Here is a 72,089-nt window from a genome sequence, read left to right as displayed (position 1 = left end):
TAAATGTACAATTAGCACTTATCTATTTATTTCCCGGTCAATATTTATTTACACTAAATGTTATTTTTTATTTATTGCTAATATACGTTTTTCACTTGCAATGGTATGTTGAAATCAACACTAGCTCATTATAATCTGTTTACTTAGGTTAGGCTTAAGTGAATTTCGTTTAGTAATGTTATGAAACCGACATAAAATTCCTGCATTCACAATTTTTTAAATTACTTTTTTACCCCCTTTTTTCTTTCCCTTCTTTCTTCTCGTCACATAATTTCAACACCACTACTATCACCTCCTACTGCCATGGCTACCGCTGCCAGCTAGCCACCACTTCTGACCACTCTATATCCTAACACTAAATCCTAAATTCTATACTCTAAAGTGGTTTTACGTTGTTTGATTTTCAAATAATTTTTTACTTTTGAATGTTTTAATTGTTTTAATTATTTTTTATTATTTTGGAGGGTTCTTTTTAATGTTCAATTTTAAGTGGTGAATGTTAAGTGTTAACTACAACGTTGGTCGAAGATGTTGGCTCTTCATACTTCCTCTCTAAGAAATTCATGCGGGTCTGATTCCTCTCCATCCCATTTCCAGGTATATATGTAATCTTTGCTTCCATTTTCCAGCTCAATCTCAAGTCCCATGCGTTCTTCATGGTAACATAAATAAAATTCCAAATATCCAGAATTCGCTTGTTTCCAAAACGGTCATGTTAACTACGGTTTCGCCATTATAGGTCTTATATAGATTGCTGAGGATTAGTATAGTACACCATTCCCGGCGGCTGTAGTGGCCGGAAACTAGGAGGCGCAGGGGCTCGCTGTGGTACAGGTATTGATTGTTGTTGCATGATTGGCAGCGTCTGATGTGGTAAAGGCATCATCGCCGCTACATGAGCTGGGGGTGGTGGCTGCGGCAGCGGCACTGGCACTGGCGAGATGCTGACATAATATGGAGAGTGGGCAGCTCCCGTTGACTGCACATATTGCTGCGTAGACGGATTACAAAGCATGGGATACTGACCTTGGGATGCAGAGGCTACATCCTGCAGGATTGGTTGGGTTACCAAAACTGATGGGTATGAATGGTTTTGTGCAGCAATCAACTGTTGTGTGGTTGACTCGGACGAAGTCGGGCCAGCACTTTTCGCCTCTTCGGCGGCAAATGTTGAGAGAACAGAAGTCATGATCAACTGAGATGATGATGATGCTGTGAGCTTATCTGCAACCTCGGCAGCGATTGCTGCTGCTGACTTTTTTGTTGCTGCTTCTGAATTTCCATTTGCAACAGCAAGTGAGGTTGTTGCAGTGGTCGCTTTTTGCGAAGAATCTTCATTATCAAGTCGTGCCCGCATGATGCTAGCCTCTTCTACTTTTGCTTGTGCAACCTAAATATAATTAGTCAAAAAGCAAGAATTGTAAGCATTATCATTTACCAAAACTTTATCCAAGTTCAGGTAATGCGAAGCAAAAATGCTATATGCACATAATATGCGTTATTTATCTATAAACACATGTTTTATCTAACTCATTTTCAATGTGCATTTTGTATTTCAACATGTATTTATATGGGTGGCTAATTTTTTGTGTACACCTAGCATGGTTGAATTCGAAGCAAGCTCAAAATGCCATATAGAAATAACTTATAATGCCATATAGACTTGTGTAATGATCCTTCTGTCAAGTAATTCTCCATCCAAAAATGTTATTTTCTTTCTAAATAGAGTTTATTGCACTGAACTCCTTTATGGTTTGTGAACTTTCAGCAAAAATCATCTCCAGTATCAGCAATTATTGTGACCCATCCTATATAATTTGCCATGAAGGAAACAAAAAAAAAATCCGGTACCCATTGAGGAGAAAAGAAACATGAACAGTATATACCAGCATCTGAGTGCGAATATTCTCCAGGTCCGCTTCCTGGTACAAGTATCCACAAGCAACAGCAACAAGATGCAATTAGGAACAAAACTGCATGAATCATAAACAAAACTATCAAGTACATTGAACAGCATCAAAATTTACCTGCTCATGCAAAGCTTCTTTTAAATGAGAGACAAGTACAACTCTATTTGCTTCAACTAATTTAAGCTTCTCTATGCACTGTTTCAAGGTATTCTCTTCCTTTTCTAACTCCTTTGACAAAGTTTTTCGCTTAGGATCCATTGCTGAAACAATTTATAAAAATCAATAATAAAATCCCAACTTGCATGCTACAGGTGCTACTCTGTTCTGCTGTATGCTTACCAATAGAGCACGCAATGTCAACATCGTTTTCCATCTTTTTCATGTGTTGAATAGCAGACTTGGATTTACTCATCTCTGCATCTTCAATGGATTGTTCAGTGAGCACCGAATGAAATGCAGATACTATTTTTTCTGCTGGACCTCCTATGGACAATTTCTGGCTTCAATACAATATCACGACGATGAGATATTTTAGGAATATTGCAACCCAGTTTGAGGGACGTATCACCAATGGAATGATTTAAATTTAAAATTGGAAGAGGCAGGAGTGGAGCTTAGTCTTACCAATTTGATGGAGCGAGAATCCCTTTTAACAATTTTTAAAGAACCAGAGCGTGATCTCTTTTTGCTGAATTGCAATGGTGTAGGTGCTTCTTCTGCAAGCATTAGATCTTTAAGGTTCTTTGCCCGAGATCCAAACACTCTCCTTTGCTCCCATATATCAACCTAAAGTTAGATTAGAACCAAGTTAATACGTCAAAATGCGTAAAGTGAAATCAATAGCCTGATGGTATTGGTATGTAAACATAAAATCAGAAGTATATACCGTATAATAAGTATGCGTAACAGAATTGCATATTCTAATCTTCCTAACCTATCATTTTCCTCATTTACAGATTGGCATGGTTGAATTCACTCGAAATACTTGGATCAAACACTGTCAAAAGGAGCTTACCAGTCTAGATGCCACTTTCTTTTCATGATCATCACCCTTCTCATCAACATATTTAAGGGCAGAGGGGAGAACCTTCCAAAACTCGGTCACGAATTCATTTCCTTTCCGCTTGCTATTCTGCAAGATGTCATTTGCAAGGTATAGAAGGGGAACTTTTTGAACCATCTCAGATTTGTCAAATTGTTTCTTCCATGTTTCAACAACCACTTCTGCTTTGCTCCGGTGAAATATACACCAATGTGATAAAGCTATATAAAAGGTTAATGAAAACAAACTACGCTGAATTAACAAGTAAGCATGCTCAATAAAATCAACTGAAGCTAATTATGCAGTAAAACAAACTATTTTGGAGAGTAAAATCCAAATTCATATAGAAAAGATAATTAATTAAAGTCACACTCCAGTTACATTCACGAAGCACAAAAAATTAGCCTCCGAAAAAGAAAATGAAACATAAATGACAGATTTACTGAAATCGAATATGCCAGTGCAACAATAATTGGTCCGATATTTTATGACAAAGAAAGTGTTTTTCTATCTCTAATTGCTCATATCCTAATAGAATAGTAACAAGTCAACCAGAAATGTGCTCAAATATTCAGCTAAACCCTACAGTAAATCACTATTTATGCAGAAACTGAGCAAACATTACTGGGTGAAGTAAAGTAAAGTGAAGTGAAGTAAAAGCAACAAAAATTTAGAAAATAATAATAATATTAAAAAGAAAAAAAGGATACTTTCGATGCACTGCTGGGTGCTGTTAAGCTTGGAGAGCTTGTCGGCAAGTATCTGGTCGCTGAAAACGCTATTCATTCTCTCCGATTGTTTCCCCTCACCACCAATGCCACAATATTTTAATTAATTAACGAAATTATATCGTATAAGTAAAAACGAGTTGAATTTGGGTGGGCAACACTAGAGCCCTAACAGAATTGGGACCAAACGAGCTCCATTATCAATACTACTGCTGCTGCTGCTACTACTACTACTACCAATTCTTCATACATATATATTAAGAGAGAAAGACAAATTGAAAGCAAGCGGCATATGAAAATAATAAAAACAAAAAAGAAAGTTCAACTGAAAATCAATCAAATAGAAGAAGAAGAAGAAAGATGCGTTGCTTTGGAGCTTTTAAGTTTTAACTCGCCAGGTGTTTCATGGGTCAGGCCACCTGGCAGCCACAAACAGTTGGTGAAAAACCAAAAAACACAAAAGATGTTGTAAAATAAATAAAAGATATATAAAATAAAGATGTATAAATAGAAGATTCTATTATTAATATAATTAGCTCAATAATATTTATATATATATAATAATATTATATGTTGTATTGTGTATATATATACAAAGATAAGAAAAAGTATTAAAAATAAAGAGAGAGATATTTGCATTTGATATTATCTCAATATAATAAAGATGGTTAATATTGCTATTAATATTATATGTAAAGAGTAATAGAAAATAGAATTTAAAATACTTATAAAATAAAAGAAGAGAACAAATTGTAGTAGAAATATAAGGAGAAGAGTGTTTGATTGTAACATAAAGAGAGAATAGATTTCTTATTACTTGCTTTTCACCGTAAAGAAAAAGAGAGAGAAATAGAAACAGACTTTATAATAATATATGAAAGAAGAGAAAAGTAGGAATATTTGTTATTGCTGTGTGTGTAAAAGCATACGAGGATGCTTGCTATTTATACATGAAGAATGATACCACTTTCAACTTTCATTTATATCCATTTGTCTTGTAAATGGATTCATTTAGTCTTGAGAATGAAATCCACCTAAGCCTTGCGTGGTTATCCATGGTCATCCACTTTTATCACAACACTCCCCCTTGGATGACCATTTAGGATTATTGCCTCGTTAAAACCTTACTAAAGAAAAACCCAGTGGGAAAAAAAACTTTAGTGAAGGAAAAAGAGTACAATATCCTTTAGTGATAGGGACTGCCTCATTAAAAACCTTGTCAAGAAAAACCCAATGGGAAAAAAACCTGACCAAGGAAAAAAGAGTACAGTCTCCCCCTCTTGTCGACATCATTTAATGTCTTGAAATCGACGCATCCCAATCTCATGTACCAATCTTTCAAAGGAGGATTTTGGGAGTGACTTTGTAAATAAATCTGCCAGATTTTCATTTGAGCGGATCTGTTGGACATCAATTATCCCTTGATTTTGAAGATCATGAGTGAAGAAGAATTTAGGAGAAATATGCTTTGTTCTATCACCTTTGATGTATCCACCCTTAAGTTGAGCAATGCATGCTGTATTATCTTCAAACAGGACGGTTGGAGCTATCTTATGATCAATCAGTCCACATGATGATAGAATATATTGAATCAGACTCCTCAGCCAAAAACACTCGCGACTAGCTTCATGAATCGCCAGTATTTCAGCATGATTAGAGGATGTTGCAGCAATCGTCTGTTTCGTGGACCTCCAAGATATAGCTGTACCGCCATATGTGAACAGGTATCCTGTTTGAGATCTCCCTTTATGTGGATCAGACAAGTATCCAGCATCTGCATAGCCAACTAGTTGTGACTTGGATCCATAGGGATAAAGCAATCCCATATCAACCGTTCCATGAAGATATCGAAAAATTTGTTTGATTCCACTCCAATGTCTTCTGGTTGGAGAGGAACTATATCTTGCTAGTAAATTCACAGCAAATGATATGTCAGGTCGTGTATTATTAGCAAGATACATTAGTGCTCCAATGGCACTAAGATATGGTACTTCAGGACCAAGGATATCTTCATTCTCTTCTTTAGGACGGAATTGATCCTTTTTCACATCTAAAGATCTTACGATCATTGGTGTACTTAATGGATGTGACTTATCCATATAAAATCTTTTCAAGATCTTTTCTGTGTATGTTGTTTGATGAATAAAGATCCCACCTTTTATATGCTCGATCTGCAGGCCGAGACAAAATTTAGTTCTTCCAAGATCTTTCATCTCAAACTCTTCTTTTAGAGTTTTTATAATTGTTGGAATCTCTTCAGGAGTCCCAATGATATTTAAATCATCAACGTACACAGCAATTATAATGAATCCAGAAGCAGTTTTCTTTATGAAAACACACGGGCATATATCATCATTCCTGAAACCATTTTTGGCCAGATACTCAGTAAGACGATTATACCACATTCGTCCAGATTGCTTTAGACCATATAAAGATCTTTGCAATTTGACTGAGTATAACCCTTGCGAATATTCATTGGATGGTTTAGATATCTTTAGTCCTTCAGGGACTTTCATATAGATATCCCGATCTAATGAGCCGTATAAGTAGGCTGTTACCACATCCATTAAATGCATATGCAGTTTATGATATGCAGATAAACTGACCAAATAACGCAATGTTATCGCATCCACTACAGGGGAATACGTTTCTTCATAATCTATACCGAGCCTTTGTGAAAAACCTTGTGCCACAAGTCGGGCTTTATAGCGCACAACTTCATTTTTCTCATTTCGTTTTCTCACAAATACCCATTTGTATCCAACAGGTTTTACATCTGCAGGTGTACGGACTACAGGTCCAAAGACTTCACGTTTTGCAAGTGAGTCTAATTCAGCCTTCATGGCTGCTTCCCATTTTGGCCAATCATTTCTTTGTCGACATTCTTCTACTGATCTTGGCTCAAGATCCTTACTTTCATGCATGATATCTAATGCCACATTATATGCAAATATTTCATTGACAATTGTCTTATTTCGGTCCCATTTCTCTCCTGTAAAGACATAATTTATCGAGATCTCGTCATTTTCACAATTTTCAGGTACCTGAACGTCTTCTGGCGTTATATCAGAATTTTGGACAACTGCAGGTGTCTCTACTATGTCTTTTTCAACAGGAACATTATTTACCTCTTTTCTCTTTCGAGGATTTTTGTCTTTGGAACCGACAGGCCTGCCACGCTTCTGGCGTGTATTTGCTTCCGTGGCTATTTGTCCTACTGGGACATCAATTCGAATTGGGGCATTTTCCGCTGGTATATAAGATTTGGTTATCCTCTTTGTATCGGAAAATGCATCAGGCAATTCATTTGCTATTCTTTGCAAATGTATAATCTTTTGAACTTCTAGTTCACATTGCCCTGATCGAGGATCTAAATGCATCAACGATGATGCATTCCAATTAAGTTCCTTTTCAGGAAGCTTATTCTCTCCCCCTAATGCTGGAAATTTTGATTCATCAAAATGACAATCCGCAAACCGGGCTTTAAACACATCACCAGTTTGTATCTCAAGATACCTCACTATAGAGGGAGAATCATATCCAACATATATTCCCAATTTTCTTTGGGGTCCCATTTTGGTGCGATTAGGTGGTGCAATGGGAACATATATTGCACACCCAAATATTCTTAAATGGGAAACATTTGGCTGCTGGCCAAAAGCTAATTGCATAGGAGAGAATTGATGATAACTCGTTGGCCTCAAACGAATAAGTGCTGCGGCATGTAAAATAGCATGCCCCCAAACCGAGGTTGGGAGATTTGTTCTCATAAGTAAGGGTCTAGCAATTAATTGGAGGCGCTTAATAAGTGATTCTGCTAACCCATTTTGTGTGTGAACATAAGCTACTGGATGTTCAACACTTATTCCATTAGCCATACAATAAGCATCAAAAGCTTGGGAAGTAAATTCACCAACATTATCAAGACGAATTGCTTTAATTGGATTTTCTGGAAATTGTGCTTTTAATCGAATAATTTGAGCCAGTAATCTCGCAAAAGCCAGGTTGCGAGAAGATAATAAGCACACATGTGACCATCTCGAAGATGCGTCTATCAGGACCATAAAATATCGAAAAGATCCACATGGTGGATGAATAGGTCCACATATATCACCTTGAATCCTTTCTAGGAATTCAGGGGACTCAAATCCAATCTTTACTGGTGATGGCCTTAAAATTAACTTTTCCTGAGAACATGCAGCACAACAAAATTCACTAGTTTTAAGAATCTTCTGGTCCTTTAGTGAATGTCCATGAGAGTTTTCAATAATCCTTCTCATCATGGTTGTTCCCGGATGACCCAATCGGTCGTGCCAAGTTATGAACTCATTTGAGTTAGTAAACTTCTGGTTTACAATGGCATGTGATTCAATTGCACTAATCTTGGTATAATACAACCCAGATGAAAGTGAGGGTAATTTTTCTAATATAACTTTCTTATTTGAATCATGAGTTGTGATACATAAATACTCATGATTTCCCTCATTCATCGTCTCAACATGATATCCATTTCGGCGAATATCTTTGAAACTCAACAAGTTCCTCAGAGACTTGGTAGATAATAGTGCATTATTTATTATAAATTTTGTTCCTCCAGGAAACAAAATTACAGCTCTTCCGGAGCCTTCTATCACATTGCCTGAGCCAATAATAGTATTAACATATTCCTCTTTTGGCACAAGATGGGTAAAATATATATCACTTTTGAGAATAGTGTGCGAACTTGCACTATCCGCAAGGCATACATCTTCATTACATATCCTTGCCATCAAAAACAAATAATAATAAAATGAGTAGTATGCACAGTTAAATTGAATGCTTGATCAGAATTATTTTTCTAAGAAACATTGTACATAAAATAATGTCATATACTAAAATTTTATTTTAAAATTTGACACATTTAATAATTTCAAAATTCATAAACATTAATATTTCATTATTTATGTACATCACATTTGAAACTTAAATATATAGAAAATAAAACTTAACAATAAGTTCTTTACATTATTTATTTACATAAATACTTCACAATCTCACATATTAAACTATTCCATCATTGATCAAATGACCAATATTTCCTTCAGGATCTTCAAAGAAATCAGATACATCATAATGAGTGGTGGAGTTCTCAGCATCATTTGAAACAAAATTTGTTTCCTTTCCTTTGTCGTTCTTTTTCAAAGATGCCTGGTAAAGATCGACTAGGTGCCTTGGGGTACGACAGGTACGAGACCAATGGCCCTTTCCACCACAACGGAAACACTTCTCCTCTGTTGATTTATTCTGCCCGATATTCCTTTCTTTATCCCACTTCTGGTGAGATCCTCTCTTTTGAACATAATTCTTTTTCCTTCCATAATTTTTCTTGTTATTAAAAGCTTGCCATTTACCTCTTTTGGGGTAATGATTTGCCGCATTTACTTCAGGAAATGGGGCGGCGCCAGCTGGGCGCGCTTCATGATTTTTCAATAACAACTCATTGTTGCGTTCGGCAACAAGAAGGCAAGAAATTAACTCAGAATATTTTTTAAACCCTTTTTCTCGATACTGCTGCTGCAGGAGCACATTCGAGGCATGGAAGGTTGAGAAAGTTTTCTCCAACATATCATAATCAGATATTTTTTCCCCACACAATTTCATTCGTGAGGTGATTCGAAACATTGCAGAATTATATTCATTTATAGATTTAAAATCTTGTAAACGCAAATGCGTCCATTCATATCGGGCCTGAGGAAGTATTACCGTTTTCTGATGATTATACCTTTCTTCAAGGTCTTTCCAAAGATCTGCAAAATCTTTTAATGTGAGATATTCATTTTTCAATCCTTCGTCAAGATGACGACGGAGAAAAATCATGGCTTTAGCTTTATCCTTCTGAGATGCATTATTTTCAGCCTTAATGGTATCTCCAAGATCCATTGAATCAAGATGGATTTCAGCATCTAATATCCATGATAAATAATTGTTTCCAGATATATCAAGAGCATTGAATTCGAGATGAGAGAGCTTCGACATAATGAAAATATTACCTGAGTCTTCCTAAAGATTTGATCAGAGTCTCGTGCTGATAACGTGTTGTAAAATAAATAAAAGATATATAAAATAAAGATGTATAAATAGAAGATTCTATTATTAATATAATTAGCTCAATAATATTTATATATATATAATAATATTATATGTTGTATTGTGTATATATATACAAAGATAAGAAAAAGTATTAAAAATAAAGAGAGAGATATTTGCATTTGATATTATCTCAATATAATAAAGATGGTTAATATTGCTATTAATATTATATGTAAAGAGTAATAGAAAATAGAATTTAAAATACTTATAAAATAAAAGAAGAGAACAAATTGTAGTAGAAATATAAGGAGAAGAGTGTTTGATTGTAACATAAAGAGAGAATAGATTTCTTATTACTTGCTTTTCACCGTAAAGAAAAAGAGAGAGAAATAGAAACAGACTTTATAATAATATATGAAAGAAGAGAAAAGTAGGAATATTTGTTATTGCTGTGTGTGTAAAAGCATACGAGGATGCTTGCTATTTATACATGAAGAATGATACCACTTTCAACTTTCATTTATATCCATTTGTCTTGTAAATGGATTCATTTAGTCTTGAGAATGAAATCCACCTGAGCCTTGCGTGGTATCCATGGTCATCCACTTTTATCACAACAAAAGAAAAATAATAGTGTAAACAATTTGATTTATAAATATCATGAATTTATTTTTAAAATAAATTACTATTTTTATTCGCACGAAAATTTAAAATACTGACAAATTTATTTATAAAAAGATAAAATTAATTTTATATCCATCAAATTTTAAAAAATTATGTAAATCATAGGATCCAAGCAGGTTGGTCAAAATGGCAGAATGCATTTGATTTTATATGCGACAAAAAAGTGCTTTTAAATTTTAAAGGTAAATTCTATCGCACCGCTATAAGACTGGCTATACTGTATGGTACGGAGTGTTGGACGGCTAAAGGGGAGCACGAACATAAGCTGAGTGTGACAGAGATGAAGATGTTGAGATGGATGAGTGGTCATATGCGATTGGATAAAATAAGGAATAAAGATATAAGGGAGAGAGTTGGAGTAGCACCCATTGTAGAAAAGATGATTGAATTGCGTCTCAGGTGATTTGGACATGTGAGAAGAAGACCGATAGAACATCCAGTCAGAGGGTGGATGAGATGAAAGATGGACAAAGGGCGAAAGGCAAGACCTAAGAAGACTATCTATAAAGTAGTCAAACATGATCTACATGTAAACAGTCTCTCTGTAGACATGATACATGACAGAACACAATAGCATCATTTGATTCATGTAGCTGATCCTACTTAGTAAGACAAGACTTTGTTGTTGTTGTATTTAAAATTATCAAATTATCTTTTAACTTAACCTAAATCTGAATTCTAATTTTAATCTATACTACTATTATTTCAATTCCTAATTCCACCACTCCCAAATCTTTCATCATGTTCATTTTTTTTCCCAACTACTAATCCCTAACCTTATTACCTCCCAAATCTTTCATCACCTTTAAATCGACCACCACTATTGCCGGAAATATAACTCATCAAAATCCTTTATAGTTGTTGAAAGGTTCTTTTTCTCCCAATCAGAGCCAAATTTTTCATAGACAATGGGAACTATGGCCCCTAAATATTTTATATATAAATGAATAATGCTTCTTCAAATATAATATTTAGTTAATTTGATTGTCTATCTTTTTAGTAAAGTAATTTATATGTGTTCCAAACTTATATAATTCATTCTTTTTTTTTGGTCAGGATATAATTTATTCACTTAGTAACATTTTATGCCAAACTTAGTATAATGGGCTTTCGGCTTTGATTTTTTTTATTTAATTAAAGTCTTATAAGTTGAAGAAAAAAACTAATATATTAGATTATAATAAGCTAACCAATTTGAGTTGGTCGAGTGATTAGCTCACTTGTCTGTTTAAGCAAGTGTTGGGGGTTCAAATCCCGTCTTGTGCATGCAGTAACCCGTTGGTCAGCGCCAGATTCTTAAATGAAATTCAGATCTGCGGCGGATTAGTCCTTAACTTATCGGGTTGGGAAATATTGTTTGAAAAACCAAAAAAAAATTATAATAAGCTCTGATAATTAGCTTTTGGCAACAATTTAATTTAATATTATTTTAAATTTTATTCATTTTTAAATTAACTATTTTAGATACAAAATTAATATATTCAATAAATATTGGTATTATAATATTTAGAATTTTAATTTTTTAAGTTCTAAGTTAAATTTCAAATAATTATAATTTTATGTATTATCTTTGAAAAATTAGATATTTTTTATTAATTTATTTTAATATTATTTTTTATTTTTTATTTTTTTAATTAATTTTTTTATCAGTAAAAAATTCAAATTATCAATTAGCGTATATTAATTTTTAATATTTATCATTGTGATGACAATTTTTTTATATATTTAATATTTTATATATTCTAATTTTTTTACAAATATAATAATAAAAATTAAAGAATTATATCTTTTTTAAGAAGAAGGCTAATGTCATATATATATATATATAGTCTACAATATCAACATTTATTGATAATTTCACTATTTCAATAAATTATAAAAAAATTGATTCAATGCAAATATATATCCTTTAAAAGTTCAAATAATCATAACTAATTAATAAGTTTGATATTATTTGTTTGATTTTATTTCTTTAAAATGAAATCCTAAAAATAGTTAAATTTTTTTTTTTTGGAAGTAAAAAGAACTCAACACAACAAGGTGGAGTAATTGAAAATGAAAATAGCAGACAACAGCGGACAAAAACAAAGTACAACACAACCCATAGTCATTTTTGGTACTGCCATCAACAACCAAAAGGTTCACCACCAATCTACTCATCGAAGATCGTGAAGGACCTGATCATAATTTTTACCACGCTTGAGCCTTGATTTTTGAAAATTTTATCATTCCTTTGTAACCAAATTGTCCAGATAACACCAAAAAGCGCCAATTAACCACCTCTTCCTCTCATCCTTTTCTAGCTGAAATATTCGTCCAACTTTCAAATTGTTACTTGAGTGTACCTGGCATTGTCCATATCCTACCAAGAGCGACCAGTCAAGCACACCACACTTGTCAAGTAATCTCACATCCAATAAATAAGTGAAAAGCAGTTTTCACAAACTTATAACATAAGACACACATGTTATCATTCTGATCAATTACATCTAATCAAGCCAACAATTCAATCCTTGGTGGGACGAAACTTCTCCAAATAGCATTAGTGAAACTATAGCTTGTTATTTCCTCTGGAAGTACTTCTGCCTATAAGACCTGCACAAATGAGTTAGTTGAATAAATACTTGTTTTATCAAATTTTCTGACCACTCTATCCTCTCTTTCAGATGTTAGCTTAACAGATTGTAATATCTCATGAAGTTAGTTTACACGTTTCAACTCCCATTGGAATAATTCTCTCCTCCATTGAAAACTCCATATCCACTCTAATCCATCCCAAAATCTACAATCCTATATAACAGGTCTTTTAAGGTTTGAGACTGAGAAAAGTCTTAAAAATACATCTTTCAAAATATCACTAGGTATCGAGCTATCAAACTGGATTGTTCTTCCATTTTCTAATTCCATAGACAAGCCTTTGATCATCTTTTCTCTCACTTGTGGCTTCTAATTTATAGGTGATAAATATTCTTTCAAAGATTCCCTTTTGTAGGTATAAGCTGACCAAAAAATATCTCAGATGGACTCATGTTATTATAGAAGCATACCACTTTTTTTCCATAAAAGACAATTCTCTTTCGAAAACCTCCACCACCACTTAAACAGTAGAGTTGTATTTCGAATCATTGCATCACCAACTTTCAATCCACCTGTCTTGTTTGGAGCTATCCCTACCTCCCATTTCACTAACGACAAAAAAGTAGTTAGTTTTAATTTTGACAATATCACCTAAATAAAAAAGATAAAATTAAAAGATATTATGATAAAAATATTTAAATAATTATTCTTTATCTCGTACAAATTATTCAAAACGATTTCAATATGTTTAGTTTAATATTTTTTCTTTGTAACTAAAATAAAAATATAATATATATTTTTTATTTTTCAAATTGCATATTAATCCTTTCAAAATTTTACTTCAAGTTCCGTCGCTGCTTTCAATCCTTTAAATTTTTTTTTATCTAATTTATCTTTTTCTTTGTTCCTTTTTTCCTTGCCCCTTTTTTAATTTTTTGAAATATGTATTCTTATTTTTGTTGTTATTGTTGGTATTATTGATTGATTGATTAATTATTTAAAATAAAGATAAAAATTGTGAGTGTTCTCTTTTTCTGTGTTTGACTTCAACTTTTTTGTATTTATATTTGTTTGATTAAGCAATAAAATTGTAAAAGTTCAATTATGTTTAGTTAAATTATAGCAGTGATGGGTTTAAAAAGAGAAAAAGAAAGGTTGGTGGTAATGGTAGGCAACAATGATAGTTGGAGACAAAAGCGATAGTAAAGAAAAATTTGGGTGATAGTGATTTAAAGAATAGAAAAGTAGTAATTTGGAGAAGAATTAAAATTTAAAGCTAAGTTAAATTAGGGGATAATTTAATAATTTTTTAAAATTTAAATAGTTTTGTCAGCTAAATTCACTTTTATGGATATAAACTATAAAATTAATTTTTTTATGAATATATTTGTGAGCATTTTTAAATTTTGTTGATAAAAATGATAATTTGTTTTATTTTTGTTTTTAATTATTACTTTAAATTCTCTCAACATTTTATAAATAGAAAAATATTAATTTACTCTTTCAATATTAGAGAACCAAGAGAACAGGAAATATAATTGGAAAATAAATTATTGAAATATAAAATCTTAAACTTAAATCGATTTAATTCTCTCTAATTTATCATTCAAATATAAAAATTAGTTTCTAAATCTATCTAATTCTTAGTGTATATTATTTATTCATCTTGTGCTTTCAAATGAGAACACTAGTAACTAAAAATTAATCTTGATAAATCAGCAATATTTCTTAATCACAATATTCCTCTTCGTTTGCATGTTCAATTAGTAAAAAAAAATTAAAGAATTTTTTAAATAAATAAAAAATAATATTTTTAAAATAATTAAAACAAAATTAAATAACAAAAATTCTTTTTTGGAGGAATTGGAAAAATTGGATAAATTTTTTTATTATGTTTTTTTTTTCTTACATTTGTGACATTAGTTTTTGTTATGTACTTATACTAGTTTTTAGCGGCAAAAATCTGTGTGGTTGGCAAACAATATTTAACAAAATTAGTTTAGTCTGATTTGATTAATTTAAAAATTTGTAAATTGTATTAATAATTAATTATTTAATATTATTTAAAATGTAAAATTTAAAAATTATAATTTAAAATCAAACACGATTTAATTTATATGAGATAACATATCTATTAAAATTTAAAATGTTATGAATTGAATTTATTAATTTAATCCAATATTGTGGGAGAAGTAGCTAACTAATGTTTATTTCGTGGGTAATTTGACTAATTAGTGCAACTAGGTATCTTTTAAATATTGCTCTTTATTCAATTTTTATAGGAGAGATAAAATAAAAAATAAATAATTTCTCTAATGTTTTTGAACAACTAATACGTAAAAATAGATACTTAAACTAATTAAATAATAATAAATTTTTTAAAAAACTGAATAAAGACTAAAAGTTAAAGGATAACTAGTATTTTTTATTGTAGTTCTAGTTGTAAAGAAGGATTTGGTTGTTTTGGTCTGTATACGAAGGGTTGAAATGACATCAATTGTGACTTGCTCTGTTAGTAGTAAATTTTCATAGAAATAACTATTGTATTTTCTCCAAATGTTCTAAAATATTTCGAAGAGAATGTTTATCCAACTTTCTGGCATTTGAGTTCTAAAGTTAAAAGTGAGAGTAGAATTACACCGAAATTCAAAAGGCCATCAAAGAAATAAGCTTTTCAATGAAATAAAATAAAAAATTCTATCATTTATTCAAATTCTATTTTTCAACTTTAATTTCCTAAATGCGATTTTTTTTTTTTGGATTTAGGGAGAGTTCGCCCACTACTAGAAAACTAGCTATTACAGACGGATATTTCCGACGGATTTTATCCCACAAAAATGCAGACAGAATTTTAGAGGAAATTTTTGTCAGAAAACAAAATAAATGAATTAGCATAAATTACAGACGGAAAAGAGAATCCGTCAATAATTCTGTCGGAAAAAATTATTTTTTTGTGAAAAATGGTTACAGACGAAAAATCCGTTTGTAATTAAATGGAAAAAACGCTGCGTTTTATTAAATTATTACAGACGAAAAATTCGTCTGTAATTTAAAATTTTCCGTCAGAAATATTGAGTTAAACCTAGCATTTGCCGAACTCCATTCACAACACACAAATCAAAGAAACCTAGCTAAACCTAGCGGTTTAACTTCAAATCAAAGAACTCCCTTAGCTAAACCTAACATTTCCCTCTCCGTCAACGGGTTCCTTCTTCTCTTCGTCGCACGAGCTCCTTCTTCTGCTTTCCTCACCTACATCCCCACTGCCAGCCACCCTAACCGCCGTAGCTACCTTCTCCTTCTTCTCCTCATTTTTAAACACTGAACCAGTAGAACACAGCCCCTGTCTCTTTCATTCTTTCTCGTTCGCAGAACAAAGCAAGCTCAAGCTCCACCACCGCCGCGCATCTCTCTCTTCTTTTATCCCCCTCAGTTCTGACTCGCATACCTTTGCACAAGCCCTAACTCCGTGGCAACCAAAATCGGTTCCACCATCCACCTCTCTCCTTTTCCTGTTCGAACCGATAAGGTGCGTGAATTAGGGTTTTGGTTTTATGGCAGTGGTTGTTCATCTGAGAGCCACTGGCGATATATCATGATCATACTAGAAGACGAGCGCTATTAACTTGCCTTTCTACTTTATAACTAATAATATATTATATAAATCTGTTACCTTGTTATTTTTTTTACGGGTAAATTGTTTTTAAAAATATTTGCAGAGCATATAACAACCATTCGTAACAAGCATTAACAGAAATATAAACATAAGTAGAACAGCAGATAATCAAACTCATAATATACATCATATACAATGTTGTATAAGAATCCAGTTAGTACGCACCCTGTCATAACCCTACTAGTAAATATGTACATACATAGACATACGACACCCTAGGACCTAACCCATAGAAAAAACCTCTAAACTGACGTTTAGGCTAGCCTAGCAACTCTAGACACATTTAATCTCTCGGTTGTATTAACAAAAGTGAGAGACTACTCGAAGCTGATGTTAAGCTGAAGTGCCATAAAAAAAGAATGCCACCATACGTCTACTACCACAGTCATATATCACCATTATTAGGTAGGAATCTGTGGGGCCTAACTACCGGCTGGTTGCTCCCAAATGATAGCTGTCCCTCTTTAGGATACTCCTCCAGATCCTTCTCCTCCTTCTTCTCTAGTGCTACCAAAATATCCCCAGTCCGACTAGAAAAGCTGCTACTATTGCTCCCGTCTACATGAACAGGATCGTTGACGTATATCGGTGCAAGAACCTCTCCTAGAATTCCAAACTGGTCTTTAAACTAGGCAGCTAGAGAAGGTGGAATAAGCGGCTCCATCAGTAAATCCCACTCAAGAGATATTGTCGATACATATGCATCAGCAGGATCAAACTCTGGTACGTATGCTGTAAACCCCGTTAAATTAGTAGATAATTAGTCAATAAATTATTTTTTAATAAAGAATATTAGAAATGTGAATATAATATTAAATTAGGATAGATCTCATCGAAACGAAAATTTTGACACCAATTTTAAAGAAATCGGCCCAATATTGGAACGAAACGGGCCGAACCGGGTCCAAACTAGGCCCATGGGCCGAACCGGCCAGCATTTAAATGAGCTAAAGCTCGCGTTCTTTCTTCAAGGATGCAGTAGAAGCAACGCACCAGAGAGGAGAAAAGAAGGGCACGAAACCCCTGCGTCAACTCCCGAACGCCGTAACTTCTCCGTCCGAGCTCCGATCGCTGCACCGTTTGCGGCCACGTGTCCACCACGTCGAGCTCTACATTTCTATTGAAACAATTTCTTTAGTAAGCCATTAATCACTTCCAGCCATTCTTTTACCCCAATTTTTAAATAATTGGAAGAGATGTTGAATTTTTTATTTCTGATGTTTTAGGATCCAATTAATTTGAGGAAAATGTTTACTCTTGCTTATGTGAAGCTTGGATAAGGTGAGGATACTATAATTCTATTTTAATTTTACTGAATTTGAGCTTTGAGTATTAAATTAGGTATATATGTGTTATAAATGTGTATTAGGTTGTGAATAAATAATTGGAGCTCGAAATTGTGAATACTGGAACTTGGAGGAAGCGGATTAGTTGAGGTTTTGAGGGTTGTGTTCTTTTAGGAAAATTGTCTTGGAATAATACTTGGGAATCGGCTAAGAAATGGTTTAGGTTTCTTGCATTTAATATATAATGTTCTGTGAAAACTTAGGCTAGATGATCATAGAATAAGTTAAATTGCATATGTATATTTAATACTTTGTATCCTGTTGATGAACATGGTTGATTTGGCGATTGTTGAGTAACTGGTGCTTTGGTGAATTATTAATTTGAGGTATTTTGTGTTAAAAGCCTAGGATTTGTGAACTATGATTCTTAGTTGAATTTTGGTTGTTGGATTTGAATATTGTATAAGTAGAATTGTTGATCTGAGGTAGATTTTTTGTGATGATTGTTATGATGATGAGGAAGGGTATGTTGAATTGAAAGGAATGCAGGTTTGGACCCGAAAAGGGTGGCAAAGTCTAAGTTTTAGAGGAGATGCTGCCGAAATTTTATAAAAATTAGAGATTTTGTTTAGATGATTATTTGAAAAGATTTAGATTCAAAGGTTATAGGGTTTGATTTTGAGTTATTAAGAAAATGAGTATGTTTTAAGTTTGGTTTATTTAGAAAGGAATGAATTATATTTTGAATTGGAACTATTGATGGACGGAATGGAAGGTGTGATAATGAAGGATAAGGATTGAAGATGATTGATGTTTGATGATGAATGAGATGCGATTGAGAATGATGTGGATGTTGATGAATTATAATTGAATTATTTATATGGCTTATGAATTTGAATGATCTGAGATACGAGATTCCCTGGATAAAGTGTCGTGGCTTGCCACCACGTGTACCAGGTTGAAAACTCGATACTCTGTTGATCCTACAACGTAAGTGTGACCGGGCACTATATAAATTCTCGAGAATGTTACCCCCACTGAGCAATATTGATTATTTGAGATAAAGCTATGCATAGACTTTTGGGGATGCACGTCGGGGGACAGTCTAAGTTCAATTCAGACTTGTCGGGTTGGCTGGATAACCGACAGATGAGCCTCATCAGCCATAGGACAGGCATGCATCATATGCATATTACTTGAATTACTTGCTTGGGCTTTAATTGGGTGTGCCTACATGTACTTGCCATGTTAAATGTGTATTTGTTACCTGCAGTATTTGTAACCTTCTAGTGCTTGCCTTTATCTGTCTATTTATCTGTGAAAATATATGATGGAGTTGGAGGTATGGCAGAATGGCAGTATGGGACTTAGATTTAAGGTTAAGTTATGTTAGGTTTAGATACTCTTAGAAAACTACCTTTTATGGCTTCTGTTTGATACTTTAAGCTCTATAATCTGAGTGTCGGTGTTCTAGGATTGCCTCTGGTATTCCCATAACCTTATATATTATGTGTGTGGCACCTTTACCATATTGAGAACCTCCGGTTCTCATTTCATACTATGTTGTTGCTTTTTAGATACAGCTCGAGAGGCATCTCGTTAGGCGTCTGGACTCTTGAAGCGGAGTAGTTACTGGGTAGTTTTGCTGTACAGTGATGTATATATATGTACTTAGTTTTCTCTCTGCATAACTTGTTCGTTTTGATCCTCTTAGAGGTTTATGGAGAGGCAGGATTGTGTATATGAACTTTTGGGTTTTGGATATGTATGTATATATGTGTAAATATTCTCCGGCCAGTGTTGACTTCGCAGGCTGAGTTAGGAGCTTGTTATTTTGTATCTTTGGCACTCTATTCCTACTTTTGATATCTTATTATTAATAGTTATGGTTTTCTTAGCACGCAAGATAACGCATTCCTTGAGCGTTGCGCTTTTATTTCGCGATTTTTATTTCCCCTATTCTTCAAGGCTCCTAGCATATTATAATTCTTCTGGTATTATATGTACTCATTTTATTTTAGAGGTTGTAATACCACACCACCTTTGATTTACGAGTTAAGCGTAAAGCTTAGTGTGGTAGGGTGTTACATTTTGGTATCAGAGCTGTCGTTCCTATAGAGCCTGAAAGATGGACTGATTGTGCTTCTGTGCATTCTCTGTATATATGTTTATGTGCTATTAGGATATTTGACTAATATATATAGTATAAACGTTTGTGAGCTTACATTTGGAACTTAAAGCATTAGACCTGTGATATTAAGACTGGTCAGCTTAATATCACTTGTTTAGTGTGTATAAGGACCATATGTCGACTCACGGTCGCGGTCGTGGGCGAGGTAGAGATAGGATATGTACCATTACTCCTGGCCTGGCAGGGACTGATCTAGTAGACTTTATGGCTGCCTTAGGAAATATGGCTGCAGCTATGCAGACAACAGCCAAGGCACTGTGTAATCAAATAAACCAGGGTAATGACGGGAACAATAATGAGGAAGACGACCCTATAACACTTGCTACATTTTTGAAAGTTCACCCTCTGACTTTTAAGGGAACCTCAAATTCTACTGACGCAGATAATTAGATTCAGGCTATGGAAAGGGTGTTGCAGGCTCAGCAGGTTCCTGAGGAGCAATGGGTTGAGTTTGAAACTTATTAGCTGCAAGGCGAGGCTCATCATTGGTGGTAGGGAATACGACATATCCTGCAGGCAGATGATACTGGGATTACTGGGAGGTTGGTTATCTAAGAATAATGTTTTGCCTGATTGCTCTGAGAAGCCAATACAGTTTATGCCAGAAGGGTCAGAAACACCGGTTGTAGTGAACTGTTACTATTTGAACTCTATGATAGTAAATTGTTCTGGAATTGAATATCAGGGTATTATGTTACTAATTTGCGGGAATATCAGGTAATGATAAGAGTTTAGAGCAGATTCTGGTTGTATGTGAATTTTTAGACGTGTTTTCGAATGATATTAATGAATTTCCACCTAACCGGGAGGTTGAATATGCAATTAAGTTGGTGCCTGGAGCCGGTTCGATTTCGATTATTCTTTATAGGATGTCACCTTTAGAAATGGCTGAACTAAAAGCTCAACTAAAAGATTTGTTGGGTAAACATTTTATCCGACCAAGTATTTCTCCGTGGGGAGTACCAGTGTTATTGGTAAAGAAGAAGGACGGAAGTATGCGCTTGTGTGTCGATTATTGGCAATTGAATAAGATTACTGTGAAGAATAAATATCCGCTACCTAGAATCGACGACCTAATGGATCAGTTACAAGGTGCAGGTGTGTTTTCTAAGATTGATCTGCGATCCGGGTATCATCAGATAAGGGTTAGAGATGAAGATATTCCAAAAACTGCTTTCAAGACACGTTATGGTCATTATGAGTATACGGTGATGTCTTTTGGGTTAACTAATGCCCCAACAGTATTCATGGATTATATGAACAGGATTTTCTTACCGTATCTGGACAAGTTTGTTATTATCTTCATTGATGATATTCTTGTTTGTTCTAAGACTGAAGAGGAGCATGCTGATCATTTGCGAACTGTGCTGCAAATTCTGCGAGACAGGAAGTTATATGCTAAGTTATCTAAATGCGAGTTTTGGAAGAGTGAAGTGAAGTTTCTCGGTCACGTGGTGAGTAAGCAAGGAATAGCTGTGGATCCTGCTAAGGTGGAAGCAGTAATGAATTGGGAGCGACAAACTTCAGTGACAGAGATCAGAAGTTTCCTAGGTTTGGTGGGATAGTATTGCATATTCATTAAGGGATTTTTACAGCTCGCCTTACCTTTAACTAAGTTGAATAGGAAGAATACGCCTTTTATATGGACTTCGGAGTGTGAGGAAAGTTTTCAAGCATTGAAGCACAGGTTGACTACTGCACCCGTGTTGGTATTGCCTGAACCGAGTGAACCGTTTGAAGTGTACTGTGATGCATCTCTGAAAGGTTTGGGGTGCATCCTGATGCAGCACCAGAATGTTATAGCATATGCCTCACGGTAATTAAGGCCGCATGAGATGAACTACCCGACACATGATTTAGAACTTGCTGTTGTTGTGTTTGCTGTAAAGATTTGGAGGCATTATCTTTATGGCGTTAAGTTTCATGTTTTCTCAGACCATAAGAGTTTGAAGTATCTTTTTTAGCAGAAAGAGTTGAATATGCGTCAGAGGATGTGGATGGAGCTTCTGAAAGATTATGATTTTGAATTGAATTATTATCCAGGAAAAGCGAACGTTGTGGCAGGCGCTTTAAGTCGGAAATATTTATATGCAGCTTGGATGATGCTACGGGAGGACGAGTTACTAAAGGCATTTCAAGGTTTGAATTTGGGAGTTAGAGAAGAATCTGGAATCATGTGTTTGAGTCTGTTGTAGATTTCAAGTGATTTTAAATCAGAACTTTTGAAGGCTCATCAAGACAGTGAAACGTTACGTAAGGTATTACCAGTAGTTGAACAGGAAAAACCGTGGAGAGTGTCAGAAGGACAGGATGGTTTGTGGAGGTTTAAGAACCAGATTGTAGTGCCAGATATTGGAGACCTGCGACAAAGTATCTTGAAGGAAGCTCATAAGAGCAGGTTTTCAATTCATCCAGGGAGTACTAAAATATATCAAGATTTGAAAGTGATGTTCTGGTGGCCAGGTATGAAGAATAATGTGGCATTGCATGTATCTAAATGTTTAACGTGTCAGAAGGTTAAGATTGAGCATCAGAGACCATCAGGAACCCTTCAGCCTTTAGAGATTCCACAATAAAAATGGGAGAGTATAATGGATTTTGTAATAGGTTTGCCTAGAACCCGGTCTGGTTGTGACGCTATTTGGGTGGTTGTGGACCGACTGACAAAACCAGCTCACTTCATTCCCATTCGAATAAGTTGCACAATGGAAGAATAGGCTCGAATGTACATCAAAGATATTGTCAGGTTGCATGGTGTGCCTTCTACCATTATATCTGACAGAGATCCTCGTTTTACATTGGTGCACGAAATTGCAATCACACTTTTGCAATTCCGCACAACTAACCAGCAAGTGCACTGGGTCGTCCAAGTAATACCTTACGTGAGTAAGGGTCGATCCCACGGAGATTGTCGGCTTGAAGCAAGCTATGGTTATCTTGTAACTCTTAGTCAGGATATCAATAATTATCAAATTTGATTGTGAAAGGTAAAAGAACATGAAATAAGTACTTGTTTTGCAGTAATGGAGAATAGGTTGAGGTTTTGGAGATGCTCTATCTTCTAAATCTGTGCTTTCCTACTGTCTTCTTCTTCATGCACGCAAGACTCCTTCCATGGCAAGCTGTATATAGGGTTTCACTGTTGTCAATGGCTACCTCCTATCCTCTCAGTGAAAATGGTCCAAATGCTCTGTCACAGCATGGCTAATCATCTATCGGTTCTCAATCAGGTTGGAATAGAATCCAGTGATTCTTTTGCATCTGTCACTAACGCCCAGCCCTCAGAAATTTGAAGCTCGTCACAGTCATTCAATCCTTGAATCCTACTCAGAATACCACAGACAAGGTTTAGACCTTCTAGATTCTCTTGAATGCCGCCATCAATTCTAGCTTATACCACGAAGATTCTGATTAAGGGATCCAAGAGATATCTACTCAATCTAAGGTAGAATGGAGGTGGTTGTCAGGCACACATTCATAGGCGAGAATAATGATGAGTGTCACGGATCATCACATTCATCAAGTTTAGGAACAAGTGATATCTTAGAATAGAAACAAGCATGATTGAATGAAAAACAGTAGTAATTGCATTAATCCATCAAGACACAGCAGAGCTTCTCACCCCCAACCATGGGGTTTAGAGACTCATGCCATAGAAGATACAATAAGAAACGTGTAATGTGTCATGAGGTCCAGATACAATGTCAAAAGGTCCTATTAATAGTGAACTAGTAACCTAGGATATACAGAAATGAGTAAATGACGTAAAAATCCACTTCCGGGGTCTACTTGGTGTGTGCTTGGGCTGAGCATTGAAGCTTTCATGTGTAGAGACTTTTCCTGGAGTTAAACGCCAGCTTTTGTGCCAGTTTGGGCATTTAACTCCAATTTTTGTGCCAATTCCGGCGTTAAACGCCGAGAATTCTGAAGCTGATTTGCAACGCCGGTTTAGGCCATTAAATCTCGAGCAAAGCATGGTCTATTATACATTTCTGGAAAGCCCAGGATGTCTAATTTCCAACGCAATTGAGAGCGTGCCAATTGGGCTTCTGTATCTCTAGAAAATCCACTTCGAGTGCAGGGAGGTCAGAATCCAACAACATCTGCAGTCCTTTTTCAGCCTCTGAATCAGATTTTTGCTCAGGTCCCTCAATTTCAGCCAGAAAATACCTGAAATCATAGAAAAACACACAAACTCATAGTAAAGTCCAGAAACGTGAATTTTAAATAAAAACTAATAAAAATATAATAAAAACTAACTAAAATCTACTAAAAACATACTGAAAACAATGCCAAAAAGCGTATAAATTATCCGCTCATCACAACACCAAACTTAAATTGTTGCTTGTCCCCAAGCAACTGAAAATAAAATAGGATAAAAAGAAGAGAACATACTATAGACTCCAAAATATCATTGAAACTTTAGCTCCAATTAGATGAGCGGGACTAGTAGCTTTTTGCCTCTGAACAGTTTTGGCATCTCACTTTATCCTTTGAAGTTCAGAATGATTGGCATCTATAGGAACTCAGAATTCGGATAGTGTTATCGATTCTCCTAGTTAAGTATGTTGATTCTTGAACACAGCTACTTTATGAGTCTTGGCCGTGGCCCAAAGCACTCTGTTTTCCAGTATTACCACCGGATATATCCATGCCATAGATACATAACTGGGTGAACCTTTTCAAATTGTGACTCAGCTTTGCTAGAGTCCCCAATTAGAGGTGTCCAGGGTTCTTAAGCACACTCTTTTTGCTTTGGATCTTTTTTCTTTATTTTTACCCTTGCCTTTTGGTTTAAAGGGCTATTGGCTTTTTCTGGTTGCTTTTTCTTCTTCTCTCTCTCTCTTTTTTATGTTTTTTTTTTGCTTTTTCTTGCTTCAAGAATCAATTTGATGATTTTTCAGATCCTCAATAACATTTCTCCTTTTCCATCATTCTTTCAAGAGCCAACAAATTTAACATTCTTTAAACAACAAATTCAAAAGACATATGCACTGTTCAAGCATTCATTCAGAAAATAAAAAGTATTGTCACCACATCAAACTAATTCAACTAGTTTCAAAGATGAATTCAAAATCTTGTACTTCTTGTTCTTTTGTGATTAAAGCATTTTTCATGTAAGAGAGGTGATGGATTCATAGGACATTCATAGCTTTAAGGCATAGACACTAAGATACTAAAGATCATGTAGTGAAGACACAAACATAGATAGAACATCAAGTATAAAAATCGAAAAACAGAATAATAAGAACAAGGAAATTAAAGAATGGGTCCACCTTAGTGATGACGGCTAGTTCTCCTTCTTGAAGATCCTCTGGAGTGCTTGAGCTCCTTAATGTCTCTTCCGTGCCTTTGTTGCTCCTCTCTGATTTCATGGAGGATAATGGTTGCTTTTGTTGAGGTCTATGAGTGGGCTCTCTTGTTTGCTCCATCCTCTTTCTAGTGATGGGCTTTTGAGATGAATCTCTCCATCTCTCATGACTCAGAGTTGGAAGCAACTGCCTTCCCTTTCCTCTTCCTAGAGGTTTCTCCGGCCTTAAGTGCCATCAATGGTTATGGAAAAACAAAAAGCAATGCTTTTACCACACCAAACTTAGAAAATTTGCTCGTCCTTGAGTAAAAGAATAAACAGGGTGTTATCGGAAGGTGTGAAGAAAAGATAGATAAAGTTGAGGTAGGTGGGGATCCTGTGGGGTCCACAGATCCTGAGGTGTCAAGGATTTCTCATCCCTGCACCATATGGCGTGCAAAACGCCCCTTGCTACCAATCCTGGCGTTAAACGCCAGGGTGCTGCCCATTTCTGGCGTTTAACGCCAGCTTCTTGCCCTTTTCTGGCGTTAAACGCCAGTCTGGTGCCCATTTATGGTGTTAAACGCCCAGAATGGTGCTAGACTGGGCGTTTAACGTCCATTCTGCTACCCTCACTGGCGCTTAAACGCCAGCAAGTTTCTCCTCCAGGGTGTGCTATTTTTCATTCTGTTTTCCATTCTGAATTTACTTTTTCAATTGTTTTTGTGACTTCACATGATCATCAACCTATAGAAAACATGAAATAACAATGGAAAATAAATAGATATAATAAAATTGGGTTGCCTCCCAAAAGCGCTTCTTTAATGTCAATAGCTTGACAGTGAGCTCTCAATGAGCCTCACAGATAATCAGAGCAGTGTTGGGGCCTCTCAACACCAAACTTAGAGTTTGATTGTGCCCCCCCTCCCCAACACCAAACTTAGAGTTTGAATGTGGGGGTTTTGTTTGACTCTATATTGAGAGAAGCTTTTCATGCTTCCTCTCCATGGTTACAAAAGGAGAACCTTGAGTCTTATAGTTTGCACTGTCTGCAAGCCACGGAGCTTCCTGAATAGCAAACAATTGCTCATCTGGAAAGGTTTCAGAGATCTCAGTAGGAGGGAGGGATGCTCCTGCTACTGGTTCTATCCGGGACAGGTGATCAGCTACTTGATTCTCTGTCCCTTTTCTGTCTCTTATTTCTATATCAAACTCTTGCAGAAGCAACACCTATCTTATGAGCCTGGGTTTTGAATCCTGCTTTGTGAGTATATATTTAAGAGCAGCATGGTCAGTGTACACAATCACTTTTGATCCTACTAAATAAGATCTGAACTTGTCAATGGCATAAACCACTACAAGTAACTCCTTTTCTGTGGTTGTGTAGTTCTTTTGGGCAGCATTTAGAATACGACTGCCATAATAAATGTCATGTAGTTGCTTGTTGTGCCTCTGTCCCAATACTGCACCAATGACATGGTCACTGGCATCACACATTAGTTCGAATGGCAGTGTCCAGTCTGGTGCAGAGATAACTGGTGCTGTGATCAGCTTAGCTTTCAGAAGGTCAAACGACTGCAGACACTCCTTATCAAAGATAAATGGCGTGTCTGCAGCTAGCAGATTACTCAGAGGTTTTGCAATTTTTGAAAAATCCTTTATAAACCTTCTGTAGAATCCTGCATGTCCCAAAAAGCTTCTGATTGCCTTAACATTGGTAGGTGGTGGTAATTTTTCAATTACTTCAACTTTAGCTTGATCCACCTCTATTCCCTTGTTTGAAATTTTATGCCCAAGGACAATCCCTTCAGTCACCATAAAGTGACATTTTTCCCAGTTTAAAACTAGGTTGGTCTCTTGGCATCTTTTCAGAACAAGTGCTAGATGGTTAAGGCAGGAGCTGAATGAGTCTCCAAATACTGAAAAGTCATCCATGAAGACTTCCAGAAATTTCTCTACCATATCTGAGAAGATAGAGAGCATGCACCTCTGAAAGGTTGCAGGTGCATTGCACAGACCAAAAGGCATCCTTCTGTAGGCAAATACTCCAGAAGGACATGTAAATGCTATTTTCTCTTGGTCCTGAGGATCTACTGCAATTTGGTTGTAACCTGAGTAGCCGTCCAAAAAGCAGTAGTATTCATGACCTGCTAGTCTCTCTAGCATCTGGTCTATGAATGGTAAAGGAAAATGATCCTTTCTGGTGACTGTATTGAGCCTTCTGTAGTCAATACACATGCGCTACCCTGTAACTGTTCTTGTAGGAACTAGTTCATTTTTTTCATTATGAACCACTGTCATGCCTCTCTTCTTGGGGACAACGTGGACAGGGCTCACCCAGGGGCTATCTGAAATAGGATAAATAATCCCAGCCTCTAGTAACTTAGTGACCTCTTTCTGCACCACCTCCTTCATGGTTGGATTTAGCCGCCTCTGTGGTTGAACCACTGGCTTAGCATCATCCTCCAATAGGATCTTGTGCATGCATCTTGCTTGGCTAATGCCCTTAAGATCACTTATGGACCACCCAAGAGCTGTCTTGTGTGTCCTTAGCACTTGAATTAGTGCTTCCTCTTCCTGTGGATTTAAAGCAGAGCTTATGATCACTGGAAAAGTGTCACCTTCTCCCAGAAATGCATATTTCAGGGATGGTGGTAGTGGTTTGAGCTCGAGTTTAGGAGGTTTATCCTCTTCCTGAGGAATTTTTAGAGGTTCTTTTATTTCCTCTGGTTCCTCCAAATCAGGCTGAACATCTTTAAAGATGTCCTCTAGTTCTGATTCGAGACTCTCAGTCATATTGATCTCTTCCACCAAGGAGTCAATAATATCAACGCTCATGCAGTCATTTGATGTGTCTGGATGCTGCATAGCTTTGACAACATTTAACTTGAACTCATCCTCATTGACTCTCAGGGTTACTTCCCCTTTTTGGATATCAATGAGAGTTCGTCCAGTTGCTAGGAAGGGTCTTCCTAGAATGAGGATTGCACTCTTGTGCTCCTCCATTTCCAGCACTACAAAGTCGGTGGGAAAGGCGAATGGCCCAACCTTGACAATCATGTCCTCAATTATGCCTGATGGGTATTTAATGGAGCCATCAGCAAGTTGAAGACATATCTGGGTTGGTTTGACCTCTTCAGTCAAGCCGAGCTTTCTGATAGTGGATGCAGGGATTAAGTTGATACTTGCCCCAAGGTTACATAGAGCTGTCTTGGTACAAGCACCTTCTAATGTGCATGGTATCATAAAGCTTCCTGGATCTTGAAGCTTCTCTGGTAAGCTTTTCAGAATGACTGCACTGCATTCTTCAGTGAGAAAAACTTTTTCAGTTTCTCTCCAATCCTTCTTATGACTTAAGATCTCTTTCATGAACTTAGCATAAGAGGGTATTTGCTCAAGTGCCTCTGCAAAATGGGATTTTTATCTCAAGAGTCCTGAGATAATCTGCAAAGCGGGCAAATTGTTTATCCTGTTCCGCTTGGCGGTGTTTCTGAGGATAAGGCATCTTGGCTTTATATTCTTCAACCTTAGTTGCTGCAGGTTTATTTCCTATAGAAGTGGTTGGAGAAGCCTACTTAAGGGGGTTGTTATCAGCACTTGCAAGTGTCTGACCCCTTTGTGGCGTTTGAACGCCAGACTTGGCTACCCATTGGGCGTTTAACGCCACTTTCTTACCCTTTTCTGGCGTTTGAATGCCAGAATCATTCCTCTCTGGGCTCTTACTGTCCTCAGAGGGATTTTGGGTAGTGGTTTAGTTATCCTCTGTCAGTTGTTCCTTTCTTGGCTTTTTGCCACTTTGAGCTGAATTATTCAATGTCTTCCCACTCCTTAGTTGAACTGCTTGACATTCTTCTATTATCTGTTTAGATAGCTGCTGTTTTGTCTGATTCAACTGTGATTCTATATTCTTGTTAGCAATTTTGGTTTCTTGGAGCATCTCTTTAAATTCTGCTAACTGTTTTGTCATCAGGAGTAATTGCTGATTAAGCTCAACAATCTGTTCTTAAGGATTAGGATCAGTAGTTACTGCCATAGCTTCTTCTTTTGTAGAGGACTCATTGCTTGAGTATAGATGTTGATTTCTAGCAACAGTATCTATGAGCTCTTGAGCCTCTTCAATCGTCTTCCTCATATGTATAGATCCACAAGCTGAGTGGTCTAGAGACATCTGAGCTTTTTCTGTAAGCCCATAGTAAAAGATGTCTAACTGTACCCACTCTGAAAACATTTCAGAGGGGCATTTTCTTAGCATACCTCTGTACCTCTCCCAGGCATTATAAAGGGATTCATTATCCTCTTGTTTAAAGCCTTGGATGTCCAGCCTTAGCTATGTCATCCTTTTTGGAGGGTAAAATTGATTCAGGAATTTGTCTTATAACTGTCTCCATGTTTTTATGCTTGCTGTGGGTTGGTTATTCAACCACCTCTTAGCTTGATCTTTTACAGCAAATGGAAACAGTAATAATCTGTAGACATCCTGATCCACCTCTTTATCACGTACTATGTCAGCAATTTGTAAGAACTGTGCCAAAAACTCAATAGGTTCTTCCTGTGGAAGACCGAAATACTGACAATTTTGCTGCACCATGATAATGAGTTGAGGATTTAGCTCAAAGCTGCTTGCTTTAATGGGAGGTATACAGATGCTACTCCCATATGCAGCTGTAATGGGGTTAGCATATGACCCCAGAGTCCTTATGGACTGCTCAATTCCACTTAGGTCCATGATGGAGAAAGGGAGATGATGCAGATATTATTTTATTTTTATTTTTTATTTTTTTTATTTTTTTAATTAAATGTGACCGAAAATAATAAAATAAAATAAATGGAAAATAAAATAAAATTTTGAAAACTAAAAGAAAATAAAATCAAAGCAAATTGAAAACTAAATTAATTAATTAATTAAAAAGATTTTGGAATTAGCAATTAAAAAGATATGATTGAAAATTATTTTAAAAAAGATATGATTGAAGAAATTAAAAAGATTTGAAAAGATCAATTTTTGAAATTAGAATTTTGACTTGACTAAAAAAAAGATATGATTTTGAAAATCTTTGACTAATTTAATGCAAAATTTCGAAAATTATGAGTAAAATAAGGAAAGGATATTTTTTTGATTTTTTAAAATTTAATGAGGGAAGAGAAAAACAACAAATCGACACTAAACTTAGAAATTTTAGATCAAAACAAAGAGAACAAACAAGAAAACTTTGAATGTCAAGATGAACACCAAGAACACTTTGAAGATTAAGATGAACACTAAGAACAAATTTTTGAAAAATTTTTAAGTGAATAAAAGCACAAAAGACACCAAACTTAAAATTTTTAGAAAATCAAACACAAATTTTCGAAAACTTAAAGGAAAACACAAGGAAGAAACCAAACTTAAAATATGAAACTAAAATCAAATAAAAGACTCTAAACCAACAAAAATAAAACAGTCCTAATCTAAGCAACAAGATAAACCGTCAGTTGTCCAAACTCGAACAATCCCCGGCAACGGCGCCAAAAACTTGGTGCACGAAATTGCAATCACACTTTTGCAATTCCGCACAACTAACCAACAAGTGCACTGGATCGTCCAAGTAATACCTTACGTGAGTAAGGGTCGATCCCACAGAGATTGTTGGCTTGAAGCAAGCTATGGTTATCTTGTAACTCTTAGTCAGGATATCAATAATTATCAAATTTGATTGTGAAAGGTAAAAGAACATGAAATAAGTACTTGTTTTGCAGTAATGGAGAATAGGTTGAGGTTTTAGAGATGCTCTATCTTCTGAATCTCTGCTTTCCTACTGTCTTCTTCTTCATGCACGCAAGGCTCCTTCCATGGCAAGCTGTATGTAGGGTTTCACTGTTGTCAATGGCTACCTCCCATCCTCTCAGTGAAAATGGTCCAAATGCTCTGTCACAGCATGGCTAATCATCTGTCGGTTCTCAATCAGGTTGGAATAGAATCCAATGATTCTTTTGCGTCTGTCACTAACGCCCAGCCCTCAGGAGTTTGAAGCTCGTCACAGTCATTCAATCCTTGAATCCTACTCAGAATACCACAGACAAGGTTTACTGGTTTAGACCTTCCGGATTCTCTTGAATGCCGCCATCAATTCTAGCTTATACCACGAAGATTCCGATTAAGGGATCCAAGAGATATCTACTCAATCTAAGGTAGAACGGAGGTGGTTGTCAGGCATACGTTCATAGGCGAGAATAATGATGAGTGTCACGAATCATCACATTCATCAAGTTTAGGAGCAAGTGATATCTTAGAATAGAAACAAGCGTGATTGAATGAAAAACAGTAGTAATTGCATTAATCCATCAAGACACAGCAGAGCTCCTCACCCCCAACCATGGGGTTTAGAGACTCATGCCGTAGAAGATACAATAAGAAACGTGTAATGTGTCATGAGGTCCAGATACAATGTCAAAAGGTCCTATTAATAGTGAACTAGTAACCTAGGATATACAGAAATGAGTAAATGAGGTAAAAATCCACTTCCGGGGTCCACTTGGTGTGTGCTTGGGCTGAGCATTGAAGCTTTCATGTGTAGAGACTTTTCCTGGAGTTAAATGCCAGCTTTTGTGCCAGTTTGGGCGTTTAACTCCAATTTTTGTGCCAATTCCGGTGTTAAACGCCGGGAATTCTGAAGCTGATTTGCAACGCCGGTTTGGGCAATCAAATCTCGGGCAAAGTATGGACAATTATACATTGCTGGAAAGCCCAAGATGTCTACTTTCTAACGCAATTGAGAGAGCGCCAATTGGGCTTCTGTAGCTCCAGAAAATCTACTTCGAGTGCAGGGAGGTCAGAATCCAACAACATCTGCAGTCCTTTTTCAGCCTCTGAATCAGATTTTTGCTCAGGTCCCTCAATTTCAGCTAGAAAATACCTAAAATCACAGAAAAACATACAAACTCATAGTAAAGTCCAGAAACGTGAATTTTAAATAAAAACTAATAAAAATATAATAAAAACTAACTAAAATCTACTAAAAACATACTGAAAACAATGTCAAAAAGCGTATAAATTATCCGTTCATCACACATCAAGGTTCTGGGGAGCTTTTTAGCGTGAATTTGGGACTCAGTCAAGCTTGAGTACTGCGTATCACCCTCAGCCAGATGGTCAGTCAGAGAGAACTATTCAGACCTTGGAATATATGCTAAGGACTTGTGTATTGGACCAGCCGGCAAGCTGGGATAGGTATATGCCATTAATAGAGTTTGCTTATAATAATAGCTATCATGCAAGTATTGGAATGGCTCCATACGAAGCTTTGTACGGCAGGAAATGTCGGTCTCCACTATGTTGGCATGAAACTGGAGAAAGGAGTTTATTAGGGCCTGAGATGATAGTTAAAACGACTGAACAGATAAAGAAGATTCGTAATCGAATGCTTATAGCCCAAAGCCGTCAAAAGAGCTATGATGATCAAAGGAGAAAGCCTTTGGAGTTCGAAGAAGGAGAACATGTCTTCTTGAAAGTTACAATAACCATTGGAGTGGGAGAAACCATTAAGACCAAGAAAATGAATCCTCGTGATATTGGACCGTTTGAGATTCTGAAGAGAATTGGGCCAGTGGCTTATAGAATTGCCTTGCCACCGTATCTTTCGAATTTGCACGACGTATTTCATGTGTCATAGCTTCGGAAGTATATTCATGATGCAAGTCATGTTCTTGAACCAGAACCAATTCAAGTAAGAGAAGATCGAACACTTCCACTAATTCCAGTAAGAATTGATGACACTAGCATTAAACGATTACGTGAGAAGGAAGTACCATTGGTAAAAGTAGCTTAGAGTCGAGCTGGTATCGAGGAACATACTTAGGAACTCGAATCAGATATACGAAAAGACTACTCACATCTCTTTTCAAGTAACTTAATCAGAATTTTGAGGGCAAAATTTTTTGTTAGGTGGGTAGGATGTAAACCCCGTTAAATTAGTAGATAATTAGTCAATAAATTATTTTTTAATAAGTAATATTAGAAATGTGAATATAATATTAAATTAGGATAGATCTCATCGAAACGAGAATTTTGACACCAATTTTGAAGAAATCGGCCCAAGAATGGACCGAACGGGTCGAACCGAGCCCATGGGCCCAACCGGCCAGCATTTAAATGAGCTAAAGCTCACGTTCTTTCTTCAATGATGCAGTAGAAGCAACGCACCAGAGAGGAGAAAAGAAGGGCACGAAACCCTTGCGTCAACCCCCGAATGCCGTAACTTCTCCGTCGGAGCTCCGATTGCCGCACCGTTTGCCGCCACGTGTCCACCGCGTCAAGCTCTACATTTTTATCAGAACGATTTCTTTGGTAAGCCATTAATCACTTCCAGCCATTCTTTTCCCCCAATTTTCAAATAATTGGAAGAGATGTTGAATTCCTTTGATTTCTGATGTTTTAGGATCCAATTAAGGTGAGGATACCATAATTCTATTTTAATTTTACTAAATTTGAGCTTTGAGTATTAAATTGGGTATATATGTATTATAAATGTGTATTAGGTTGTGAATAACTAATTGGAGCTCGAAATTGTGAATACTAGAACTTGGAGGAAGCGGATTAGTTGAGGTTTTGAGGGCTGTGTTCTTTTAAAAAAATTGTCTTGGAATAATACTTGGGAATCGGCTAAGGTATGGTTTAGGTTTCTTGCATTTAATATATAATATTCTGTGAAAACTTAGGCTAGATGACCATAGAATAAGTTGGATTGCATGTGTATATTTAATACTTAGTATCTTGTTGATGAACATGGTTGGTTTGGTGCTTGTTGAGTAACTGGTGCTTTGGTGAATTATTGATTTGCGGTATTTTGTGTTAAAAGCCTAGGATTTGTGAACTATGATTCTTAGTTGAATTTTGGTTGTTGGATTTGAATATTGTATGAGTATAATTGTTGATCTGAGGTAGATTTATTGTGGTGATTGTTATGATGATGAGGAAGGGTATGTTGAATTGAAAAGAATGCAGGTTTGGACCCGAAAAGGGTAGAAAAGTCTGAGTTTTAGAGGAGATGTTGCCGAAATTTTATAAAAATTAGAGATTTTGTTTAGATGATTATTTGAAAAGATTTAGATTCAAAGGTTATAGGATTTGATTTGAGTTATTAAGAAAATGAGTATGTTTTAAGTTTGGTTTATTTAGAAAGGAATGAATTATATTTTGAATTAGAACTATTGATAGACGGAATGGGAAGTGTGATAATGAAGGATAAGGATTGAATATGATTGATGTATGATGATGAATGAGATGCGATTGAGAATGATGTGGATGTTGATGAATTATAATTGAATTATTTATATGGCTTATGAATTTGAATGATCTGAGATACGAGATTCCCTGGATAAAGTGTCGTGGCTTGCCACCACGTGTACCAGGTTGAAAACTCGATACTCTGTTGACCCTACAACGTAAGTATGACTGGGCACTATATAAATTTCCGGGAATGTTACCCCCATTGAGCAATATTAATTATTTGAGATAAAGCGATGCATAGACTCTTGGGGATGCACGTCGGGGGACAGTATAAGTTCAATTCAGACTTGTCGGGTTGGCTGGATAACCGACAGATGAGCCTCATCAGCCATAGGACAGGCATGCATCATATGCATATTACTTGAATTACTTGCTTGTGCTTTAATTGGGTGTGCCTACATGTACTTGCCATGTTAAATGTGTATTTGTTACCTGCAGTATTTGTAACCTTCTAGTGCTTGCCTTTATCTGTCTATTTATCTGTGAAAATATATGATGGAGTTGGAGGTATGGCAGAATGGCAGTATGGGACTTATATTTAAGGTTAAGTTATGTTAGGTTTAGATACTCTTAGAAAACTACCTTTTATGGCTTCTGTTTGATACTTTAAGCTCTATAATTTGAGTGTCGGTGTTCTAGGATTGCCTCTGGTATTCCCAGAACCTTATATATTATGTGTGTGGAACCTTTACCATACTGAGAACCTCCGGTTCTCATTTCATACTATGTTGTTGCTTTTTAGATACAGGTCGAGAGGCATCTCGTTAGGCGTCTGGACTCTTGAAGCGGAGTAGTTACTGGGTAGTTTTGCTGTACAGTGATGTATATATGTACTTAGTTTTCTCTCTGCATAACTTGTTCGTTTTGATCTTCTTAGAGGTTTATGGAGTGGTAGGATCGTGTATATGAACTTTTGAGTTTTGGATATGTATGTATATATATATGTAAATATTCTCTGGCCAGTCTTGACTTCGCAGGCTGAGTTAGGAGCTTGTTATTTTGTATCTTTGGCACTCTATTCCTTCTCTTGACATCTTATTATTAATAGTTATGGTTTTCTTAGCACGCAAGATAACTCATTCCTTGAGCGTTGCGCTTTTATTTCGCGATTTTTATTTTTCCTATTCTTCAAGGCTCCTAACATATTATAATTCTTCTGCTATTATATGTACTCATTTTATTTTAGAGGTCGTAATTCCACACCACCTCTGTTTTACGACTTAAGCGTAAAGCTTAGTGTGGTAGAGTGTTACATATGCATCCACTAGATCAGGCTCAGGTGCTGCTTGATTCACCGGCTGTGCAGTAAAAGGATATTCGAGACCATCAAGAAAAGGGTGCCCCGGTACGTCTAGGTGTAACCAAGATAATGAAAACCTCGTACAGTGCATTAGAATCAAAATCTGGGCTATCTATGGAGTGTTGAAATGGATGATCTCGCATAACGTAAAGACGGATACGAGGGTCCATAGCTATAACATAGTAATTCCTGAATATCGAATCCTCGTATATGCAGGGATACACAAGCTCGTAGAAAAGAGCTCTCGTTTTCATTTGAAGGGAAGAAAAGGGGTAAGAATTGGAAAGTCCTTAGTAAGGAATATAATACAGAAAACATATGTTCAAACAGAAAGCATAACAGAAAAAAATGTGCACACAAATATGATGCATGTCTAGCCCTAGTGTGCAGATTTACAAACTTGCTCCTGACGTTACCAGAATCAAGTCCAGATATGGCTTTACAGGTATAGCATTATAGCTGAAATTGTGCTGATGATACCTCCATAAGCAGCCTCTTTGTCTTACGGGTGCAACATTATAGCTGAGTATCCCCGGAAAGCATTCTCGGTGGGCGTATCACCACATATCTATCTGCCGCGGACAGTCGATACTCAACTTGTAACTTTTCTTATCCATCATTAGTAACTTGTTTCCTTTTATTATCTTCCATCTTTTTATCATCTCCTTAGCCTGCTCTTGCTCTTATAAAAGTATTTTTTTTAAGATAATTATGAGATTTTGAGCTTTAAATAGTTTTTCTAAAGTTTTTAAAAATATTACTATTTTACTCCTAGTCTTTATGTGAAATTACTATTTTGTCCCTCAACTATTATATTATTATTAATAAAATAATATTATTTAATATTTTATCATTAAAACTTATTTAATAATATTTTATCCTTAAACTTTTAGAAATTACAGTTTGGCTCCAAAATTTTTATCTATTTATATTTTAAACCTAAAATATTTTTATAATTAAATTTTGTCCCAATATTTTTATATAATTACCAAAATATCCTTGTACTTTTTTATAATGACTAAAATATCCCTATATTTTTTTATAAAATTTTTATTTTGTTACTAAACATTTTTATTAATGCCCAAAATACCTCTAAATTTTGAAATTATCGTTTTACTGTTAATCTTTTAGTTATTTATCATTGTATCCTTGATGTCACATAGTTATGCCATCCATGCATGCATGGAACCGCAGCCATAAACTATGTTTCATCATGGCTTTAAACTTACTTTTCACATATTTTTCAATCTTTTTGGTTACCACTTTTTTTATTTCTTTTAACTCCAACTTCCAACCACCAATATCACATCTCATGATTAAAGCTTAAACACAGCTCATTTAAGCTCATAATCAATTCGGTTTTCATGCTTCATTATGAAACTGAATTATCAAGCTCTTAAAACACCAAAATTACACCACAAATCCGCTTTGGTATACAAGGCCTCATGATTTTTTCTTTGACGATAGGGATGATAGTCGAAATCTCCAATTCTCACTCGTCAAAATGCGTCATGCAAAGAAGAGGTATCCACACCCTTATAAGGCAACTGATGTGGGACCTTACAATTTTGTAACAGCCCAGACCACCCGCTAGTACGATATTGTCCGCTTTGGCAGACAATGCCTCACAGTTTTGCCTTTGACGATAGGGATGATAGTCGAAACCCCCCACACTCACTCGTCAAAACGCGTTATGCTAGGAAGAGGTATCCACACCCTTATAAGGCATGCTTCGTTCCCCCTCTCCAACCAATGTGGGACCTTACAATCCACCCACGTAAGGAAGCCCAGCGCCCTCGCTGGCACATCGATCTAGGCTCCGGCTCTGATACCATCTGTAACAGCCTAGACCACCCGCTAACACGATATTATCAGCTTTGGCACACAAGGTTTCACGGTTTTGCCTTTGACGATAGGGATGATAGCCGAAGCCCCCCACACTCACTCGTCAAAACGCGTCATGCTAGAAAGAGGTATCCACACCCTTATAAGGCATGCTTCGTTCCCCTCTCCAACCGATGTGGGACCTTACAATAACAATCTAATTTTAAACATTAAACATGAATTAATCAACCACACAGCAACAACATAATTAATCATTAACAATTTAGTCAAACCTTATCTCTTGATTCAGCTCTTAACAATTAATTTTTCTAGGTGTTATTTAGCTCACTTTCACCTAATTTTCAATCAAAATAAACTTTTAAATCAATAGATATGTGAAGGCTGAACCTTCATCATGGGATAGAGAGATTTTCTTTCCTTTCTCTTGCTGAAAATAAAAGTTTCTTGATCCACAAGGTGCCTAGACAAAAGATTTCAAGAAAAAACATAAAAAACAACAAGTTACACCATAATTAAACATAGCTGAATCATACAAGGAGGAAGAACAGCAATCAAACCTTGGCTTACCTTGTGAAAACTGATATGGATATGAAGAGGAGGAAGAGAAGAACAGTTTAATCGATTTAGATTTTTTATAGAATTTTTGGAGCTCAAAAAAATTGAACTTGAAGCTTGAACATCAATGGAAGCTTTAGTGATTTTTCTCTTAAGAGTTCGGCCAAGGAAAAAGAGAATGAAGCTGCTGGAGGCTTCTCTTGATGAGGTCGTGGCATTAAGGTGCTTAGTCACCTAGTTTAAGTGCTAAAATATCTTTCAGAAGATAATTATTAAAATTAGATATATTATAACACAAGTAATTACACTCCCAGAGGTAAATATATGAGCTATTAGTATAAATGATATTAGTAACTTGATTTTCTCAGAGATAAAATATTTATGATGGAGCACTAGCATAGCTAAATTTATTGGAGAATGCCGACATTAGCCCGTGCCGATAGATTTTGAATCCAATTATAATATTATTAAACTTATCTCTGTTTTAACTAAAGCAGGTAAAATAATAATATAATAATATTATGTTATTATTTTTCTCTCAAGATTCGGGTCCAACTCGTCGAATTGAGCCTAACCACAGAAATCAAAATTTTTAAATTTCAAGTCAGAGTGGCTCGAAAACCGAATTTTTTGCGACTTAATCAACGTGCTTGTTTGGCTCAGTAGAGGTGTGTGTTTCATGATAATACAATACTGACGCAATAGAGGTGTTTACTTAGCCAATGATAATGCAATAAAATTGCTTATTTCATTGAACTTCTGAAAACATTTCATTTCTTCAAAAAAAAAAAGGTTCTATTTTTCAAAAATTGAAAACATTTCATTTCTTCAAAAAAAAAAAGTTCTATTTTTCAAAAACTAAACCGTTACATGAATCTCACCTTTTAATTTAAATATAATTAAAGTATTATTTTATCAATTTTTCACTTTACAAGAATTTGATGTAGCATCAATATATTTCTTAACTCCTTAGAGAGGTAACAATTGCGGTTTAACAAATTTTAGGAGTGTTCATGATTTAAACTGATCAGAAATTTCAGTCCAAATTTAATTGATTTAGGTCAAATTTAACTTATTTTATTGTAGTTAGAGTTAGATCAGAAATTTAAAAAATTGGTCTAATTAAATCATTCAACAAGATTAAGACTAAGATTCAAATCACCTAATCCGATACAATTGACCTAAAAATAAAAAAATATACGTTATGACGTCTTTATTAATAAATTCATGTAATAATCTTTCATATAAAAAAAGGCTAATTTACAAGTTTTTTAAATGTGACTAACACATCAACACTACAAAAAAACAAGTGGCTATGAATTAATTGATGAATGATAGTTACATCTATATGAAATTTAGCATTGTAGTTATTTATTATTTAAATATTTTGTTGTTATTAGTTATTTCAAGAGTTTAAATTGTTTTAATATCCCTTTGAATTATTAGTGTGTAACTAACTTATTTTGAAATTAGTGATGATTATTTTTAATTTTATTTTTTAGTTATTACTTACTAGGGGTGTGCATGGCCCGGCTCGATCCGAAGATCCGGCCCGGTCCCGAGCACTTTTGGGTCTAATTTGGTGTGATTTCATCGGGTCTAGGGTCGGGTAAGGGTCTCAAAAATAGACCCGGTCATTATTTTGGGTCGGGTCCGGGCCATGCCTCGGGTCACCCGAAGTCGGCCCGGTGACCCGGTCATCATACACAATTAATATTTTGTGTTATTAGTGATGGATGATGACTATTCTTATGTGGAATTTAAGTATTGAAAACCTTAATATTTTATGTTATTAGTTATTATAAGACTATAAGTTAATATTTTATGTTTAAAATGCATAAGATTTTAGACTAATGCATAATGTTTGTGTTATTTGTATTGATTTAAATATTTGGTGTTATTATACAATATTAGTATTGATTATGATTATACTTTAATTTTAGAGAAGAGTCGGTTTTTGTTTTTCTAAGTGAATTTTACCATGTCAAATAATAGTTGGAGTCTTGGAAATTTAGATATTTTCACATGCTAGCTTATAAGAAGGTATCAAGATAATGTAATGTTAATGGCCCGGTTTTCACCCGGTTTTTACCCGGTATAATCGTGGCCCGAAAGTGTATAGGTTTCATCGGGTCTAGGGTCGGGTTCGGGTCTAATAAATAGGCCCGGTATATATTTCGGGCCGGGTCTGGGTCACATCAAACCCGGTTTCACCCGACCCATGCACACCCCTATTACTTACTAAATATTTTTTATGTGAATGTTATAATTTTGGTATAAGTTTTATCTAGATTCAGTTTTTACCTATTAAATTTAGTGCTATTATGATTCGAAAATAGTAAGATTTTATTAAGTTTAAAATTGGATAAGGATCTCAAAAATAAAACTGGTCAATATTTAAAATTAAGTTTAGGCCAAGATAAACTCGATTTCACTCGTTTTATATATACCCTTAGTCCATTTCTGTAGTCACGTGAAATAGTTGACAAGTTTTTAGTTGCGCATAGTATTTTTCAATTCGATAAATTAATGACTAATTTGTTGCGGATCTAAATTCTATTTAAAAGTTTATTATTTTTTTTTTTTGTTTGCATCAGGATATCCATCAGGCCGAAAGCTCAATGACTAATCCCTCAGGTACTGCAGAGGCATAGTGGGTGACCCTCCTAAACAAGCAAACTCCATTCCTATCCTCCAGTGAGTATCGAACTCGGGAGAGATGGTTAAGAGATACAGACTCTCATCTATCTGTGCCAACTTGCGTCGGTAATAGTGTAGGCCCAAATTAGTGCCAAGGTGAAAGGTATTTTCGGTACTACCAGCCCAAATTCATCATTTTGGGTAATATAGTGTAGGCCCAAAATCTTCATTACTCCACTTCGAGGGTTCCCTCATGAAACGAAAGAGACGGACGCAAAATAGAAATTATAGAAAATAGAATAAAAAACGAAGGAAAGAAAAGTAAGAAAAGAAGAAGAAGCAGCAGCAGCAGCAGCAGTCCTACTTGTAAAGAATTTAGATAACCTTTACTTACTATCCAGTATCCAGTTTCTCTGTGCTCAATTCAAATCCCATTTCGATAACCCCAACATTTTCAGCGCAGATATTACTGAAATTTAATTATACTACTTATTATATACATAATCTTTATTATATTTATTATTTTCTTCTTCCTTGTTTTATTTCTTGCGTATTTTAGCCAGTATTATTATTGTTGTTGTTTCACTGCTTTCAGGGGAACGGAAAAAAAGTGAAACGAGTGCAAGAAGAGTAAATAAGACAGTGTGCGCATTCGTTAGTTTTCTTGGCTCTTCGCATTCGATGCTCCTCTGTTTCTTCTTCTCTCGTGCCTTCTATTCTCTTTTCAAATTAGGGTTTCCGTAAAACCAAAAACTCTTACCCTCTTTCCTTCGATTCTCTCCTGAAAATAGGCCATCATTGTGAGTAATTCTTTAACCCTTCTTTGATTTTCTTTTTACTCAGTAAATTAAAAGAAAATATTTTCTATTTGTTATGCTATTATCGCTTTTTTTTTTTAATTATTATTTTTTCATCTGAGATTGCATGTGTACTTCTTAAACTCGTAGAGTTTCGCACCGTGGGTTGTTTGGTTTGGTTCTGTTGGATTTTCCGCTCTTGATAAATATTTCAGGGTTTTGTCTTATTGTTTCATGAACAAAACCTTGCTGATTTTGGGAGTAATCCTGTCCCTTGAATTTGTTCTGATAGGTGCCATTGTTGTATATATGCTTTTTCAGGGTTTTGTATTGATATTCTTTGGTTTCTTTGTTCCCATTTTGATTGTTGGGAATAGGTTGAGGCAGGGATTTGTGGTTGGATATAATGTCGTCGTCGAAGTACCCCATACTTGACAACCGGCCGATTCATCAGTGGAAGGTTACAGAACTGAAAGAGGAGCTGAAGAGGAGGAGATTAACCACCAAGGGTTTGAAGGACGAGTTGGTGAGGCGATTGGATGAAGCTCTTCGTGCTGAGATGGAGGCTGATGAGACTGCCTCGAAGGATGATGCAAACGGTTTTGAGGTCCATGCGGGTGGTGGCAGTGAAGATTCGCAAACGGTTGCTGCAGATGTTGAAGTGGTTCAAACAATTGAAGAGGAAAGTGTCCAAACCATGGAAAAGGGAAATAATGATAATGTTGAGCCAACTCAAGAAGTTGAAACTGTGGAGAAGGGGAATACTGTTGTAGTTGAGCCAATTGATACAGAGAGCACAGAGAAAGTTCAGGAGGATGTGGATGACGACAGCAAGAAGAATGACAAGCAGGGTGGTGTTGCCAACCCAGTTGACATTAACAGTAGTGTGTCAGCTGTGGATGAAGATATCGAACAAGCTGGTTTGCCAGCCGGTGTAGATCCTGAAAATGTGAAAGATGAGCAAAGTGCTCATGGCTCTACTGTGGAGACATCCGATAAAATCACGGAGACTGTATCAACTGAAGTAGTGGTCAGTGATCAGCATACTCATAGTGAAGTAAAGAGTAACAATGATTCGACAATCAAGGTGGAGAATGAGGAATCAAAGGCGCAGCTGGACAATGAGGTCCCAAAGCCCCAGGTGGAGTGTGACACAAAGCCCCAACTGGAGTGTGACACAAAGCCCCCGTCTGAGGATCTCATGCCCAACACTTCTGTTCCAGAAAACCAGGTATCTGAGGTCAACCCTAGTTTAGGGTTTCAAGTAAAATCTGATTCTATTTCTAGTGATTCTGTGTCAATTAATCAAAAGAATGAATTAAAGGATACTATAATTACTGATAATGTCAAATTAGAACAAGATATTGTTAGGCCGGAGATGGTGGAAGAACCATCATCCAGAAAAGATGTACCTGTATCACACTCAATGGATGTTGGAGGGCTGCTTGAGAAAAAGGCATCTGTTGAGGAAAATAGCAATAATGTTACGACTCCAGACTTGAACAAGATCAATAGCAATGATGATGTGGGGTATCCAGAAAAGTTAAACCTAGATAGAAGTTCTGGTGATGATTCCATGGAAGAGGATTTACCTGAGAGTAAACATGTTGATTCTAAGTTTGATGTTGATGAAAGAGACAATGTGGAGAATATTGAGGTGTCCATTGTGAAGGAGGAAAGTAAAACTATAGTCGTGAAGAATGATCTATCTGCAGGGAAAAGTGATACTCATCAGGACATTGACATTAGTCCTGTTGCCTTGGCTGAGAAACGAAAATTTAATGGTAAGCATTATATTTGTTATCTTTATCCTCTTAAAAAGCTTTGTAATTTGGATTTCCTGGCATGCTGTTGTTACTTAATAGTTCTTAGTGATAGACAATCTTTTTTGTGTTCACTAATCTTCCTGAACTTTTCTGGAACCTTGTGTTACAGAGCAAGTTTCAGTTGGGAGCAATGAGCCTGCAAAAAGGCAACGCAGGTGGAACACCGAAACAGTTAAAGGGCCAGATCTGAAAAGCACTGTTCCCAGAGCTGCAACTACACCAAAGGACGAGCCAGTTGCGCTGAAACGCAGCTTCTCTAGGTCTGATTCAACTGTAACTGATGATGCACCTAAAGAACGCATTGGTAAGTTGATGTGCTCTAGATTGGGGTAGTCTCTGAAAAGCTTATATTCTTATCTGTGGTAATTCATTGGTAATTCTTATATTCCTAGCACTTTTGAATTTTGATTCTGTGACACTTTGACACGGCACATTTTGGGCACATCTCTATTGAATACATTCTCTTAAGATTATTATTTGATGATAACTGATAAGTAATCACTTGTTTGAGTTTTCATGCTTGTCATGTTTGTTTCCATTCCATCTTACTGTTGTTTCTTTATCTTTGGCAGTTCCACCATCACAAAAGCCCCCAACTAATTCCCTCCGAATCGATCGTTTCCTCCGTCCTTTTACCCTAAAACAAGTGCAAGAGCTTCTTGGTAAAAGTGGGAGTATCACTAGTTTCTGGATGGACCAAATAAAGACCCATTGCTATGTTACTGTAAGACTTGATTCTTGTCTCTGCCTGCGTGCTACTATCAAAGTCATGTATCATGCTGTACTGTTGCTGTTATAATACAATTCTGAGTGGCCATTCATTGATTTCTTGTTTATGTAGTACTCATCAGTTGAAGAAGCTATTGAGACCAGAAATGCTGTGTATAATTTGCAATGGCCTCCAAATGGTGGGCGGCTCTTAGTTGCCGAGTTTGTTGATCCTCAGGAGGTGAAAATGAAGTTAGAACCTCCTCCTCCTCCTCCTCCTGCAGCCGCCCCTGTCAGCAGTGGTCCAGCAGTTCTTCCTACACCACCATCCTCACAACCAGAGCCTTCCCCCCGTATGCGCAGGGAGCAACCTCCAGCTCCAGCTACTCTCCCACCTCCACCTCCATTGTCGAAGCTCCCACCAGCGGCAAGGGAACGGCTTCCGTCCCCACCGCCCCTTCCAGAGAAGGTTGACCCACCTATTCTCACTTTGGATGATCTCTTCCGCAAGACCACAGCAACTCCTCGCATCTACTATTTACCTTTGTCTGAAGAGCAAGTATCTGCTAGACTTGCAGCTCGCAGTAAAAGCACTCGGATGTAGGTAAATAGCATGCTATATGTCACCCTGGCAGCTTTTGCTGATTTTCGTGTTCTTGCCATCAAGCTAGTTAGTGTTGAGTTATGGAAATGTTATCTTATTCCTAATGCACCTTGTGAACTAAATTTGGTTAGTTTTAGAAGTGTCATAAACTAAGAGCTACTTGAGTGGACGAATTCCCCCCGCTGTTGAACAAGTTAAAGTGAACCTTTGCCCAAACATCCCGAACTTAAGACGAAAGTTGACGTTAGATGTGTTTCTGTGCTGACATTTGAACTGAATTGTGGGATAATACTTTAGCATTTCATTGATCATGCTGTTTTATCTCTACCAGGCGTGATTCGTTTGTTTTGAAAAATGTTGTGGTGTACATGTTGGGGATATCTTAGAAAAATTCGTTGCTAATGCTATGATAAACATCGAAAGTACGCGAGATTCATAATTAGTTTTAATGTTCTCAAGTTCTTCGCATGATAGTATACACTTACTAATTAATTCTATGGACATTGTGTGTGCAAATCATTTTTGAAGGTAATTTTTTTAACTAAACCAACTAAATAAATGCCTACGGTTGCACCGCTCTCCATTGCACCAAAGAATAACGATATAAGACTGGCGTCATTGCAAAAATTCCTATGCATTCACCGGCATCCCAAGATAGAAATAGCCAAACTTGCAAGATGTATTTACCCTTTATATATTGATTACCTTAGCAATTTATTCAACTTTGTTAGAAGAAAAATGATTTTTTTTCCCTTTAATAAAATATAAAAAAACACTTTAATTTCCAAAATAAATTAAAAGGACATTATTTTCTAAAATCTATTTTTTTAAATTATATCTATTTTAAATTTTAAGCAAAAAAATTTATAATTTTAAATTTTAAATTATTTGAATAGAGTTGTATTAATTAAAAAGAATAAAAATATACTAATACAATCTAAATTGTATCATGATATAAGCAAGTTTGCCGATGTGATAGGCAAACTTTGTATGCATTGTAGAAGTTTGCCAGTCTCTCACGGTTAGAAATGGCAATGGATTTCTATGGGGGTAGGATTTCTCCTCCACTTTCCGTTCCTATTTAGTAAATCTTTCTCCGTCTTCATCCTATTTCTGTCATGGGTCCTGGTTATTTCTCCTCGCTGAGGGAAGTAGATATCTGCCTGTATCCACAGATATTAAGTTTTATTTTTTTAAAAAAAAATAAAATTAACACAACCATAATAAAATTCAATACAATTCAACCAAATATATCAAATCAAACACAATTCAAATACAAATTTAACATAATAATATATACATAAAATTTTCAACATATAAATTAAAATAAAATAAATTAAGATTACTTACATAACTTACATATATAAAAACATTTAAGTAAATTTTTTTTCGTAGGGTTTCACAGGTCCCCGTGGGGTGAGTACCTCAATTTCTGTCCCTGTCTCCATTTATTCCCGGGTGCGAGATTTCGTCTCTGTGAGAATTTTATGGGTCTCTTTTAGAATTCCCGTCATAGAATTTTCGTTGCGGATATTACTCCTGGGTACGGTTCTTTTTGCCATCACTAACTAGGATATAGGTGAACTTTATGAAAACACAAAACAAAAATGTGGATCATGAAAAATAATATCTTTTTAATTTGTTTTGGGAATTATTTTTTTTATATATTTTATGAAAAAAATCCCAAAAAAGTGATAAAAAAGCAATCATCAAAATTGTATATTTAAGGAAGTTTTAGGGGGTCATACATAACACAGTACAAAAGACAAAGTACATGTGTTTGCGCTAACATAAATGAGAAATGAATAATGCTGTTAACGTACACAGCAAAAAATCTATAGTTTTAAATTGGGGTGAAAAATTGAAAATACATCTTGTGATCTTAGGTTTTACTCTTAATGTGGTTAATTAGTTTGAACTTAACCTGTCCTTAAGGTGGTTAATTAATACTTGATATTACAGCATCTCATGTTTATAGTATTTAATATGCTAGTAATGTACTCAACTTTTATAATCCTAACAACTGGTATAAGAATAACTTAATTTTTGGATAAAATTCATTCTGAATATGCTTTGTGGTTGCAACACTGTCTGATCTTCTGTATCAAAAAAGAGTTATTATTTGTTATTAGAGAGTCATTTTTTATTCTGAATCCAAGATGTCGGTACCAAAATTTAAAGTGAAGAAGTTTGAAGGTTCAAATGATTTTAACTTTTGGAAACTGAAGGTGAAATTTTACTAAACCATTATAGTATAGTAGATGCATTGCAAGGGGAAGAAAAATTGCCAAACTGAATGCTGGATATTTGTGCATATTAAGTGCTTGTGAAATTGTCTTTAAGAATGTTTTTGGATTTCTAAATTACATGTTGTAGCTAGCCACTATGTGATTTGATTTTATTATCTATAATTTGGCAATTGCTTATAGTTGATGCATTCATTGTTAGGTGATGTTTGTTTATTTTAGTTTTTTTTTACATCACCAAGTTCATGCATTAAAATTGGAAAATTGTGAAATCGGATTGTATGCTCACCTAGTGAGATTTTTTTGAATTTTTCAGACCTTTTGAATCATGCTGCTATGTGATGATTTAAACTTCTATCTCTCTTTTACCAAGTAACATAGCATCCATGTGTTATTAATTGATGTGTGAGTTTAATATTTTATTTGGTTCATTGAGTTCACTTGTCATTCAGTCCATTTTACAATTGTTTGATTATTACTTGAATGCTTTTATGCTTCTTTATTATTTGTTTGTTCATTTTAACTTACAAGTTTTTTTAAAGTATCTCAAGTACACTAAAATGAGTGAATTACATCTTTCTTTTGAATAATTGTGATATAAAGCTTTCAAATACTAGTGTGTGAGTTCTAAACTGCATGCAAATTAAGAATTCACATACTTACTCTCATCTATGTCACAACATCATTAATTCACGCATTTTAGTGCTTTCAACCTCATTCTTCAGAATTTGAACTTCCTCGGGTGCTGCACAGAGTATTGTTTGCTTATACTTGCTCTCCTTGTTGGATTGTCTTGAGCTCTGCTATCTTGATTTAAATCCTTTTCGGTTGTGACTTATTTTTTCCGCACACCTTTCCTTTCAGGATGAGTCATCATTAGGCCCCAAGTGATCGCAATGGCAAAACTACTGAAAAGCGCATTAAGGCATCTATGGATGTTATAGAAAAAGGGCGACTGGCCAATGATCCTGTTCGGTTCTAAGACCGATTTGCGGAGTTATATTATGGTGGCCTCTACTCCAAGAGAAAGCTCCACTATGAGGGTCGGTTAGTAATGGATGATGAAATTTGCCAATATGTCAACGGGTCAGTTAGGAAGCTCTATGCCAACTACTATGAAGAGGGCATGGAGACATTTTTCCTTCGGTGTCGGGAAATCCCCGTGAAGCCGGACGACATCAGAAACTCCTTCAGATTCTGCAGGCTTTACGGGAAAAGGATGATTACACTAAGTTAACAGCCCCAGGCCTTACCGACAGATAAGGTTTCGTGGGATACGATTCTCCAGAGGCTCTGTGAGCCCAACTCTACTTGGACATACAACCACAAAGGAGCTCGAGTTAGACTAGAAGGGAACCAGCTAACCAAGGAGGCCACCACATGGCTATACCTCATCTTCAAATACGTCCACCCAAACTCCCATTTCACAGATATTACAACAGACACTGCAATTCTGTTGTATTGCATTTTGGACGAAAGGCGGGTGGACCTCCACCGGCTAATACATAACAAGATGAAGGAGTTCTTCAAATCTTTAGTGCTTCCATTTCCAAATCTTGTTATGAGATTAGCTACATCCTACGGCATCTGACCGGATCGGAGGAGGACGAGTTGAGGGTTGACACTTTGGAGGAGGCCAAGCTCATTTCAAGGGTGAAGCTACTGAATCATCACGACCTCGGTGCTGTCGATCCACCACTAAGAGTTCTTTTTCGAACCCGATGGCAGCTATCTGTCAAAGGCTCACAAACATGGAGACACGGATCATGAGCCATTTGAAAAGCAGCGAGCATCGCAACAAGCGGCGATATGAGTGACTTATGAAGATGGCCAAGAGACAAGATCTGGGTCTAGAGGAGCCAGATACACATGAGGAGGAGGATGAGCAGCCTGCCGACCATGAGAGTGGAGAGGAGCCAGTTGCTTCTACAGAGGTCGAAGAGGAAGACGAGGAGGACTCCTTCCACTCCATATGATTTCATGTAGCACTGAGGGCAATGCTAAGACTATGTGTGTCTGTGTGTGTGTGGGAGGTGGTCTGCAGTAGCAACGATACCGGTCAATTAATTTTGAACACTTTCTTTCCTTCTTTTAGTTCTTACTTTCATTTTTTTATTATTGGATGACTGTCATTTTTGTCCTTTTGATTATTCGCACCTTATGTTAGTTTGTATATATCTTGAACTTTGGTTTAGTTTAGATGCACTTTCTCTTTTTCTTTGGTTTGTATATATATTGTCTTTACTTTTTGGTAGGTTTGGATGAACATAAAGAACAGTATTTAGGTTTCTTCCTCTTATGCATGTATGTTTGGAATCGTAGAGATTATGAAAAGCTAAAGTTGTGAATTTTTCATCCAACCCCCATGAAAAAAAAAATAGTTTTAGCTATTTGCTTAAAATAATTAATTTTCAAGAAAATTGTTTTAAGGCATCCGATTGATTTGAATTAAATCCTTTCATTTAACTTGCTTGAATAAAGATTTTGGAACATAATTTAGGTAAATTAATTTCTATTGTAGCTGATTTTAGGTGGTTAGGTTAGGATAATTTAATTAGATTGACAGGTTATGATTTTTACTTAATGTGTTTGGAATTATTATCTAAGATTATCAATTCTTATTGCTGAAATTATTTGAATTAGTTTAAATTATTAATTCTGTATTTTACTATTAATTTAGCTGAAGAATTGATGCTAAATTTGTTTGAGCAATACTTAACTATTTTAATGATTTGCTGATTGCTATTACTTTGTTAGAAAATTACTATTTTAATGCTTATTTTCCTGATTCATATTGCTGTTAGAACTGCTAGTTTATGTTAATTAATTATAACATTTTGCCATATACATTACTAGTGATGTTTCATCATGTTATTTTGTGCTTTTTTGAGTTTGTATTTCAAATGTTTTGGATTATTAGAATGCTTTGAAAATTAGAATATTTTGAAAAATTGTTAACAAAATTAGAATGCTTTGTTAGAATGATATGAAAATTAGAATACTTTGAAAAGAAAATAAGATAAAAAATAAGATAGAATAAAGTTAGAATGTCTTGAAAGTCTAATTTAATTAATTTGAAACTAAAACCCTATGTGATTTCCTTTTTTGTATTTACTAAACTAAACTACTTTTCAAATTATTTATTTTTTGAATTTCTTCTTTTATTATTATATATTGGTGTTTGTTATGTTATTAATATTTATTAATATATTTGCTATACAGACATGATGACAGGCAGCAGCGGTAGGTCGAGTGGGACACATAATTGTGGTAGAGGGCAAGCTTCCACTAAATCTTTAGGGCTGTTCAGTTATCACCCTCTAACCCGGCTACCCCATCGACCCCTGTGATGTCACATGCGGGTCCATCAGATCATCAATTTATCATGGTCCCAAATCCGAACTGTGTACCTTTTTCTGCTACGCCCCCTACAAATGCAGCGATGTTGACATCAACAGAGCCTGCAATGGGTGATGTCTCCAATGCCCCCGAGCAGGATGCCCCTCCACCACCGTCCGTCATTCAGATTAAGATTTGGCCCGATGTCAGGTAGTCATGAGTTTAATTTTTTAATATTACATTTGTTTATCTCAAGTTTGTTTATATTACGTTTGTTTATCTTGAGTTTGTTTATCTTATGTGTTTGCTAATCTACGGTTTGTTCTCTGACAGGTTTGCACCGAACCCTAATGCTTGCACACAGGAGATATCCGAGGTCATTAGTCCATATATGACCACTTGTGGCCGACCTACACGCAGATCCCAGCTGATATCAGAGAGCGCTGGTTTTAGAAGTGGGCGGTAAGAACCTAATTTAGTTAGAATTAATTAACTGTATTTGAACTGTATTTTATTCCAATTAACTAATGTTGGTGAATCAGTTTGTGCAATTAAGAGTGTACGTGCGTGATGTGAAAAACGGTTATAACAACTTGGATAGACTTGATTTAAGTATTTTGCTTAGTTGTAAAACTTTATTCGGTGGTGAATTAGAGGTTAAAGATAAAAATCGGTAATTTAAAAAAATAAGAAAATAGCTTTTTCTAACCATGAAAGATTCGGATGTTAACAAAACTCACCATAAAAAATTGAAACTAAAGTTATACCTATACAAAATAAGTTTTGTTTGACAAAAATAACACATCTATAAATAGGTTGTTTATAATTATGTAAATATCTCTCTCCTTTCCTCTTTCTTCTTCATCTCCGATCCATTTCATAACCATCACCACCTCTGCTGCAAAATCCACCACCACAGAGCTTGAAGGCAGCGGGGTCATAGGCCTTGGTAGAGTCGATGGTTCCGAACTACACTCTGGAGCCTTGTTTGTTCGTGTCACGAATTTCCGCGACAAATTTTTTCCACGGCCTTTGGCGAACGACTCTATAATGCTTCTTCTCTGACTCCCGTAATTTCTATAACACATAATAGAATATTATAGATTTTTTTATATATTTTAAAAATTATAATGTATTATTTAGTTATATTATTTTTAGAGCAATGCTAGGGGGCCAGCAACTTTAGTATTTTGTAACCATCAATTGACCATCAATAGTGTTTTTAATGGCGTGAGATTATATCCAATGGTGAGAAATCACTCACTTTTTTTTTTATGGTTAAGTGCTGGCCAGAAAACATAAAAGTTGCTGGCCCCCTAGACTTTTCCTTATTTTTATTATTGTTTGAATTTTTAGTTCAATTTAGTTGTGTTATTCTGTTCTATTAACTTTGTTAGTACCCAACAAATAAAAATAATGTTAGGTATATACTAAAATTAACTACTAAATTTAGTTACGAGTATATAAAAAATATTAAAATACAAAATATACATTAAAAATGAGTTAAATTACATATATAAATATACAAAAATATAAAATGACTGATTTTTATAATTAATTTTAATGTGTGAATAATATTTTTGTAAAAATAATAATAACTAATATTTTTCTTTTATTTTCTACTTTTCGTTATTATAACCCAACAAAATATAAAACTTCTTTATTTCTGTCTCTTTATCTCCCTCATCTCTGAAGGAAGACTATATCCCCATTTATTGGTGGCTACTTTGGCAACCAAAGAAGCCAGTACATATTGGATTGTCCCAATCTTTTACTTTTTTCGTTCTATAAGGTATACCATCACATGCTCCAGTACAAATATAACATGACTAGTTGCTACGCACTTCGTTCTATTATTGCATGATAGTATATCTAACCTCACGACACATATGCCAGTTGCTGTTCCAGCTTGCATGGTCACTGAACTCAAATTAAATATATAATATAGGAAAACTTTCACGTGCCAGACAACTTTATTAGCATATTGCTATGCCATAATGCAGAGCCGCTGAGATATATATTAAAAAATTATAAGGGTAGAGATGGATTGATAGAGTTATGCGATAGAGTAAGAAAACAGAGGGTGTTGGCTGGTCTTCTAACAGGTTAAAGATGAAACCAAATTAGAGTTGGTGAAAATTATATGGTGGGCAGTTGAATGCATTTTTTTGTCTTTTTGTGAAGCCATTGTTTGAAACCAAGCAGCGAGAGTGTTATGGGAGCTGATGCAAAGATTGGGTCAATGAGTAACACTGTATAACAGTAAGAATGTGAGATGGACCATTAAATGTATGTGGCAACAATAATATAATTTGACTATTTTAACAAATAAAATTTATATTAGGATATTTTTTTATTGCAACAAATAAAATATAAAATAAATAAATTTTATATTAATTCGCAATATATGATTAGGGGTGGCAAAACGGGTCGAGCCCGTCGGGCTGATCCGATAAACTCGCTAAAAAGGGCGGGTCGGGCTAGGATTTAGAGCCCGCCAAATTAAAAAAATCCGCCAAACCCGCACCGCCAAAGTGGCGGATTTTGGTGGAGCGGGTGGGCCGGTCCACCGGGCCGAAGACTTTTTATTTTTCTTTTTTTTTAATTAAATAATAGAGTGATTACTATTATAAAATTAATAATTATAGAATTTTTAAACACTTTTTTATTTTTTATTTTTATTCTTCTTTTAGTTATTAACTTTATTTATTTTATTTTATAATTTCGTATATATGCTCAAATTATGTGACTTATTTTTTTAAATAAAGATGATTCTATTAGAAAATATTATTTTGAACAATTTTATTAAAGTTAAAAATTTAAAAAAATAGTAAAAAAATTATATTATAATTTGACTATTTATTTGTATTTAATTTTTTAATTATTATTTTTTTGATTAATTTTAATAAATTTTATTTTTCAAAAAAAAAGAGTCAAGCGGGCTAGCCCGCCAATCCGCCATAAAACGGGGCGGACTAGCATTTTAAACTCATATTAGTTGGCGGGGTGGGTCAGTCCGCCCCATTTATAGGATGAGTTTAGGCGGGGCGGGTTGGAGCGGGTTAGAGTGGGCCGGCCCGCTTTGTCACCCCTGTATATGATAGATTATTTCATATAACTACTAAAAATATGTTAAATAACTATATTTGTTAAAAATATTATTAAAATAGATTTTTATTTAAAATATTACATGTATAATTATATACAGAAATTGATCCTTTTTATGAGAAAAAAAAACAGTAAAATTTTTTAGTTGTTTCATTTATACCTAAGATTAGTAATAGAAATAAAAAATAAATAATATTATTATTTTTTAAAAATTTTTAAATATCTAAAAAAATTAGGTACGTCAAAATTATGTATCTAACGGTATATACATATATATCTCATAATGAATTTATAATTATGTTTTTTTTATTTGTTTATAAGAGCAGGTAAGAAAAAAAAGTGAATTTGACTTCATCAAGATGAATACGAATTATTTTTAATATATATAAATAAAATAATTATTTTTACTATTATTTTATATGTTACTTATTTATTTATATTTTAATATATTTTATTATTAAGAACTTGAATAATTTTTAAAAAAAATTATTGATATTTATTAAAATTCAATGATTTATAAAATGTGCTACCTTTAATGTGCACAAGTTATTTTGGCTCATTTAGATACTCGTTACTTGTAATTTGTCTTAATCGAATCAATTGATTATCAACTTAATTTTTTTAAGTATTTGAATTTAGTAAAAATTATACACTCTAAGTTTAACTTATTCAAAAGAATTGTTCATAAGATTAAACGCTAAGTCGATGCTAAAATGAATCGAATTTGAAAACTTTTGTTTACGTCAACAAAGACTTGCAAAAACATATCTGCCAGGAAGTTAATATGTTTCGTGCTTTATAAGGTTGAGTCGGTTCGGGATAATCAATCAGGATGATAAGTTGTGTGTTTTATGCAATAGGGAGGTTGAACAGGTCCATCACTTGTTTTTTGGCTGTAATTTTGCTTGGCAAGTGTGGAATGCTTGGATATTTGTATTTGGCCGTCCATGGTCTCTTCCAGGATTGTTGAAAGACCATTTTCTAAGTTGGACAGAAGAGTCGCGTAAGAAAGAGGATCGAAAGCCGCGATTGAGGTGCTTTTGTGCGGTCATCTGGCACAATTGGATGGAAAGGAATAGGAGAATATTTTAAAATAAAAGCAAAGGTGTAGAAGAAATCATCAATATGTCCGTGCTTAGCTACAAGGAGTGGGAAGGCGTACTCTCTTCATGTTGTTGATAGCTATGCTGGAGATGACATGGGGAGATTCTTTATTTTGTGTTCATTTCTAGGTGTTGCTAGTCTGGTTTGGTTATCGTACTGCGTTTGCTCCACTTTATTGTGTTGAGCTCATTTACTTCAAAAAAAAAAATATATGTTTCGTGTTGCTCATAAGTGAGTATTCAAGTCGAAATAAATGTGGTGTTAACTGTATAATATTATTATGAAATTCAATTTATTTGAATTTGTAGAAGTTTATAATTTGATAAAAAAAAAACAATATTAGGATAGTTCTTGTTCATACCCTGACCCAAAACATAAGTCAAACCCAATAAAGTTAAAATGGCCAATCAAAAAGAGTGGCCTTATCCACTTATCCGACCTCTTCTAAGAGGTCGGAACATACTGAAGCAGGCACAGCTCATACTTATCAAAGTGAGTAACTGCCTCTGTAAATCTTTCCCCCACTTCTAGAAGGGATCGGAGACCTCAACAGCCCCTAGATAAAAGGGACGGTTATCCACTAATAGTGGATTCACTTCAACGGTGATTATTGGCACATCACCTATAAATACACTAGCACCCCTTAGGTATCTCTAAGTTCTAATACTCTAAAAACATGTTTACCTCCTTGCTAACTTAGGCATCGGAGTGTTTTTGCAGGTATCACCCCATTCTTTCACATACATAACTCGGACGGAGGCTCCCAGACGTAAAACAAGTCGGAGGCCACCATCCTTTAGCGCTTGGGCCTTACAACCAAGCCCAATCACCATCCAGTTCTAGGTAAGCCCTGGAACAGTTCTCCATCTGATGATGAACATACAGATTTTTATATATTCTTAATTCAAAAATGTTATTTATACATTTACATGAGCTATTATGTATTTTTTATATTTTTATAATATAAAGATCGAATACAAATCAACTTCTTATTCAGATTTGGATCCTCTAAAATTTGAATTTTACTTTAGAGAATAAAATATGATCTATCACCATTTATTTCATAGGTGGAATCAAGAAAAAACATAAGAAAAAAAATATTCAATAATAAAAGATCTCACTTTATTTTAGAGAATCCAAATTCTTCTTATTCGATCTCTCTCTTCATCGAACACCAGTGGCGGAACCGAGGAGCCTAGCGTGGACCATGGTCTCCCTTCCAAAAAAAACTTTTAATTACATATGTGTGTTAAATTATTAATTATTTGCTTCTAAATTTTTTTAATTTATTAAACAGTTTTAGTACAAATGTATATTGTAATTTTATCGATTATACTAATTTTTTAATAAGTGATTGAATAATTATTATATAAATATAGAGTAAAGTATCAGTTTTTTTTCTCAAGTTTGGGGTAAGTTCCAAAGTTATTCCTAACATTTTAATCGTGTCCTATTTAAGTCTCTAACGTTTTAAAATTGACTCAATGTTGTTCTGCCGTTAGAGATCCGTTAACAGAATTGACGGCGGGACAAAATTGAGACGATTTTGAAACATTAGGGACTTAAATAGGACGAAAACGTTGGGGACAAAAACGATACATAAAAATAAATTTTAGTTTTATCCTTCAATAATATCAATTTTTTATTATACATAATATTCAATTATTTTTTAATCACATTTAAGTAAATTACACTTAATCATATTACTGTCATTCTAAATAAATTTATTTTTTTTATAATTTTACACTTGAAGTTATAAGTTAATATAAAAATATAAAAAAATTAATTTGGAATGAAAATAGTGTGATTAAGTGTAATTTACTTAGATGTGATTAAAAATAATTAAATATTATATACAGTAAAAAATTGAAATTATTAAAAGATAAAATTAAAATTTATTTCTATCTATTGTTTTTGTCCCCAACATTTTCGTTCTATTTAAGTATCTAACGTTTCAAAATCGTCTCAATTTGTCCCGCCGTCAATTCTGTTAACGGATCTCTAATAGTAGGATAATATTGAGCCAATTTTGAAACGTTGGAGACTTAAATACGACGATTAAAAACAACTTTAGAACTTACCCTAAACGTTGGAAATAAAAACAATACTTTACTCTAAAATATATTATTTTATTTTTGTCAATTTTTAAAATAAGATTAAGTACTCTTCTTTGTTTTATATGCAAAAAATATTTTCATTAAAATTGGACAAAAAAATATATTTCATTAAAAGTTATCGAAAATATAATTTATTTTATATTTTTAATGTGTTAAATACATAAAAAAATTTAATATTTTCATTATTATACGAATATAAAGTGCTCTTAGAATAAGTTCATTATAATAAAAAATTAAAACTAAAAATATTGTAGATTTAATATTAATTATAAGTAGTACCAAAATTTTAACTTTTTGTCCTTTACTGCACCTAGCTCTATGAAGGCACAGTCTAGTAGCTTCGAGCTACCTATCTAAGCGGCTACTATTTCTGAGTATTTTCGTCTTTTTATCCACCGTTTCAAGGGGTTTTTTTATAATTCTCATGCTTGCTACAAGACAAACTATAAACCTGCTACTTAGGGTGTGTTTGGTAACCACGTTTGAAAGAAAAAAGCACGTTAGAACTTCTTGAAAGCTTCACTTTTTTGTTTGGCTAATTTTCTTCTTAACAAAAGCAGAAGTGCTTTTGTTCCTAAACCCATGTTTACAAGAAGCAATAATTTCTAGCTTCTCCGTTACATTAACGTGCTTTTAGCTAATACCTTCAATATTTATTTTTCTTTTACTAACTTTATCCTTTATACATATTATTACATTATTTATAGAATTCTTATTATTCCTCTCTATATAAATTTTTTTTATTATTTTTTATTATTTTTTTTATTTGACATTATATATTTTTATAGTTATAATTTTTGTGTATTATATTTATTATTATCTTTTTATAATAGAATTTATTGATCCCATTAGATAATAATAATACTAATAGTTAAAAATTATAATGTATTAAAAAAGAGTACTAAGAGTATTAAAAATATACTATATAAAAAATATATAAGAAAAAAATATAAAAAATTAAACATGTATAAAAAAATAATATTATAATTTAATGTCATGTTCTTTTAAGTAATTATCTATCTAAAAGTAATTTTAACTAATATTATCTAAACAAAATTTATTTTATCAAAATCAATTTTAGTAAAGAGTTGCCAAACATAAATCATGTTGACACAAACTTACTTCTATCCAAAATCAATTCTATAAAATCACTTTTATTCAAACTCCAGTTTGACCAACCACAATCCAAACACACACTTAGTCGTACATGGCATAGCAATGTGACAGTAAAGTTGCCTGGCACATGTGAAAGTCTTCCTATAATATATATAATATTAAAAGTTTTATTATCTAAATAATAATAATATTTATTAAATTACTCTTCTACGTTAGTTCATGACAACAATAAAGAAGTTTCATAACCTTCAAATTCAACCCAACAAAAAAATTGTTGAATTTTAAAATTAAACTTAAAAAGACAAAGAAAAAAAGCCTAATAAAAGAATCAACTTCTTAGTAAATACTTTTTCTCTGTGAAAGCTTGAAATTTTGGTTCTTGTGGCTTCTGGGTTGTTTCTGCCTTGTGGTGTGATTCTTGATTAGTGAATTTCTGAGAGGCTGGCCTTGACCCAAAGAAAAGCTTTCCAGAAGTTGTAGATGAAACGATGAAGACTTGGAATCAGAACTCTTGTGTTCATTGTCACCTTACTGTTTTGCCATACAAGAGGAAGAAGAAGCTTATTTATCTAATGGTTTGCATGGCATACCATCTAAACGCCTTGCAAACTCTCCAATCTTTATTAGAATATTAGTGTCATCAGCTTCTTGCTGTTGTTGTAAACAAGCAGTGCGATGCAGCAAGCTGTCAAAAGAAGAGAAGTGAAGTGAAAGCTAAAGCTGATGATAGAGAGAAATTTGGATGATGAACATTCTCTATATATTAAATGAATGAAGCATCATAATTAATATACACTTTATATATCTGTACAAAAGAAGGAGATAAATCACTAATTCTTAGAGAATTCATTTAAAATACATTCCTTGTACTTGTTTCGAGCAATATGACAATCAATCTCCACATGTTGGTTTGCTCATAAAAGACTGGATTAGAAGCAATGTAGATAGCAGATTTGTTATCACAAAAAATATCAACCAGGAGAGGAGGATGGATGTCAAACTCTTTTAACAATTTCAGCAACCAAATGAGTTCACACGTCCCATTAGCCAGTGTTCAATACTCTGCTTCAGAGAAAGATCTGGACACAGTTGTTTGTTTCTTACTCTTCCAAGAGATGAGTGTGTGACCAAGAAAGAAGCAATAACCAGTGATGGACTTCCTAGTGTCCTTGCAAGCACCCCAATCTGAATCAATATAACCAGAGAGCTTAAAAGAGTTTGTGGCAGAGAAGAAGAGACCAGAAGCTGGAGATTGTTTCAAGTATCGAAGAACCCTGTAAGCAGCTTGCAAATGAACATCAGTAGGTGAGTCCATGAATTGAGAGAGGCAACCCACAGAGTAGCTTAAATCTGGCCTGGTATTGGTAAGATAAAGAAGCCTTCCATCAATCTTCGATAGAGTGAAGCATCAGGAAGCACAATACCTGATTCTCTGGACAACGAGGTTGAATACTCCAGAGGTGTTGTCGCTGGCTTGGCTCCATGCAAGCCACAGTCATTGATCAAATCCAAAACATATTTTCTTTGGTAAAGAGAAATGCCAGCTTTGCTCCGAGCTACCTCCATTCCAATAAAAAACTTAAGAATGCCAAGATCTTTAATTTGGAACTTGCTATCCAAAAAGTGCTTGACATGTTGAATTTCGTTCAAATTATCACCAGCTAGAACAAGATCATCTACATACACCAAAATTACTGTGAACCCATGGGTAGTAGATTTAGTGAACAAAGAGTGATCACTTTCAGACTGATTGAACCCCAATTCAGTTAACGCAGCAGAGAGCTTGAGATTCCATTGACGACTCGCTTGCTTCAAGCCGTAAAGAGACCTGTTTAGCTTGCAAACCAGCTTGGGATCAGAACATTTCAACCCTTTCGAAAGCTTCATATATACATCTTCATGAAGGTCGCCATGAAGAAAGGCGGTGTTAACATCAAGTTGATGAATATGCCAGTCTTTTACTGCAGCAATGGCCAGAAGGACTCGAACAATGCTCATTTTTACCACTGGGATGAAAGTGTCAATATAATCAACCCCTGGAATTTGGGTAAAACCTTGAGCAACTAGCCGAGCCTTGTGCCGTTCAACAGTTCCATCCGGGTTGAACTTAGTGCGAAAGATCCACTTACAACCAACTGCATTCTTGCCAGGTGGTAAGGAGGTAATGGTCCAGGTTTTGTTTTGCTCAAGAGCAGCAAGTTTTGCATCAATGGCATTTCTCCAACAATCATGCATGACAGCCTCAGAGTAGTGTTTAGGGTCAGGGTTGTGAATGATTGCAAGAGTGAAGGCCAGGTACTTTGGAGAGAAAGATGCATATGACAAATGGTGAGACAAGGGATACTTACAATTTGAAGATAATTGGACAGTTTGGATGGGATCTCTATGTGAACGAAGGTTGAAGCAGTGATAGTCCTTAAGATACGATGGTTGTCTGCGTTTCCTTTCAGACCATCTTAAAACAGGAATGGAAGATGGTGAATTAACGGTGGTAGATTAAGTAACTTGATTAGGAGTTGTATTGGAGGTATAAGTGTCATGCAAAGATGCAGTAGATGATGCAGTATGAGGAATAATGTCAGGGGCTGTGTGATTAGTTGCTAGAGATGGAGTGTCATGAATGTTAGGATGAAATGCAGAAATAGGATACAAATCCAAGAAGGGATCCAAATTTGTAGGTGTGAATGATTGTTGTGAAGTGGAATGTGAATTACTTGAAACAGTTTTGAAAGGAAAATGTTGTTCGAAAAATTCAGTGATCCGAGACATAAAGATTTCTTTAGTTTTTATGTCAAGCAAAATTGAACCTTTAGTGCCAGTTTTATAGCCTAGAAAAACGCATTTTTTGGACCTTGGATCCAACTTTCGTCTTCTAGCAGTTAGAGTGGAAGCAAATACAAGGCAACCAAACACCTTAAGTTCACTTAAATCTGGTTTAGAATGAAATAGAGCTTCATAAGGAGTCATATTTTTCAAGAAGGCATTAGGCAATCGATTTATCAAATGAATTGAATGTTGTACAGCATAGTGCCAAAAACATTTTGGGACAAATGAATGAAACAAAAGCGCTCTAGCAACAGCTGCCAAAAACATTTTGGGACAAATGAATGAAACAAAAGCGCTCTAGCAACAGCGAGGATGTGTTGATATTTGCGCTCCACAACACTATTTTGTTGTGGAGTTTCAACACAAGAAGTTTGATGCTCAATGCCTTTTGAACGGTAAAATGATTCCATTTTGAATTCTAAACCATTATCAATTCTAATTTGCTTGACAATTTTGTTAAATTGTGTTTGTACAAGTTGAACAAAATCCTGAATTAATTTTCTCGCTTCTGATTTTAACTTCATGCAATAAAGCCATGTGAATCTGGCTTTGTCTTTAACAATAGTTAAAAAATACTTATGACCTGAAATGGACGGAACAGAAATTGGCCCCAAATATCAATAACAAATCAAAATCATTAACAGAATGTGTAATGCTTATAGGAAAGGGTAATCTTTTTTGTTTGGCATAATGACATGAGTCACAAACATATGACTGAGAAATGCATTTAATGAAGGGAAAACTATTTTTCATGGTTATCATTCTGCTATAAGGTAAATGGCCTAATCTAGCATGCCAAAGAGCTCATATATCTTGCTGTATAGTAAGTGTCACAGGTTGTGTAGTGAGTGAAGGTAATTTTAATGGATTTGCATTCATCACATAGAGATCTCCAACCACTTCAGCTTGCCCAATCATCTTTAAGAAGGGAAGTTCCTGTATCTCACAAGAATAATCAATGAATCTGACTTCACAATGCAATGTTTTAGTGATCTTTAAAACAGAAATTAAATTATATTTAAAGTGGGGAATGAACAAAACATTGGTGAGGATCAAAGTGTCTGATAATTGCACTGTACCACAAATATTTGTTGTAGTTTTGGAACCATCAGGTAGATTGATTAAAACTGGTTTTATATGAAAGAAGGTTTTTAAAAATTCTTGGATATAACAAGCATGATCAGTGGCACCACTGTCAATTATCCAAGAGGTTTTATGAAAACATGCACTCAAAATATGTCTACCTTTTGGTTGAGTGAGGGTGGCTGAAGAAGTAACATGGTTCACACTAGTTGGAGCTGTCATGAGTGGTTGCTGGAGCAGAGCTATTAACGTTTCCTTCTGATCAAGAGTCAAGACAAGCACTGTCTCATTACTCTTATCATCTTGACCAGAATCAATTAGCTCAACATTGGAATCCTCAATTGCCCCTTCAGTGCTGATATGATTTGCAGATTTCTGCTTCAAGTGTGCAGAAAAACCATTCTTCTTGTAACAATTATCAACCAAATGACCAATTCGGTTGCAATAAGTGCACAACTTGAAAGTATACCCTCTGCCATAGTTTTTAGAAGCTTGTGTACCTCGTCCTAAATTTCTGCCTCGTCTTCTGCCTCTTGAGGCAGGGTTGTTGCCCGAAGAGTGCTGCACTTTCATGGAGTTTGCAACTATTTTAGTATCCATGAAATCCGAATGGAACTGGCGTTCTTGCTGTGTTAGCATGGCCAGGACAGTATTGACATCAGGCAAAGGCTTTAAAAGCATGATCTGAGACTTGACAATGGAATATTGCTCATTTAAGCCTCTCAAAAATTTAACAACATACTCCTCATACGTATAATCTCTAATAGTGTTCAATCCACAATTGCAACTATTAACACAAGCCAAACAACTAGGAATTGTACGAAGATTCTCTAATTCCTTCCAAATAGATTTCAATTTAGTGAAATAAGTAGTGATAGTGGAATCACCTTAGCGAATAGCATAGAACTCCTCTTTTAACTCACCAACTCTGAACACATCTCCATGTGAGTAGTAAATTTTCAGATCGTTCCACAAATTTGAAGCAGAAGTGATCCACATCACGCTCTTAGCAATTTCTGGACTAAGAGAGAGATTAATCCAAGAAAGAAGAAAGCTATTGCACCGATCCCAAGCTTCGAAGGTAGCTTCATGCTCAGCAGGTTTCACAATTGATCCATTTAAGAATTTTACCTTATTCTTAGATCTGAGAGTACGCCACATATCGTGTGACCACTGATAATAATTTTGAGGTGTAAGTTTAAGAGGTATCAATGAAGTGCCAGGACTTTCTGCAGGATGAAGAAAATAGGGGCTGATTGGGTTTGAAACGGGGAAGAACCAGATTTGGGAAATTGAGCTTGGAATTGGGAGAATTGGGCCATGAAGGCAGTGAATCGTTCGAAATTTGCAGCAGAATGAGTAGAGTTGGTACTGGTATTCATATCATCGGTCGCCATTGAAAGATCGCAAGCTCTGATACCATGTAAAATGGTGCCAGTGTGATGCAACAAGTAGTGCGATGCAGCAAGCTGTCAAAAGAAGAGAAGAGAAGTGAAAGCTAAAGCTGATGATAAAGCTTCAGCAATTTGAAATTGAAGAGGACAGTAAAAAAGATTTGAAGAAGTCAGAGAGAAATTAGGATGATGAACATTCTCGGTATATTAAATGAATGAAGCATCATAATTTACACTGCAGATATATATTTTATATACCTATACAAAGGAAGGAGATAAATCACTAATTCTTAGCTAATTCTCTAACAAATTGTAACAAACTCATTAGCTGTACAAAATGGAAGCTTCCTAACAACTTTTTGTATTTTATTTTAAATTCAATTTTATTTTCAGACTCTCACATATTACGTTACATTTCTATTAGATGAAGTAGATGGCAACTGTTTCTTAACTTCTTTATAATCAAAAAGTGGGGCAAAATCAACTTCACAGTCTGTTTTAATGAGGCTAATAGTACGAGATCACTTAGTTTCAATCACATTAATGTAATACTTTTTGTTGTTGTATGTATGAAATCATTATTGTGTCACCAGTTATTATTATTACACATGAGAAGCTCCTCAGATTAATCTCTAGCATTGCTTTTATAATTGAGAGATCCATGAAATCTTTTGTGTGAGGCTGCAGCTTGAGGTATGTTCCTTTTGCAAGTGTGGTGCTTTTCAGAAGCACAAGATCTTCATCTTCCAGTTGCATATTTTTCATCATCCAGTACAAAAATTTTCCCCTCTTCAGCAGTGAATTCTAGGATCCCGCAGTGATAAAATTTTTCATTAGAAAGATGTCTCATTTCAAATAACATAGGGTATTCCACTCCAGCATACAAAAGTTTATTAAGTGTTGAAGGGGGGCATGATAATCTTATTGCCTGATTCCAAATTTGACTTTTCAATGGAAGAAACAGGGTGACAATGGTAATAATTTTTAAAAGTATAATCATCATCATAACTCACATAGACTTCTTTTATCTTTCTCGCCGATGTAGTAATCACCCATGCTAAATTGGTCCATTGGTATTTGATAATGCACGGTGATCAATATGAAACTGTGAACCCAAAGAAATTCCAAGAGTATGCAAAGGGAAAGTATGAGGAGCCAATATCCTAATTAATATTCTAATTGTACAATGCATACAATGGGGTTTAATTGTAATTAAAATTAAGAGAAAGTACAGGGAGCCAATGGAATATTTGTACAATGTGTATAATGGAGGTTTATGGAGTATTAGAGATATAACCATTAGTGTTACTCTTTTTCATTAGTTGAAGTTTTTGAGATGAGTGGTATCATGACATGGTATTAGAACTCTAGATCCGAAAGGTCAAGAGTTTTTTTCATCGTTATTCTGATTGGTCATGGGAACTCAAGGACCAACTGATCACAACTCTCTTACTAATAGCTCTGTAAGTCTTTGTATCTATCTATCTTTTTGTATATTATTTTTATCATTATTGTATTTGCAACAAATAAGTTCTTGTTTCTGCCTAAACATGAATATGAATTTGACCATGAATAGAGAACAAAATTATTACTATTTAAACCGTTAAAATAAATCCTTTATTCACCATACAATTTTGTTGTGGCTTGTTGTCCTGTTGCTCATTTTTTGTTTTATCCCAAACACAATGATGTTGACTTCTCTTTCTTTCTTCTTCCTTTATCTCTTGCATTCTAGAAAATCGCAAAAAATCATGAGAATTTTGTGGAATAATAAACGTCCTTCTTTATTGTTTGTCTAAAATATTTTATTTTTTCTATGTTTTGGGGTTTCTTTCTCATGAGGTTGGATGTTTAATTTACTCATTGAAATTTTTTTTCCAAAGATAAAATTTATAGAAATTATTATTTTGTAACTTTCAGAAGACCAAAACTTTTGGGATGATACTAAAGAAGAGCCAAGGTCTTTGGGTCCTTTTGGTCTCCAACAGGTATCGAATCAGGATTGTTTGCTTATTTCTATCAACTTCACTTAATGGTGAGTTTCTTTCTTTTTTTTTCTTTTTCTACTTTTTTTAAATAAAGTATAGGCATACAATGAATTTAGCCAATGGTCTAGTTATCCTGATATGTGCAGTTTGTTATAGAATATTTGATCTTTTGGGACATAATTAAAGAATGATCCAACATTGTGTTATGAGATGTTCACATAACTGCATTATTATGCATTCTTACAAAAGGGTATAGAAAATAAAAAGAAAACAAAGTTTGTAGAATGATAAGTACGTGTTTGGTTTTCGTGATGACATACACTTAGTCTTGAAATCTTTTTACTAACCTCTGAGTCCTGCAGTAGATACATTGAAGATTGAGCAGAGAAGGTCAAAGATTCTGAAAACAGACAACACTTGGATCCATAGAAATCATGAACAACAGCTGCTTTTCGGGTGAAGTTTGGCAATTTCATCTTCTTGATGTATTTAGGTGGTCACCTTCTCAGTGTAGAAGAGATTATGTATGACGAAGTTGTTGCAAAATCAACCTATGTACTGAATATGATTATTTCTGTTATTTTATTAGTTATTATATTGTATGATGATAAACATTATTTTTGGAGCAGATTAAATGTGTTATTGTGTTGATGTAACTGCATTCTTTTCCCTTTGTTTTAAAAACAATAAACTGATATATTATCACTGTACAAATTATAAAAATAAGACAACTAATATGTATTATTTGTTATATCCATACAAAAAATATGGTCCCCAAAGGTTATTATAGTTTCTTCAAAGACTAGCAGTGTCCGTTGGGGACACGGAAACAATACCACTTTCAAAAAATAATTAAAAAAATAAAAAAGTTAGAGCAAAGCCAATTAAGCTCTCGCCTGGACCCTGCTATGAAGTTTCTAAATTATCATGTCTTGTTGCTAACTGTGTTTGGTTTTTGTAATGACAAGTACCACTTTTCTTTTATTTTTTTCAAAAGAAATATACGATTCAAAGATAACGATGTCATTATGAAAATGTTGAATATTGATGTGTAGTTACATACTCCTTAGTTTTATATAATTTCCACAAAGACCACTAATACCTTGCTATTAAACAATGTGTTACATCTTTTTTCTTTTAAACAAGAAGTAACAAATGGAGTTAGTGCAAAGCCAGCTAAGCAATCCACTTATACTGATTTTTTATAGTTATCTCGGAAACTGATACCACGTGATGTGATGAGTCATGAACACATTCTATATATTACTAGCTGTTCACTGTACCTGTACACGTGGATGGTTGGTTTTGGGCCTTCACTCCATGTTCACACTAGTATGTTTTCGCAACAAATCAAAGGATCTTAGCTCAAGATCAAAGATTATTATTTCGACACTTAATATAATTTTAGTCATTTCATACTGGACTACGAAACAGAGATCCCTGGATCAAGACATAATTAGCCGGATGTTCGTATCGATAAGTATCTAGATGGTTAATTTGATAAACGATATGGATGGTCATTTTGATTATATAACACCACTTAGTGTAGTGACTTTATTATTATACTTACACACATATGTTGGATGTTCATGTTTATAAATAACTAGATGTTCACAATTACTGTACAAGTCGATGGTTGATTTCGGGGCTTCGCCCCTTGTTTACTATAGCACCCATTCAAGTTAACGATCATGAACTTTGCTCAATGTTGACGATCATGAATTAAATGCTTAACCAAATTCAAGTCATTCCCTTTTGAGATACGAAACATGAATCCCTGAATCAAGACATAAGAAGCTGGATGTTCATTTCAATAAGCATATGGATGGTTATTTTCATAAACAACATGGATGTTCATTTTGATTAACTAGTAACTATGTCATGCCTAAATAATTATAGATCAACAGAGTCACAAGAATTCAAAAAGTAAAAAGATCGACCACAACTATGTCCTGCTACTATCCTATAATAAACTCCTAATACTTTAACCAGTACATTAGTCAAACAAGCAAATTCAACTAAAACATAAGCGGCCTACTTTAAATCACGAGAACTTTGTTCAAAGTTAATGATCATGAATTCAATGCTTAACCAAATTCAAGTCATTTGCCCATCTGATTTTTCTTTAATGATTGCATAATTCAGGACAGTTGGAACGCAATTACCGGGTAATTATTCACTATGTCCTCTGCAACCCAGTGGAAGATGCTCTTCGGTATATAACCTGGTAAAAAATTAGAGAGAATTCCCTAAAAAACATGATGGATTCCCTCAGCAAGAATTTAATGGGTCTCCGAGACCGGCTCAACGAATTATAAACAGAGCAATCATCAAGGTAAATTAGTTTCACACAATGCAACAAAAAGGCAGCCCAAGAAAGCAATGTTTACATCCAAAAAACAACCATCCCAATGGATATTAAATTAGCCATTGATTTCAGTAAAAAAAACCAGGACTTGCTATTTCAAATCAGAACTTGGTTTGATCATCATGCATGCATTTGTTTAATTAACAAAAAGAGAAAAAAACCCATCAAACATCACCCGATTCAAACAAGCCTTCAACATAATAAAATCAAAATGGCATTCACAATCATGAAAATCAACTCTCCATATGTCTACAGAATAACCATCTTTACTTTCTCATGACTTATATTCTGAGCTTAGTTACTTAAGAGGAAAACCCGTCCAAGATAAAAAAAATAGTCAAGTAAGTAAAAAATCGACTATAAAAACCAACCATCCGATTACGTAATAAAATAACCATCCAATTTTACATACAACTAGAAGCAACAACAAAGGGGACCATGAAAATCAGAAATTAGCCAACTAACCGTGGGTTGTCGACGACAATCTGTGCTCACGGCTTCAACTAGTGGATCCCGGAAGCAGGACTCAGCCTGCAGGCTGACACAGATCACGCACCCGACCCGTGTTATTGGCGCTGCAAAAGGCACCCGATCCAGAGTTCCCTTGCCAAGCGAAATAGCTGTCACCAGGCACGGTCGACGCGCGCGTAGGAAGGATGGGCAATGCACTTCGGGTCGGCGCTGATGGAGGCTCCAGGTCCTGCGGCGGTAGGACGTGCAGAGGCGAGGGAGTGAACCGGTTGCTGCCTGGGAGGGTTGACTGGTGCGGAATTTATAACCACAAACTAATCGGCAAGTGCACCAGATCGTACCAAGTAGTACCTCAAGTGAATGAGGGTCGATCCCACGAGGATTGATGGACTAAGCAACAATGGTTTATTAAATTACTTAGTTAGACAAACAGAAAAGAGCATTTGGGTCTCAATTACATTAAACAGTAAATTTAGAAAATTAATAAAGCAAGCAGTATACAAGTTGTGAATAATATATGGAGAAAACAGTTAAGCCTTCAGAGATATTTATTTTTCGGATTAACTCTTCTTACTAACTATTTTAATCATGCAAGATTTAATTCATGGCAAACTATATGTGACTAAACCCTAATTCCTTAGACCTTTTTCGTCTCCTCTAAAATTCATCAACCGCCAATTTCTTGGTCACTTAATTCCAATTAGAGGGTGAAGTTCAATTCTAGTTTATATGCCACAAAAATCCTAATTACCCAAATATAAGAGGATTATATGTCACGTATCCCGTTAAGTCCAGATAATTAGAAATTTAGGAGAATATGTTTTCAAGCTGTTGTTCAAGTAAAGAGCTTTTCTAAGTTATACAAGAACTCAATTAGAAAAAGGGTCATACTTCCGTTCCACCCAAATTCATAAAATAAAGAACGAAAATAATTCTTGAATTATAAATCAGTACATGAATTAAAATAGAAAAATAATAGTATCAATCCATACAATAGACAGAGCTCCTAACCTTAACAGTGGAGGTTTAGTTATTCATGGTTCAGAGAGAAAACTAGGATTCGTAAAAACTGTAAAATTGTGGAATGAGGTAGAAGAGAAAAGAGAAAATTCTTTTCCCTTTTATATCTAATCCTAATTAATGTAAAATATATTTCCTAAAATTAAATAATATATTTTTTATTTTTAAATAAAATAAAGTTTAAATCAGAATTAATAGGAGATTGCGTGCTTGCTTCTTGGAGAGTTGGGGACCACTTGATTCCTTAATAATCCATGCTTAACTTGAGAAATCTTAAGTTAGGCGCAGCCTTGGCCGAATTGATGGAGAAGAAGTATGGACTATTATATATCGTTGGAAAGCTCTGGAAGTTAGCTTTCCAACGCCACTAGAATCACGTCAATTGGACCTCTGTAACTTGAGTTATTTAGGTTTGCGTACAGAGAGGTCAAGGTTGACAGCATCATTCGCCTTCTTCTCTTTCTCTGCGGAAACTCCATCAAATCCATCCGAATGCTACCTAAAATAAACAGAATTGCACAAAACTCAAAGTAACATCCATAGTGGCTAAAAGATAATTAATTCTTGATTAAACTCAACAAATTTAATGCAAATTCACTAGAAAAAGGTAGAAAAGATGCTCACGCACCATTGACGCGCGTGAATGAGTCAATGGCGCTGCAGTTCTGTTCGCCGCCGGTGCAGGTTCAAGGTCGGGTGGAGGTGCGGGGATGGAATGTTCAGCAGCGACTTTGGGTAGCTGTTCTGGATAGGGTTACCGTCGGTTGAGATTAGAGGAATGGATGAAAATTAGGATTTGGGATTATGTGGTTTTGTTAAACATAAAAAATGAACATCACTTTTGAATATAGTATAAATGTGGGTTATTTTTAATTTTATCTCATATTGGGCCATATAAACAGCACATTGTATATATTGTACAGATATTCTATAGTCTTTTTAGTGGGACTTGTATGCAAAAATAAATAACAAAAAAAAGATAAAATTGTGAAAGAATAAGAAAAGAAAAGATGAAAAATAGTATACTTTGTATTTTTTGATTGATTTAATTGAATTGAATTGTAAAAGTAAAACTAAATATATATAGAATATTGTTTACAAAAGATAAAAATAAAGATAAGATAAGATAATAAAGACTAAAATTAAAACTGAATTTATGTATTTTATTGAATTAAATTTATAAGTCAGAAGACTTTTTTTTTATTGTTGTCATAAATTAAAGTAGAGGAGTAATTTAATAATATTAATAAAAGAAGAGCTCTAACTACTCTCGCAGCAGACAAAATCATACCGATTATTATATATCAAATATGAGTTTATGAAACAAATCTCGTTATTCAGTTACCATCAACAGTTTCCACTTGTGCAAAACAAGCATGTTTTTTTAATATTATAGCATGCATGTGGTGTGTGTGCTGTGCGGTATCATTTCTTACATTATGAGGAAATAAAATAATATTCATTTGAAAACCATGTTCCTCTCTCTCATATGTATTCTTCAGACAACTAAGCAATAAAAGGATGGAAGATACTTAATTGAGAATTGAGATGACATTTTGTGAACTTGTGGACTTGGAAATGGCTTTAGGCTTAGACACAATCGATATAGCTCGGCTCACTTAATTAAAATTATTCAAAGCCCCATGTGAGTATATGTCACAAATAATTGCTACTTTCACAAATAATCATTGAACTTCTCACCTCAAATTATCTATTTAAGAGTAAAGAATTTGGCTGCAAAAATACTTTACAAGCCTTAGCTGCAAGGATATGAATTGGTCTGTCGACCTCACGTTTCTTTCTTTTTTTCTTGATTTGTTTTACTCGGAAATGTGAAAAACTTTCTCGTCTGCAATAAACTAGTAATAATTTTTATGTAATTTTTAATTCTATTATTGTTTTCTCTTTTATTTATTAAATGTGGTAAAAATAATTAAAAGTAAAATTAATTAATATAAAATATAAATTCTAATTTAAAATAAAAAATATTATAGATACTAAATAATTCCTATTTGAAGTATTTTTTTAATCTTTAAATATTAATATTTTTATCATAAAAAATCATGATTACTATATATATTTAGACTTTATTACGTGACAAATTTTTTTAATATTTTGGTATATATATATATATATATATATATATATATATATATATATATTCTCATTATTTAATTTTTGGAGAGGAAGTCCCATGTGGTGAGAGATAGAGTCTCAGTTTTCAATTTAAAACTTCCCACGAGGAGACTCTTATTCCCATTCTCATCTTCACCCAATAATTTCCATCCTATAGGTCATTGGTTCTTATTACTCAAAAAAAAATTTTTTTTTTGACTTTTTTTTTAAGTAATTTAAGTTTTTTTTTGGTTTTATATAATTTTTAAACATAAATCCAGAGATTTTTAAATAGGTCAACTTTTTAAATTACTGTTAAATTTACGAGCAGGCAAAAGACAATTTAATTAACTGAAATAATTTAATAATTAGAAAAAAAATTTAAAAATAATACATTAGAAGACTCAAAAAATTCTGTCAATAATATCCATGTTCATGAAAATGAATAATTCAATTAACCGATTAAAACCAATTCAACACGAGTTAATTAGTTCTGAACACATTGGATAATTAGGTTTAAGTGGATAAGATCCTTATAAATCTGACCTTAATAAGTGATTTCGATTTCCATTTTATGGTTGTATAATTTAAACCAATCTAATTAATTTTATATTACACAAAAAAATACATATACTAATTAACTTTATTACCATAATCCTAATTTCTTTAGCAATCAACAACTATCTCCGGTCTCCTTTCTTTGCTAGTTTATTTTATGATGCTTAAGGAATCAATGATTCATGTTATTTGGTTTATTTAATTTTGTGAAATTTTTTGGTTGAACTTTAAAGATTTGATGTT

The 72,089-nt window shown here is 34.7% G+C and overlaps 2 protein-coding genes across 3 annotated transcripts in view; one reads left to right on the top strand and one right to left on the bottom strand.

The window, feature by feature from the left end:
- Window positions 1-4,009, bottom strand: part of LOC130954793 (uncharacterized) — a 4,142-nt gene extending 133 nt beyond the window's left edge. Inside the window, exons 1-7 of the mRNA XM_057881558.1 lie at window positions 3,663-4,009; window positions 2,926-3,173; window positions 2,535-2,696; window positions 2,250-2,406; window positions 2,028-2,170; window positions 1,887-1,922; window positions 1-1,390 (exon numbers count right to left, since the gene is read on the bottom strand). The exon at window positions 1-1,390 is cut by the window's left edge and continues 133 nt beyond it. Of these exons, the coding sequence (XP_057737541.1) occupies window positions 743-1,390; window positions 1,887-1,922; window positions 2,028-2,170; window positions 2,250-2,406; window positions 2,535-2,696; window positions 2,926-3,173; window positions 3,663-3,738 (1,470 nt within the window). The 5' untranslated portion in view covers window positions 3,739-4,009 and the 3' untranslated portion in view covers window positions 1-742. The remainder of the gene's footprint in view (window positions 1,391-1,886; window positions 1,923-2,027; window positions 2,171-2,249; window positions 2,407-2,534; window positions 2,697-2,925; window positions 3,174-3,662) is intronic.
- Window positions 4,010-41,323: 37,314 nt separating this feature from the next.
- LOC130955127 (formin-like protein 5) lies at window positions 41,324-45,427 on the top strand. 2 transcript variants are annotated; one of them, XM_057881924.1, is made up of 6 exons: window positions 41,324-41,424; window positions 41,654-41,858; window positions 42,233-43,639; window positions 43,791-43,985; window positions 44,254-44,405; window positions 44,523-45,427. In XM_057881924.1, the coding sequence occupies exons 3-6, from the start codon at window positions 42,262-42,264 to the stop codon at window positions 44,991-44,993; spliced, it is 2,196 nt and encodes a 731-aa protein (XP_057737907.1). In that variant the 5' UTR covers window positions 41,324-41,424; window positions 41,654-41,858; window positions 42,233-42,261; the 3' UTR covers window positions 44,994-45,427. The 2 variants fall into 2 exon arrangements, with proteins under 2 accessions (XP_057737907.1, XP_057737906.1); XM_057881923.1 differs by lacking the exon at window positions 41,324-41,424 and having other exon boundaries at window positions 41,433-41,858.
- Window positions 45,428-72,089: the final 26,662 nt, after the last annotated feature.

Source organism: Arachis stenosperma, chromosome 10 (genome assembly GCF_014773155.1).
Source record: "Arachis stenosperma cultivar V10309 chromosome 10, arast.V10309.gnm1.PFL2, whole genome shotgun sequence".
Taxonomy (NCBI): Eukaryota; Viridiplantae; Streptophyta; class Magnoliopsida; order Fabales; family Fabaceae; genus Arachis; species Arachis stenosperma.
This window is presented reverse-complemented; position numbering and strand designations above follow the sequence as displayed.

Excerpts from the sequence above, each read along its gene's own strand:
- LOC130955127 (XM_057881924.1), top strand. The coding sequence starts at position 42,262 with ATGTCGTCGTCGAAGTACCCCATACTTGACAACCGGCCGATTCATCAG. Across the intron at positions 43,986-44,253 it reads TGCACCTAAAGAACGCATTG|TTCCACCATCACAAAAGCCC; the intron begins GTAAGTTGATGT and ends TATCTTTGGCAG. Across the intron at positions 44,406-44,522 it reads AGACCCATTGCTATGTTACT|TACTCATCAGTTGAAGAAGC; the intron begins GTAAGACTTGAT and ends TTGTTTATGTAG.